This window comes from Tachyglossus aculeatus, chromosome 13, assembly GCF_015852505.1.
Source record: "Tachyglossus aculeatus isolate mTacAcu1 chromosome 13, mTacAcu1.pri, whole genome shotgun sequence".
Taxonomy (NCBI): Eukaryota; Metazoa; Chordata; class Mammalia; order Monotremata; family Tachyglossidae; genus Tachyglossus; species Tachyglossus aculeatus.
Window position 1 is genome coordinate 22,712,626 of NC_052078.1, and position 60,948 is coordinate 22,773,573.

General features: G+C 46.4%; 1 protein-coding gene across 1 annotated transcript; it reads right to left on the reverse strand.

The window, feature by feature from the left end:
- Positions 1-34,953: 34,953 nt before the first annotated feature.
- On the reverse strand, positions 34,954-60,422 carry ARL5B (ADP ribosylation factor like GTPase 5B). The gene is made up of 6 exons (XM_038755770.1): positions 60,348-60,422; positions 47,649-47,709; positions 43,336-43,483; positions 42,168-42,251; positions 39,868-40,019; positions 34,954-37,625 (listed from the first exon to the last, which is right to left on the reverse strand). Exons 1-6 carry the CDS (start codon positions 60,391-60,393, stop codon positions 37,577-37,579), a joined length of 540 nt encoding a protein of 179 aa, XP_038611698.1. The 5' UTR covers positions 60,394-60,422; the 3' UTR covers positions 34,954-37,576.
- Between the last annotated feature and the right edge of the window lie 526 nt (positions 60,423-60,948).

Here is a 60,948-nt window from a genome sequence, read left to right on the forward strand (position 1 = left end):
ATTCACTAAAAGACTAAAATTGATTTTGGAAGATTCTTTTCCAGGTGGTAGATGGAAAGCACACATGCCACACAACACACCTCCCTTCTCTCCTTCTACACCCCAGCCCGCACCCTCCACTCCCCTGGTGCCGCTAACCTCCTCGCCGTGCCTCATTCTCTATATGTTGCCAACTTGTACTTCCCAAGCGCTTAGTACAGTGCTCTGCACGCAGTAAGCGCTCAATACATACGATTGATTGATTGCGTGCGGAACACTGTACTACGTTCACCTGTATATATGTTTGTACATATTTATTACTCTATTTTACTTGTACATATCTATTCTATTTATTTTATTTTGTTAGTATGTTTGGTGTTGTTCTCTGTCTCCCCCTTCTAGACTGTGAGCCCGCTGTTGGATAGGGACTGTCTCTATATGTTGCCAACTTCCCAAGAGCTTCGTACAGTGCTCTGCACACAGTAAGCGCTCAATACGATTGATTGATTGATTGATTGATTCTCAGCTGTCTCGTCGGCAACCCCTGGCTCACATTCAGCCCCTGCCCTGGAATTCCCTCCCTCCTCAAACCCGTCAGACGACCGCTCTTCCCGGCTTCCAAGCCTCGCTGCGGGCACACCTCCTCCGAAAGGCCTTCCCAGACTAAGCCCCAGTTTTCCCCGTCTCCCCCTCCCTTCCGCGTGGCGCCGACTCGCTCCCTTTGCTCTTTCCCCCTCTCCCCACCCCACGGCACTTACGGATACGTCTGCAATTTTATTCATTTATAATGACGTCTGGTCACTTGTATTGACGTCTGTCTCCCCCCTCTCTAGACCGTGAGCTCCTTGAGGGCAGGGATGGTCTCTCTTCATTGCTGCACTGGACTTTCCCAAGCACTTAGTACGGTGCACGGCATAGAGTAGGTGCTCAATCAATACAACTGATTGAAGGAATGAATGATACAGTCCTGCTAACAAATACCATAGTTACCGTAACCTCGTTTGACACGGCTTTTTTGACTTTTTCTCACACGAGGCCGGTGGAAAACTGGCTCAAGAGAGCATTGCTGCCATCTAATGATCATCCTTTTGAAACCTCAGTGGCTGCGTGAGTTATACTGTCCTCTCCCAAGCGCTTAGTACAGTGCTCTGCACACCGTACGACCGAATGAACCAAGTGCTTAACGAATATCACCATTATCATTAGGTTGCCAACTCCTCTCCTATCAAACTGGGGCTTCTGTTCAATTCCTCTTTGGCCTTAACAAGTCCATCTCAGTATTGTCTGCAAAACCTTTTGTTCTTTCCACACAATCTTATTGTTATCTTAGGGAACAAGTCCCCCCCCAAACCATCCACCTGTCCGTTCCCCTTACCCCATTTCAGGGGTGCCCCGACTTTAACTTTCCCTTCCCCACCCCGGCCCAACACCGACGGATCTGCTGTTTAGGGTGAAACTGGCAAAAAAAAGGAACAAATTTCAGCATCCAAATGCTTGTTATCATTTTTTCAATTGTCCTTTACCGAAACACTGGATGGCACGCTTATGACGACTATAAATGAGAACTGATTCAGCCACATCGCAGGGACAGAACTGACTTCCAAATCGGAATGTAAAAATAAACGCCGGGGGAGGATGGATGTCCGAGGAGGCTGGAAAATGAGATTTCTGGTTACGTCAAGGGACTGTTTGTTTGGGTAGTAATTAGGGCATTTATTTAGCATGTATAATGAGCGTAGGGGTGCTTATTATAGGCCCAGCTCCACACAGATCTTACCACCTAAGGAGTAGGGAGGCAGGGAGGAAGGGAAGGAAGGAGAAACCAGAGAGGGAGGGAAGAAGGGCTTGTTCCTCTTCGTCCTTGGACTGCTTGAAGGTGAGATGCGGACAGTGTCCTATCTATTTTCTCGAGTCTGCCCTAGTGTTTGGAATATAGTAAACGCTTAACAAATGCCACTGCTGTTATTATTATTATTACATTTACCTTTCTAGAAGCCTTTCTGAAGAAGATGGCCTCTGCTCTCTCTTTCTCGCGGCTCCAGGCCTGAGGCTTGAGGGAGATAAAAACTGCATTTCCCTCTTAGACATCAAAACTCTTAATGGGCAGGGGAAATCAATCAATCAATCGTATTTATTGAGCGCTTACTGTGTGCACAGCATTGTACTAAGCGCTTGGGAAGTACAAGTTGGCAACATATAGAGAAAGTCCCTACCCAACAGTCGGCTCACAGTCTAAAAAGGGGGAGAGCAGTGGAAAGAGCACAGGCCTGTAAATCGGAGGCCCTAATTCCGCAGGTCCTAATCCCTGTTCTGTCCCGTGCCTGCTGTGTGACCTCGGGTAAGTCACTTCACTTCTCTGGGCCTCAGTTAGCTCATCTGTAAAAGGGGGATTAAGACTGTGAGCGTCACGTGGGACGTGGACTGTGTCCAACCTGATTAGCTTGTATCCACCCCAGTGCTTAATACGGTGTGTAGCACATACTAAGCGCTTAACAAATACCATATTAAAAAAAAAAAAGATTGCATCACTGGAAATGGATTCCTAAAGAAGGCTTGGGGTCGGGGTCTTTGTGGGCCATAATCATTCTCGGCACAACCAGAGGTACTGCGATTGAAGAGTCGGAGTTGCAGATGAAATAGATTTATGGAGAAATGGTAGAGAAATCCTGGAAAGGTATCGGAGGAGAGCCCTTTTGCATTCTCAAATTGCATTTCCTGAAATATTACTGAACAATTTATTTCCCTTAGGGCTGAGTATTGTTCATCCACAGTTTACCGCCACTTGATGGGGTGGCATGGGGGAGGCATTCCCAGCAGGGAAATGGGCATCACTGACTGTCTTACCTGAAAGATGCTTATGCAATCACCCAAATTCAATTTTGATCTTGGGAAAGCACCTTTTTTTTTTTTCTAGCTCGCAAATACACTAAGCACTCGGTCTTGGCGAGGGAAGAAAAATGGTCATCTAAACCGAGATAGCAGATCAGCAATCTCTTTGGCCGTTGCAAAACTGCAGCCTTAAAAACAGAATCTGATTCCTTCATTTGCCATTAATAAGGAGGGGTGCCGTCTCTGGATGAATCAACGTTTGTGGACTCCCAGCTGTCAAATGATGGATTTTAGGGGCACACTATTACGTACCGGGAATTGTAAAAAAAAAAATATCCTTGAATCAGCGGACATCAGCCGGGACAACTCCCAACTTCTGTTGGGTGAGGAAGGAATTCCTTCCGATAAAAACGTAATCGGTGGGAAACAGTGGCCTGTTTCTCATAGGATTTTCCAGCCCCACCCCCTCATATGGCTAGGGTGCTCTTATCTGTAACCGCCAATGACCGACATATGAAAATACTCAAGAGTCCTTTACCGGCTGAGTCAAGGACTTTCTTCCCAGGGACACAAACCCTTCCTGCCTGATGGAGTCTGCCAGTGTCCAAACCGGTGCAAAAAGTTGGGAAAAGCCAGCAGGGTCTGGTGAAATGGGAGGGACAGTCAGGTGACTGAGGAACTCTCTGCCTGTTCACAGCACGTTGTGCGTCCCCGGGGCCGCTGCTGCACCTCTTCAGACTTCCCTCACTTCAGGAGGCCAACGGGATGCCCGGCAGTGGCAGCCTCACTTCCCTGTGTGTTCTTGGCCTCCCTCGCCGTGATTGAGGGCATTTCCTTCCCACCGACCCATAGAAGAGACCCTATCCCGTTCCCGCTTTCCACTGCCCCAGTGGGAAAGAGAAAAGCAGCTTTAGCATGAGGCTTCCTTAAAACCTGGGGAAGAAAAGTGTCCGCGGCAGGCATTGCTATGGTTTCGGGTCTGCCGCGGACTCTGAATCCCGAGGTGCCCGAGATACGGCTCCTCTAGCCACAGCCCCTTAATGACTTTGGTTTTTGTTCGGCGGCTTGTGTATCTGTCCTTCCTTCATGCTGTTGGAGTGTTTCATTTTTTCATCGCTTCTGATGAGTCCGTCTCAAGTCCCCCGCCTCTATGCATAGATTAGGGCAGGACCCATGTCCAATTCCCACTTGTATACTCTTTCCCAGTGCCTCCTACAGTGCTCTGCATGCAGTAAGTGATTAATAAACACGATTACTACAACTACACGATAATGAAAATAATGCCTAGAACAATAATACCAAAGAGCCAGAGAATGGGGCCACTCAGGTCATTCAGAAGAGAATTTTTTTCACCCTAAGAAGGGAATCCTAGACTCACCCTTGGATAGGATATATAATAAATGTACCATATACAAAACTATATATTTATTTTATTTTGTTGGTATGTTTGGTTTTGTTCTCTGTCTCCCCCTTTTAGACTGTGAGCCCACTGTTGGGTAGGGACTGTCTCTATGTGGTGCCAATTTGTACTTCCCAAGCGCTTAGTACAGTGCTCTGCACATAGTAAGCGCTCAATAAATACGATTGATGATGATGATGATGATGATATATTGCTTAATAATAAATAATAATAATAATGACAGCATTTATTAAGCACTTACTCTGTGCAAAGCACTGTTCTAAGTGCTGGGGAGGTTACAAGGCGATCAGGTTGTCCCCCGGGGGGCTCACAGTCTTCATCCCCATTTTCCAGATGAGGGAACTGAGGCACAGAGAAGTGCCTTGCCCAAAGTCACACAGCTGGCAATTGGCGGAGCTGGGATTTGAACCCATGACCTCTGACTCCAAAGCCCGTGATCTTTCCATTGTGCCACGCAGATAGGATATATAATAAATATACCATGTACAAAACTATATATTGCTTAATAATAATATTAATAATAATGGTATTCGTTAAGCGCTTACTATGTGCCAAGAACTGTTCCATGTGACATAGACAGGATATGTGTGATGCAGCTTTCTAGACTGGAAGCTCTCCCGAGTGCTTAATCCAATGTTCTGCACACAGTAAGCGCTCAATAAATACCACTGATTGAATGATGGTACACATGTAATGGTGAGGTACTCTTCGAGCACATGAAGGAGCCCCCAAAACACTGGTGTGGGGCTCTCACTCACCACCCCATCATTTTTCAGCAGGCATAAGTCCTTGTCGAGCTAGTGGGCTTGCTCCACTTCAGGGCTTGTCTGTTTTTACCTCGGCCTCAAAACACCCCATTCTTCAAAAAGCATTTACTCCACGAGAGTTCATTTGAGCTAACGGATTTAGTAAATTCCTTTTTATCCATGAAACGACATTCAATTCCCAACTGATAAAAATGTAATCCTCGTGCTAAAGTAAAGGGAGGTGACAGGTTGGAAAATCTAATAAGACTTTAATTCATTCTTTTAAAAAAAAATAAATGGTATTAGTTAAGTGCTTACTATGTGCCTGGCACTGGACTAAAATCTGGGGTAGATGAAGATAATTAGGTTGGACACGGTCCCTGTCCCGCATGGGGCTCACGGTCTTAATCCTCGTTTTACGGATGAGGGAACTAAGGCACAGAAAAGTGAAGTGACTTGCCTAAGGTCACAGAGCAGACAAGCAGCAGAGTGAAGGTGCAGGGGATGAAAGAAGGGCAGAGAGGGGAAAGCTGGGGAGTGGAGATGTCAGATGTTACCAGGGAGGGCTAATACGCTCATTTTACCAAAGACTTTACGCCTTGTCCCCTCTTCCCTCACCTCCCTGATTTCCAACTACAACCCAGTCTGCACATTTCACTCCTCTAACACCAACCTACTTGCTGTGCCTCGATCTCGTCTCTCTCACCGGCCGACCTCTCGCCCACATCCTGCCTCTGGCCTGGACTGCCCTCCCTCCTCCTATCTGACAGATGATCACTCTTCCCACCTTCGAAACCTTACTGAAGACACATCTCCTCCAAGAAGCCTTTCCCGTCTAAGCCTTCATTTCCTCTTTTTCCACTCCCTTCTCCATCGCCCTTCCACTTGGATCTGCACCTCTCAGTCATTCCTCCTTCAGCTCCATAGCACTTATGTACCAAGCTGTAATTTATTTATCAGTATTCATGTCTGTATCCAACACGGTTGTATTGTACTCTCCCAATCACTTAGAACAGTGCTCTGCACACAGTAAACGCCCAATAAATACAATTGATTACGTCCACAGAATTTGCCAATTCCTCTTTCTGTGATCTATTTTAATGTCTGTCTCCCGCTCTAGACTGTAAGCTCTTTGTGGGCAGGAATTCTCTCTACCAGCTGTAAACGGTGAGCTCATTGTGGGCAGGAATGAATCTGTTTGCTGTTATATTGTACTCTCCCAAGCGCTTAAGTATAGTACCTTGCTCACAGTGAATGCTCAATAAATACAACTGAATGAATGAATGAACTCTGTTGTATCGTACTGTCCCAAATGCTTAGTTCGGTACTCTGTACAGAATCAGTGCTCAGTAAATGCTACAGATGGATTGCTTAATTCCCCGTTCTGACCCATCTGCGCACAGATTGCTCCTAGCCGCATTTCTTTTTCTGGGGCGGAATGTCAATCTTGAATTTCCGTATTGTAATTTTATTGCATCTATCTGGTGTAGGGGCTGCTTGCATTCGATGTGCAAATGTATGTAAATGAATACGCACACTTATGCAATCCCTCGATTTTATGGAAAGAACATGGGTCTCTCGACTCAATTAGTGTGGCCCATCAGGAAATATCCTCCGGGTGAGAATGTCTTAAATGTAGATGAGCCTCTATTCTTATCAACCACTCAATGACTGCCATCAGAAAAAACTGTCCCTTTTCCATGCTCTCCCATCCCCATCTCCACTGCAGTGCTCCTCCTCACCTCTTTAATCTCACATTTCCTTCTGCCTTCAAGACATCTCTACCTGGATGCCCTGCCGTCACTTCAAGCTTAACATGTCCAAAAAAGAACTCCTTATTTGCCCACCCAAACCCCTGACTGTAGACAGCGTCATCATCCATCCTGCCACCTAAGCCTTTAACCTTGCCATTATCCTCGACTCATCTCTCTCATTCAACCCACATATTCAATCCTGCGGGTTCAACCTTCACAACATCACTAAAATCTGTCCTTTCCAATCCATCCAAATTGCTAGCACGTTAAACTAAGCACTTATCCACTCCCAGCTTGATTACTGTATCAGCCTCCTCGCCGACCTTCCGGCCTCCTGTCTCTCCCCAGTCCAGTCCAGACTTGGCTCTGCTGCCCAGATCCTTTTTCTACAGAAACGTTCAGTCGGTGTTTCCCCACTCCTCGAGGACCTTCAGTAGTTGCCCTTCGCATCAGGCAAAAATTCCTCACCACTGGCTTTAAAACACTCAATCACCTTGTCCCCTCCTACCTCATCTCACTGCTCTCTTACTCCAACCCAGCCCACACACTTCACTACTCTAACGCCAACCTTCTCATTGTCCCTCTACCTCTATCTTGCCAATGACCTCTCGCCCATGTCCTCCCTCTGGCCTGAAATGCCCTCCCTCTTCATATCCAAAAGACAGTTACTCTCCCCACCTCCAAAACCTTATTGCAGGCACAACTCTGCCAAGAGGCCTTCCCTGACTGAGCCCTCTTTCCTTTTTCTTCCACTCCTTTCCGCATCACCTTGACTTGCTCCCTTTATTCACCCCCCACCCCCAGCCCCACAGCACTAATGTACCTATCTGCAATTTATTTCTTTTTTATAAATGCCTGTCTCCCCCTCTAGACCATATACTTATCGTGGATAGGGATTGTGTCCATTATACTGTTGTATTGTACTTTCCCAAGCACTTAGTTCAATGTCCTGCACACGGTAAGCGGTCAATAAAATACGACTCATTGACTGACTGAAAAAGGAGAATTAAAATAATGGCAGAGGCCTCATTTCTTTTTCAATACTGTGATAAAATGCTGGCTAAACCTGACTTATTGGGATTGAATCAGGGTCTCTGAAATCTTGACTTGCTTCTTTGCTTTGTTCGGCCCAAAGCTTCTCAGAAACTCTGTCCCCCTGTACCCTGATCAGTCATACTCTCCGCTCTGATTTCTGCCTCTTAGAGAGGACTGATAAAAGCCGAGGTTTTTTACATTCCAGTTCAGAATGCTAAGAAGAGAAAGTTCTCCGCTCTTTGCCCAGAGGAGACTACCGCAAAAAAATGTCAAGAAACAGATTTCAAGGTTTCAAAGTATGATTCTGAAGTAGGAAAATCTCTTAAGCACAGAGCAGAGGGGAGGAGTCTGAATTATAGAGAACTAAATCTTCCTCCGAGCCAGAATATTTTTTAAGGGTATTTCTTAAGCACTTACTGTGTGCCAAGCACTGTACTAAGTGCTGGGTAGATACAAGCTAATCAGGTTGGACACAGTCTCAGTTTAATCCCCATTTTACAGATGAGGGAACTGAGGCACAGAGAAGTTACCCACCCAAGGTCCCATAATAGACAGGTGACGGAGATATGTTAAGAATGTCTTTGCTAAGATGAGCAGATCTGGGCTTTGCAAATTGATAAGTAAATTTGGTTGCCCTGAAAAGTTCCTCAAGTTTCTAAGGTTGCAAACTCCAAGAATGTAGTCTGTAAGCTCGTCTCTAGACTGTAAGATCGTTGTGGGCAGGGAATGTGTCTACCAACCCTGTTGTCCTGTACTCTCCAAGCGCTTAGTACAGGGCTCTGCACACAGTTAGCGCTCAATAAATCCTATTGATGATGATGACGATGGTGAAAATAAGGCTACTTGACAATGGCATGGCTGCCGTGGATTGAAAAAGGAGAATGGTAATAATGACAGAGCCCTTTTTCCTTTTTCAGTAATGTGATAAAATGCCAAGGTATTGTGACTGAGTTCCTCTCCACCATCAACGGAGTAAAGCAGGGATGCATAATGGGCCCAGATTTTTATCCGCTTGTTTGTTGGTTTTGTTTTCTTAGTGGTATTTGTTAAGCACTTAGGATGTACCAGGCACTATATAAAATAATCAGGTTGGACACAGGCCACATCCCATATGGGGCTCCTAGTCTAAATCCCCATGTTTAGATGAGGTCACTGAGGCCCAGAGAAGGTAAGTGAGTTGTCCAAGGGCACACAGCAGACAAGTGGCGGAGCCAAGATTAGCATGGCCTAGTGGATACAGCTGGGGCCTCGAAGTCAGAAGGATCTGGGTTCTAATCCCGGCTCTACCGCTTGTCTTCTGTGTGACTAGGGCAAGTCCCTTTACTTCTCTGGGCCTCAGTTACCTCACCTGAAAAATGGGGACTAAGACTGTGAGCCCCATGTGGGACAGGGACTGTGTCCAATCCAACTGGCTTGTATCTACCCCAGTGCTTACAACAGTGCTTGGCACATAGTAAGTGCTTTATGAATAGAATTTAAAAAACCAACCCAGTCCAGGCTCTATCCACTAGTCCACACTGCTCACCTTCTCTACGGTCGTGAGCACCTAACCCAACCCAGGATCCACGCAACTTCCAAGCCAGACCTAATATCAATGGCAGGACAAGATGCCAAACAACGAAGTCCTAAAACATGTTCAGCTACCCGCATCGAAGCCACGATCCCCTTATAACAATAATAATAATAATAATAATAATAATGGCATTTGTTAAGCGCTTACTACGCGCAAAGCACTGTTCTAAGTGCTGGGGTAGATACAAGGTAATCAGGTTGTCCCACTGGGGCTCAACAGTCTTAATCCCCATTTCACTGATGAGGTAACTGAGGTCCAGAAAAGTTAAGTGACTTGCCCAGATAAGTGGCGGTGTCAGGATTAGAACCCATGGCCTCTGACTCCAAACCTGGGCTCTTTCCACTACGCTACGCTGCTCCTCACACTGCTTCCTGCTTATCACGGCTACACGGCATGCGACATGCGAGAAGAATGAGAGGCAGACATCGGGAGAGCCAACCATCTGCTGATTGTTATATTGTACTCTCCCAAGCCCTTAGTACAGTGCTCTGCACACAGTAAGCGCTTAATAAATTAGATTGAATGAATATATCAATTAAGTTGCCCACCAGCAGAGAGCAAGGCCTGATTCTGCTGAGACTAATGGGCTGTTGATGAGATTCCCTCTTCCCAGCAGCTAAAATGAATCCCCCCAATACCAGTTCGCTGCGGTCAATGGTTACAAGGAAGTATTCTGCTCAGTGGAACCGAACACTGATTTTAATGCACGCAACAAGACTGGAATTGATCGACAAATATACAGAACTCCTGGCGGATATGATCTCCAATTGTAAACAGAAGCCAGGATGTTCGATAAGCCTTGTTGGGGTATCAATGGACCCAGAGAGTATAACTTTTTGCCTGATGGTATTTGTTAAGCACTTACTATGTGCCACGCACTGTACTAAGCACTGGGATAGATACGAGCTACTCAGGTTGAATACAGTCCCTGTCCCACTTGGGGGGGTCCCAGTCTAAACCCCCATTTTACAGATGGGGTCACTGAGGCCCAGGAAAGGTGACTGGCCCAAGGTCAAATGACAGAGCCGGGATTAGAACGCAGGTCCCTCTGCTTCCCAGGCCTGAGTACTTTCCCCTGGCCACGCTGCTGAACTGTGACTGTGCCCAATCTGAATATCTTGTATCCACCCCAGTGCTTAGTACAGTGCTTGGAATAGAGTAAGTGATTAACAAGTACCAAAACAATAATTTAATGTCACTGTGCCTCAAATTCCTCCTCTGTAAAATGGAAATTAAATTCTACTCCCTCCTACTTAGACTGTGAGCCACAGGTCTTAAGGTCTGACCTGATTCTCTTGTATTTACCCAAGTGCACAGTGCTTGGCACATAGGAAGTGCTTAACAGATACCATAATTATTATTATTATATTTATGAAGGAATGAATGAGGGAGAGTTGAATAAAAGGATAAAACTCTTAATTAGATTTTTTGGTTTATAACACTTTTTTTACATACTGTCATTCAAACGAGCAAATAAATAACACATAAATGCTCATTAACTCCCTGCTTTGCCTCATTCTATGCAGTGTCAATCTGACAGACAATGAATAAGTGAATGTGTCATCATCACATCCTGTTATTTGAAATCCATTAACTCCCACCTCTTCTCGGGAAAACGTTACTGATTTGGAGATCCATTTGTTTTCCATAACCGTGGTGGTTTGGAATGCCCTAAATATTTTGAAGTCTTTCCCCCAAACATCCCAACTGTTGGGAATTGCTAAAGGCTGTCTCCTAAGAAATTCCTCACTCGATGAGGACTCTTCACATAGGAAGTTTTCCATTTCCAGTCCTCAAATTCCGCTTTCCAAGCAGGGAATGAAAGAACTGTCGTGGTCGCGCCGTTGTCGTGAAGTAGAGGCCTTGTTCCCTCTTACATTACCTCGCTGCTCTCCTATCACAAATCAGCCCACACACTTGGCTCCTCTAATGCCAACCTACTCACTGTACCTCCATCTCGCTGCCGACCTCTTGCCCTTGGCCCGGAATAGCCGCGCTCTTCGTATCCGACTGACAATGACTGTCCCACTTTCAAAGCTTTATTGAAGGCCCATCTCCTCCACTAAGCCCTCCTTTCCTCTTCTCCTGCTCCTTTCTGCGCCACTCTGATTTGCTCCCTTTTTATTCACACTCCCACCCCCACTGCCCTTATGTCCATATCTGCAATTTATTTATTTCTATTAATGTCTGTCACCCCCTCTACTACACTGTTAGCTCGCTGTGGGCAGGGAATGTGTCTACCATCTGTTATATTGGTATAGTGTACTCTCCCAAGCGCTCTGCACAGAGTTGGCGCTCAATAAATACAATTGCTTCCCTGATTGATTGATTGGGATTAGAATCCAGGTCCTCTGACCCCAAAGCCCACTAGGCCAAGCTGCTTGTGTTGTGTTTGACAGCCCACACTTCAGCTGGTGATGTGGCCCAATTCCCAGCCAGAATCAGAAGCCGGAGGGAGGGACGGACAGAGAGGGGGAGAGAAAAGGAAGCGGAGGCTGAGAAAGAGACAGAAGGACAGAAATACAAGGTTGCCTGGTTATCTTGGGCAACATGACAACAGCAAACAGCCATCAATGGGATTTTAATAAATCACATACTATGGATAGAGAACTCTACTAAGCACTTGGGAGGGTACGACTCTTCCTGCCCACATGAAACATACAATCTAAACGGAGACAACTCGTCTGCTCCAAATATACGAGAAACAGCATGGAGTTGTGGATAGAGCATGGGCCTGGCGGTTCTAATCCCGGCTCCGCCACATTCATTCATTCAATCGTATTTATTGAGCGCTTACTGCGTGCAGAGCACTGCACTAAGCGCTTGGGAAGTATAAGTCGGCACCATGTCTGTTGTGTGACCTCGGGAAAATCACTTTACTTCTCTGGGCCTCAGTAACCTCATATGAGAAATGAGACTCTGAGCCCCATGTGGGACAGGGACTGTGGCCAACCCGAGTTACTTGTCTCCACCCCAGTGCTTAGTATAGTGCTTGGCACATAGTAAGCACTTAACAAATACTACAATTATTATTATTATTACATGTTAATGATGAGATCAGACTGTTGGAGCAGCACTAAAATCCTTCCTTTGCCAGTCAATTTCTTCATGTCAAATTTAAAGACGTTCCGTTTCCAATTATCTTAACCTAAATTTTGTCACAGAGAATCCCATCAGAAGGTTTCTCAATCAAGAAAAGTTAATTATGCTTTTCCCCATAAGTGCTCTTTGAATAATGACTGAAACTGGAAATTTCCAATCCATTCTTTTTACCTCATCCTGCCTAGTGCTGGTATTTTAAAAGCTTATATTGAAATAATGGAGATCATTAAATTTTTCAAACAGGACTTGGAACACATTTGACATTCATTTAGCTGGTACGTCTCACAATGTCGGGAATATGTAGATTAAGCAAAATTACTCTCTGGTGTGTGACCTTGGGCAAGTCCCTTAACTCTCTGGGCCTCAGTTTTCTCATCTGTAAAATGGGGCTAAAACATCCATTCTCACTCCTCCTTAGACTGCGAGGCCCAGGCGGGATAGGGACTGTGGCTGTATCTAATGATCTTGCAACTACTGCATTTAGGACACAGTAAATGCTTAACAAAATATCCAAATTTCTCCCTAAGTAGCTGACAATTGCAATTCGGCTCAGTCTGTAACGGCTGGAAATTCAGACCCCTGAGTTCAGATCTCTAGTCAGGGGGAAGCTAAAATCTCTTTCGCCCCCCTTCTCCATTTCTTCATTTCAAATAAAGAGGAAACTTGGCCCCTCCTCACTAGAAACATCAATAAAATGATTTTTTTTCTCAAATTCTCATTTCAACTTTCCTGACAGAGTGGTGGTTTACAGTCTCTACAACAATCTATTTGAGATTGGTCTTGTGACTGAATTATCCAGTCAAACCTTCCTAAAACAATACAAGGGTAAGAACTTGAATTAATTACAATATAACTGATCTTTTTCTAAAATCTCAACCGCATAGCCAACGGAATGAAATAGTCGTTGAATTAGAGCGGCCTGAGAGTGGTTGTTTAATTATCCTCAACGCCGCGCTTGCCCACTATTTATTTCCAAGGAAAACTGGAAATTTGAAAGGTTTAAAATCACCAGTGCAAAATCAGTTGGAGATGCTAACCACTTTGGAAAAGGAACAGAATTCAGAGTCATTTAGGTTTTACCGGGGAAAACGGATGAAAATTAAGAGAGAGGAATCTAGGGCAGTCCATTTAGGGATGGAAAACGGGCTGACAAAAGACCAGCCCAAGTTAAATAAATATGGAGAAGCAGTGTGGCCCAGTGGAAAGACCATGGGGCTGGGAGTCAGAGCATCAGGGTTCTAATCCTGGACCTGTTACTTGTCTGCTGTGTGACCCCGGGGAAGTCACTTCACTTCTCTGGGCTTCACTTCTTACTCTGGAAAATGGGGATGAAGACTGTATCCAACCTGATGATCATGTATCTACCCCAGCACTCAGCACAGCGCCTGCCACAGAGTAACCGCTTAACAAATATCATTCAGAATGAAAACAACAAAGAGAAAACCACCACTAGCAGCCCAACGGCATCATCTGAAAGGCCAGTTGGGGACTGAATAAACCACCAGGGAAATAATCCTGCTGCTATACTCTTGACTGGTCCAGTTTCTGGGGTTTTTTTGGTATTGTTATGGTTTTTTTATGGTATTCATTAAGCGCTTACTATGTGATAGGCACTGTACTAAGCACTGGGTAGATACAAAAAACAAATAAACCCTCCAGTAAAGAAAGGCAAGGGAGAATTTAGTGGCCATCTCCAGACGTCCAAAGGGTTTTATGGGGTATGGTTCTGACCGGTTCTCTCATGGGACATGGACTGTGTCCAAACTGATGAGCTTGTATCGACCCAAGCGCTTAGTACAGTGCCAGGCACATAGTAAGTGCCTAAGAAATACCATTTAAAAAAAAAAGTGCTGTGAGGTTGAAGGTAGGATGAAATTCAAAGTGCAGACAGATTCACATGCACAGTTGGCAAAGAAGGGAAGGCGAATAGGGTGGAGAATTGGGAAAGTGACTGCCAACTCTGCTGTATTGTACTCTCCCAAGTGCTTAGAACAGTGCTCTGCACACATTAGTTGCTTAGTAAATACTACTGATGATGATGATTATGACGAAATGAAAAGCTAGTGCACCCTAACTCCAAATTCCTCAAATCCATGAAAATGTTGGTGTCGCTCATTAAAAAAAAAAACAACTTTTTGTCCCTGCCAACTTGAGAATCAAAGGCCATATGCTGTTCAATTCTGGGTCAGCATGGAGGTGTGAAACTGCTGTGTGATCTTGGGCAAGTCACTTAACTTCTCTGGGCCTCAGTTACCTCATCTGTAAAACAGGGATTAAGACTGTGAGCCCCATGTGGGAGAGGGATTGTGTCCAACCTGACTAGACTGTATCTACTCCGGGGCTCAGGACAGTGTTTGACACAGAGTAAGCGCTTAACAAGTGCCGTTATTATTAATCAAGATTACCTAAATCTCATTACACGCTTGTGGTTCAGAAACATTTTTAATCCTCACCAAATGCATTCCAAAAGGAAGACGTAAGGCTAACCACACTTCAAGGGTGGCTTCTCTGCCCCTGGGCTGGAATCTTGCCTGTTGAAACTCAATCAAACTCATCTTTTCCCCATCCTTGTGTCAATTCAGTCTAACAGATTGCGGCTCCTTTGTGTAGGGAAGCTTATCCAACTGCAGGCCTCATACGGTCCCACTGGTGCTCATTAAAACACTGCTTATAAGAAGGTGAGGGGAGTGGAGACCATCTTTTGAAAAGCCAAAGAAAATATGTCTTCAGAATTTGTCACATCAAATGGCTATCGCTTCACCCAGTGTACACCAGCGCAGTTGTTCTGAATTTAGTATTCAAAGAAGTCGGTAGTATAAAGCCAAACGCCTCGCTCCCCGTGAGCCTTAGATACTTCGGTTTTCCAGGGATAATTCTTTCCCTGCCCCTCGACCCTCCATGCTCCACGACAAGCCGAGAAAAACACACTGGTCCCTTGCCCTTTCTTGTTCTGAATAAGCAGCTCAGATAACATTTCAGTGTGTTAACCTCGTTAATTTTTCTTGAACAGATGGAGCTGGTGTCTTTGGCAGGTGCCCGGAAAATTTATAGAAATATGGAAATAGGCGCATTGTTATGCCGACTGAGTTCCCAGTTTGATTTCTTCCTGTTTGTTCCCAAGAACCCAGGGCAATGTTCTATCTTCGGCGAACCTTCGGTAATCATCATCATCATCATCGTAACTGTAAGTTCGTTGTGGGCAGGTTTATTCTTATTTTGTACTCTCCCAAGTGCTTAGTACAGTGGTCTACACACAGAAAGCACTCAATCATCATCATCATCAATCGTATTTATTGAGCGCTTACTATGTGCAGAGCACTGTACTAAGCGCTTGGGAAGTACAAATTGGCAACATATAGAGACAGTCCCTACCCAACAGTGGGCTCACAGTATAAAAGTCAATAAAGTCAATAAATACTTTTGAATGATTGTGATATTTAAGTGCTTACTATGTGCAAAGCGCTGTACTAAGCGCTGGGGCAGATCCGGATCCAATTCCTCTCCCTCAAGGGCTCACAATCACCCCATAATCCAGGTATTTCATCTCCCTTTTACAGATGAGGAAACTAAAGTCCTCTAGACTGTCAGCGCATTGTGAGCAGGGACTGCGTGTGCTATACTGTTGTGTCGCACTCTCCTAAGTGCTTAGTATGGGGCTCTGCACACAATAAGTGCTCAGTAAATGCGATTAATTTTTAAGACACTTGAAGCCAAGTGACTTGCCCAAGGTTACGCACCAGACAAGGAGCGGAGCCGGGATCCAGGTCTTCTGACTCGCAGGCCTGGGCTCTTCCCATTAGGCCACACTGCTCCTCGTCGGCAATGGGGTGAGCGACGAGAGCAGAGGCAACTCGGTGGAAACCGGGAATCTAGTTTGTAATAATAATAATAATAATGATGGTATTTGGTAAGCACTTAGTACGTGCTTGGGGGGGATCCAAGGTGATCAAGTTGTCCCACGTGGGGCTCACAGTCTTAACCCCCATTTTTTACAGATGAGGGAACTGAGGCACAGAGAAGTTAAGTGACTCGTCCAAAGTCACACAGCTGACAACTGGGGGAGCTGGGATTTGAACCCCTGACCTCTGACTCCAAAGCCCGGGCTCTTTCCACTGAGCCACGCTGCTTCTCTAGATAACTATGTTTCCCTGCTCCTCCACCTCTCACCCCCCCCGATAGCATCCCTTGGCAAATGTCTCGTCATGAGGTGAATCTGAGCTAACCGGGGGAAGTTTCAGATTCCTCTCAGGGACTGTGTCTGACCTGATTAGCTTGTACCTACCCCAGACCTAAGTACACAGTGCCCGATACATGGTAAGCGCATAACAAAAAATCCATCAATCAATGGTATTTAGTGAACGCCTACTATGTGAAGAGCACTGTACCAGGCGCTTGGGAGAATACAGTATGACAGAGTTGGCAGACAGGTCCACCGTGAGCTTACAGTCTAGGGGGGAGAGACATTAAAATAAATAAATCATTTCTAATGTAGCATAACATAAGGAGAGACATTAATATAAATAAATCATTTCTAATGGAGCATAACATCAGAGCGGTGGGGTTGAGGGTGGGCTGAACAGCAAATGCCCAAAGGTTACAGATCCAAAGGCATAGATGATGCAGAGTGAGGCCTCTCGAACAAAGGAAAGCCAAGCCGGGAATAGGTGTCTTCCTGCCTTTTCCAAGCCACCCTGAAACCAGGTTCCTGGGAATCCTGGATTTTGCCATCTCTAAAGAGTGCAGGTTCCCCCAAAATAGAGAAACACGGTACTATTGAGACCCACATTAATGAATTTACTGAACCCACAGGTTACTAACTAGAATCTCCCCACTCCCCAAACGCTTTAGACTGTAAGCTTACTGTGGGCAGGGAACATGTCAACCGACTCTGTTATATTGGACTCTCCCAAGCGCCTAGTACAGTGCTCTGCATGCAGTAAACACTCAAAAAATACCACCGATTGAAATCCCGGCAGGGAGGATAGAGGCAGACAAGCGGAGACCCAAGTAGGAACGAGCGATGTTTTGTCTGGGGACTGAATCCAGACCGGTGGCAAAAATGGGGTAATTGTGAAGAGAAAATGCCTATTTCACTGCCTGCCTGCCCTGCTTGGTAATGGTTCTTCATGCAGGGGGATACAGATCGTGAATCTCACAATGTGGACAGATTAGGAAGAAAAAGGATGAGACGTTTTGCCTTCACTGCCAAACACAGAAAAACCAGGGCGCATTAAATCAATTATCAAAAGGCACGGCCCCCACAGCCTGGGTGGAAAGTGAGGCGGCAATGAAAGTCACTAACGAGGACGGACAAGTTTCTAGGCTCCTTTAAAAAATATTAACTAATTGAAAACGCGGCTGTGAGGAGGAAATGGGGCTCAATGTGGTCAGGGGACGTGTCCGCCAACTCTGTTGTGTTGTACTCTACCAAGCGCTTAGAACAGTGCGCTGTATATAGTAAACGCTCAATAGATACCATTGATGATGATGAACTGGAAAGTATTGAATTCCTGAATGGATTCCCCGTCTCTTTCCACCAACCTCAGAGGACAGTATGCAAGCCCAGAGTTCAATCGAGCAATCAATAGTATTTATTGAGCATTTACTGGTCACAGGGCACTGTACTACGCGGTTGGGAAAGCACCGCACAACTGTATAAGACACACATTCCCTGCCCACAACAAGTTTACAGTCTAGAGGGGGAGACAGACATTAACTATGAGAAGCAGCGTGGCTCAGTGGAAAGAGCCCGGGCTTTGGAGTCAGAGGTCATGGGTTCAAATCCCGGCTCCGCCACTTGTCAGCTGTGTGACTTTGGGCAAGTCACTTCACTTCTCTCCCCCTTTTAGACTGTGCCCACTGTTGGGTAGGGACTGTCTCTATGTGCTGCCAGCTTGTACTTCCCAAGTGCTTAGTACAGTGCTCTTCACACAGTAAGCGCTCAATAAATATGATTGATGATGATGATGACTGTCTCTATATGTTGCCAACTTGTACTTCCCAAGCGCTTAGTACAGTGCTCTGCACACAGTAAGCGCTCAATAAATACCATTGATTGATTGATTAGATCATTCGTTAGTACAGAGCACTGTACTAAGCACTTGGAAGAGTACAGCACAACAGAATCAGCAGACAAGCTCCCTGCCCACAACAAATTTACGGTTTAGGGAGGTGAAACTTCTTCCTTCCATTCGAGCACTGTACTATCCCTGCAGTTTTATGCATCTTTAACTTTTTCCATCACTTTCCAACCACTAATCTCTTGGATCAACAGAGGCTTGCAAAGCAACTCTGACATATCCCTGTAACTCAAGTATTCCGGATGACTTCCGGCTTGTTTACACACAGTCTGAGGGGAAGACGTCTCAAATTTTGTCCCCAAGAGTCCAACATTTGGTGGATCAAATGCCCTGAAGTTAAAACAGAATATTATTCATGGGCATAACTCCTCCTCTTGCACTGACAAAATTTCAAAGGACTCTCCGATACGTGGTCTCTCGAAGGTGCCGTTTGACGGAAACGAAATTAAACCCTCCAATTGGAGATGAATTCTGCAGATAAGGAATTGAGAGAGAAATTTTTTCTGTGGAGCGAGGGAGGTCTTCCTAAAAAGCAAATGCCAGAGTTTGCCTGAGGTAAATATCAAATCACTGCAGTTCAGCTAAGATGTTGCAGTCAATAAATCAAATGTCATTAAAGCAAACATCGAAATGGAGCAAATACAACCAAAAGGAGGCAGAGAGGAATCGTTGGGACTTTTATATGTGACGGTGTTGATGTTGATTATCGTATTATCTGTAATTAAATGTCTTATGGAAGTTAACCAATCAGTCCTCTTGTGGGAGGTGTGTGTTGAGGGAAGAATAGAGTGGAAAGGAAATCCATTCTTTTTTTTTTTAACTGTCTTCATTTAGCACTTACTATGTGTTTGCCCCATATGGGACAAGCGCGTAGTACAGTGCTCTGCACATAGTAAGCGCTCAATAAATATGATTGATGATGATGATGATGTGTTTAACTGCACTGTACTGACCATTGGGGTACACACAAGTTAATCCGATTGGAAACAGTCCCTGTCCCACATTGGGGATTACAGTTAAGTAAGAGGGAGAACAGGAATCAAATTCTCATTTTACAGACGCGCTAACAGAAGCACTGAGAAGTTGAGAAGCAGCGTGGCTCAGTGGAAAGAACCCGGGCTTGGGAGTGTTTCATTCAATCAATCAATCAATCAATCAATCAATCATATTTATTGAACGCTTACTGTGTGCAGAGCACTGGACTAAGCGCTTGGGAAGTACAAATTGGCAACATATAGAGACAGTCCCTACCCAACAGTGGGCTCACAGTCTAGAAGGGGGAGACAGAGAACAAAACCAAACATACTAACAAAATAAAATAAATAGAATAGATATGTATAAGCAAAATAAATAGAGTAATAAATATGTACAAACATATATACATATATACAGGTGCTGTGGGGAAGGGAAGAAGGTAAGATGAGGGGGATGGAGAGGGGGACAAGGGGGAGAGGAAGGAAGGGGCTAAATTCAATCATATTTATTGAGCGCTTCACTGTGTGCACAGCACTGTACTAAGCGCTTGGGAAGTACAAGTTGGCAACATATAGAGACGGTCCCTACCCAACAACGGGCTCAGAGGTCGTGGGTTCTAATCCCAGCTCCGCCACTTGTCAGCTGTGTGACTTTGGGCAAGTCACTTATCTCTGTGCCTCAGTTCCCTCATCTGTAAAAGGGGGATGAAGACTGTGAGCCCCACATGGGACAGCCTGATCACCTTGGATCCCCCCCAGCGCTTAGAACAGTGCCTTGCATATAGGACGTGCTTAACAAATACCATCATCACTATCATTATTATTGACTCCCCCAAGATCACACAGCAGACGAGGGGCAGTGCCGGAATTAGAACCCAGGTCCCCGGACGTCCAGGCCTGTGTTGTATCCGCTAGGCCACATTGCTCCTCCATGTCCCGTGAAATCCCACCACCATGCCTTTAATTGGCAAAATGCACAGGTCTTTTGGCTGGACACTTGCCAACTTGTACTTCCCAAGCGCTTAGTACAGTGCTCTGCACACTGTAAGCCCTCAATAAATGCCATTGAATGAATGAATGAATGAATGATACAAGAAAGAGATGGCATATTATTTGTGCATATTTTCCACGGTTTTAACCAGGTATGATTAAGAGTGACGTAGGCAGCTAATTGATTAGCAGATTAATTGGAGCCGGGAAACAGATTTGGTGTCACGTCAACAGTTTTCTCTCCCTGCTTATTTCACTATTAGTCATAATAACTGCTGTCTCCCCCAGGTGAAATCATAATTAATATTTCTGAAGTGTAGTTATATCAGTGCGTACACTTTTCTGCACTCAGATCATTAGTCTTCATAAAACTTTAGACAGCTCCTAAAATTAGATTAAAGCCTTCCAGGGGACCTGTTGATTTTTGAAAGCGTTGAAGCGTGAGTCAAAACACTACTAAAAATCACATAGTACGTACATTTTGTGCAGAAGGATCTAGACATAAAGCCTGAAAGCAGGTAGTAAGCAGAGGTAATTCCTGCACCCAAATGTAAAATATCTGTGGAAAGCCACACCGACTCCACTCCTCGTCCGGGGTGCTGATGTGTGACCTTGGTCAAGTCACTTTGCTTCTCCGGGCCTCAGTTACCCCATCTGTAAATCAGTGATTAAGACTGGAGCCCCATATGGGACAATCAATCAATCAATCAATCGCATTTATTGAGCGCTTACTGTGTGCAGAGCACTGGACTAAGCGCTTCGGAAGTCCAAGTTGGCAACAGATAGAGACGGTCCCTACCCAACAGTGGGCTCACGGTCTAGAAGGGGGAGACAGACAACAAAACCAAGCATCCTAACAAAATAAAATAAATAGAATCGATATGTACAAGTAAAATAAATAAATAGAATAATAAATAAATAGAATAATAAATAATAAATATGTAAATAAATAATAAATATGTGCAATATGTACAGTAAGGACAGGGACTGTGTCCAACCTGATGAGCTTCAATCTACCCTGGCACTTAAAATTATGCCCACCACACAGTACGCGCATTAACTAATATCAATCAATCAATTGTATTTATTGAGCGCTTACTGTGTGCCGAGCACTGTACTAAGCGCTTGGGAAGTACAAGCTGGCAACATATAGAGACAGTCCCTACCCAACAGTGGGCTCACAGGCTAGAAGGGGGAGGCAGAGAACAAAACCAAACGTACTAACAAAATAAAATAAATAGAATAGATGGGTACAAGTAAAATAAATAAATAAATAGAATAATAAATAAATAGAATGATAAATAATAAATATGTAAATAAATAATAAATATGTACAATATGTACAATAGGGACAGGGACTGTGTCCAACCTGATGAGCTTCAATCTACCCCGGCACTTAAAATTATGCCCGCCACACAGTAAGTGCATTAACTAATATCAATCAATCAATCGTATTTATTGAGCGCTTACTCTGTGCAGAGCACTGTACTAAGCACTTGAAGTACAAGCTGGCAACATATAGAGACAGTCCCTATCCAACAGTGGGCTCACAGTCTAGAAGGGGGAGACAGAGAACAAAACCAAACGTACTAACAAAAAACAAATAAAAATAGAATAGATAGGTACAAGTAAAATAAATAAATAAATAGAATAATAAATAAATAGAATGATAAATAATAAATATGTAAATAAATAATAAATATGTACAATATGTACAATAGGGACAGGGACTGTGTCCAACCTGATGAGCTTCAATCTACCCCAGCACTTAAAATTATGCCTGCCACACGGTAAGTGCGTTAACAAATACCATTTCCAGTGCTTAGAACAGTGCTTTGCACATAGTAAGCGCCTAACATATGCCATCATTATTATTTGGGGGAAAAAAAGGTGGTGGTGGAGGGATTAGAACCCAGGTCCCCTGCCTCCCAGGTTACTTGCACTGATGTCTGTCTTCCCATCTCTAGATTGTGAGCTCGTTGTGGACAGGGATTTTCTCTCTTTATTGCTGCATTGTACTTCCCCAAGTGCTCAGCACAGCGCTCTGCATCATCATCATCAATCGTATTTATTGAGCGCTTACTATGTGCAGAGCACTGTACTAAGTGCTTGGGAAGTACAAATTGGCAACATATAGAGACAGTCCCTACCCAACAGTGGGCTCTGCACACAGTAAGCGCTCAGTAAATACGATTAAACGAACGATCACCCCCTTTCAACAGGTCATGCTGCTTTCTTCTTCTCCACTCTTCGCTGTTCCATCAGTCAGTACTCCAATGCTATTTATCATCATCATCATCAATCGTATTTATTGAGCGCTTACTGTGTGCAGAGCACTGTACTAAGCGCTTGGGAAGTACAAATTGGCAACATATGGAGACAGTCCCTACCCAACAGTGGGCTCACAGTCTAAAAGGGGGAGACAAAACCAAACATACTGACAAAATAAAATGAATAAAATAGATATGTACAAGTAAAATAAATAAATAATTAATTTACTGGGCGCTCGCTGGGTGCCGACCACTGTACTAAGCGCTTGGGAGAGTAAAACCGAACAGAGTTGGTGGACCCGTTCCCTGCCCACAGTCAGCTCACTGTGGGCGGGGAAAGTGTCTGTTTATTGTTGTAGTGGACTCTCCCACACGCTTAGTACAATGCTTTGCACACGGTAAGCGCTCAATAAATACAACTGAATGAATAAATACATTTTCAGTGGTGGAAAACCAGATCTTTTCCTGCCATCTAGAGGATGAGCGTTGACGAACTGAGCGGCGTGAAAAATACAACTTCCCTGGAAAGCTTGGAAAACTCTCAGCCCACATCTTTCCAGGAACCACTGATTCTCACCAGTCACCCGAGTTCATTCATTCATTCATTCATTCATTCATTCACTCAATCGTATTTCTTGAGTGCTTACTGTGTGCAGAGCGCTGTACTAAGCGCTTGGGAGAGTACGCTGCGGGACAGTCCCACATAAGAGAAGCAGCGTGGGGGTAATAATGATGGCATTTGTTAAGCGCTTACTACGTGCAGAGCACTGTTCTAAGCGCTGGGGGGGATACAAGGTGATCAGGTTGGCCCACGGGGGGCTCACGGCCTTCATCCCCATTTTCCAGATGAGGGAACTGAGGCTCAGAGAAGTGAAGTGACTTGCCCAAGGTCACACAGCAGGCATGAGAAGCAGCGTGGCTCAGTGGAAAGAGCCTGGGCTTTAGGAGGTCACGGGTTCAAATCCCGGCTCTGCCTATTGTCAGCTGTGTGACTCTGGGCAAGCCACTTCACTTCTCTGTGCCTCAGTTCCCTCATCTGGAAAATGGGGATTAAGACTGTGAGCCCCCCGTGGGACAACCTGATCACCTTGTAACCTCCCCAGCGCTTAGAACAGTGCTTTGCACGTAGTAAGCGCTTAATAACTGCCATCATCATTATTATTATGTGGCGGAGCCGGGATTCGAACCCATGACCTCTGACTCCAAAGCCCGGGCTCTTTCCACTGAGCCACGCAGCTTCCAGTGGATAGAGCACCGGCATGGAAGTCAGAAGGCCATGGGTTCTAATCCTGGCTCCGCCACTTGTCTGCTGTGTGACCCGGGGTAAGTCACTTCACGTCTCTGGGCCTCAGTTCCCTCATCTGTAAAATGGGGATTGAGCCTGTGAGCCCCACACGGGACAGGAACTGGGTCCAGCTGGATTTCCTTGTATCTTACCCCAGTGCTTGGCACATAGTAAGCGCTTAATAAGCACCATCATTACTGTTCCTCTCTCCCAGAAGGAGCTTACAGTCTCGAGGGATAAAGTGGTCCATTTTGCCCCCTTCTGTTATGGGCAAGTGACTTAACTTCCCCATGCCTCAGTTTCCTCACCTGTAAAATGGGGATTAAATGTCTGTTCTTTCCTGGAGGCTCCGACACAGCCCTTGGATTGTGAGCCCCATATGGGGACGAGGAGGGACTTACTTTTCCCTCTGCTCTACCCCCTTCCCCGCCCCACGGCTCTTGTGTATATTTGTGCATATTTTTCTACTTATTTTATTAATGATAGCCATTAATTGGTTAATTAATTAATTAATTGGTGAGAATCAGTGGTTCCTGAAAAGATGTGGGCTGAGATGTGGGTTAATTAATTAGTTGGGTAGGGACCGTCTCTATATGTTGCCAACTTGTACTTCCCGAGCGCTTAGTACAGTGCTCTGCACACAGTAAGCGCTCAATAAATACAATTGATACAGTGCTCTGCATACAGTAAGCGCTCAATAAACACGATTGAATGAATGAATATAATTCTATTTATCTATTTTGATGCCTACTTGCTTTGTTGACTATCTCCCCCTTCTAGACTGTGAGCCCGTTGTTGGGTAGGGATTGTTGCTATCTGTTGCCAAATTGTACTTCCCAAGCGCTTAGTACAGTGCTCTGCACACAGTAAGCACTCAATAACTACGATTGAATGAATGACTATAATTCTATTTATCTATTTTGATGCCTACTTGTTTTGTTTTGTTGACTGTCTCCCCCTTCTAGACTGTGAGCCCATTGTTGGGTAGGGATTGTTGCTATCTGTTGCCAAATTGTACTTTCCAAGTGCTTAGTACAGTGCTCTGCACATGGTAAGTGCTCAATAAATACGATTGAATGAATGAATGACTATAATTCTATTTATCTATTTTGATGCCTACTCTTTTTGTTGACTGTCTCCCCCTTCTAGACTGTGAGCCCGGTGTTGGGTAGGGATTGTTGCTATCTGTTGCCAACTTGTACTTTCCAAGCACTTAGTACAGTGTTCTGCACACAGTAAGCGCTCAATAAATACAATTGAATGAATGAATGACTATAATTCTATTTATCTATTTTGATGCCTACTTGTTTTGTTTTGGTGACTGTCTCCCCCTTCTAGACTGTGAGCCCGTTGTTGGGTAGGGACTGTTTCTATATGTTGCCAACTTGTACTTCCCAAGCGCTTAGTACAGTGCCCTGCACACAGTAAGCGCTCAATAAATACGACTGAATGAATCATGCCTAGGATGGTTGGGCCAGTGAAATGCTCAGTTAGGACCAGGGCCGTCTCCTGGACCCTTAACCACAATGTGCCAGAGAAGTTCTAACTCCCCGTCCCACCACCTCCACAAAATCTTCAGGAAGCTACAGAAGATACAGATACAAGAGGATACAAGCGCTTAGTACAGTGCTCTGCACATAGTAAGCGCTCAATAAATACGATTGATGAAGAGGAGCGGCGTGGCTTGGTGGAAAGAGCCCGGGCTTTGGAGTCCGAGGTCACGGGTTCCAATCCCGGCCCCGCCAACTGTCAGCTGTGTGACTTGGGAAAGTCACTTCACTATGCCTCAGTTACCTCATCTGGAAAATGGGGATTAAGTCCGTGAGCCCCGTGTGGGACAACCTAATCACCCCGTACCCCCCCCCAGCGCTTAGTGCTTTGTACATAGTAAGCGCTTAATAAATGTCATTACTAATGATGGCATTTATTAAGCGCTTACTGTGTGCAAAGCACTGTTCTAAGCGCTGAGGAGGTTAATTATTATAATTATTATTATTATACAGAGAGGCCGCAGGCACTACTGAAAAGGAGGATGGGAGTCGCGCAATCTTGGTCGAGGCCACCACATGAGCGCTTAGTACAGTGCTCCGCACACAGTAGGCGCTCAATAAATACGATTGAATAAGCGCTTAGTACAATGCTCTGCACACAGTAAGCGCTCAATAAATACGACTGATGATGATTGAATGAATTAGGGACACTCTAAAGCCCCATCCCCCCTCTCGGGGTCGCACCTGGAGAGTTTCCAGGACTCTACTCCGAACAGTGCTTTGCACATAGTAAGCGCTTAATAAACGCCATTATTATTATATTGCCAGTCTCAGCTACAGGAGGGAAAGTCGGGAGAGGCCTACCCTTTCCCCATTCCTAGCTTGGGCCGGGGCTAGCGAGTGGCGGGTGCTACAAGGCAAAAATCAATCAATCAATCGTATTTATTGGGCGCTTCCTGTGTGCAGAGCACTGTACTAAGCGCTTGGGAAGTCCAAGCGGGCAACGTATAGAGCCGGTCCCTACCCAACAGCGGGCTCACGGTCTAAAAGGGGGAAACTCACCTGTGCTGGGCAGCAGCGGCGGAGGAGAGAGTCACGGGCGGAGACTTGAGTTGAGTTTACCACGCGCGAGGAGTCAATAGTAAAACAATTTCATATTTTTACCAAGAAAGCTTTATGGACGCACTACTGGAACAACCGCAGATGGAGGTGGGGTGTTCCGGGAAAGATGTGTCCGTGGTTCCATTATGGGTCGGAGACGACGCGACAGTATAAGACAAAAGTCCCATTCCCCCAAGAGAATAATAATAATAATAATAATAATAATAATGGCATTTATTAAGTGCTTACTATGTGCAAAGCACTGTTCTAAGCGCTGGGGAGGTTACAAGGTGATCAGGTTGTCCCACGGCGGGGAAGAATGCCGTCCCTCCTCCTTTTACAGCTCCTTTTAGACTGTGAGCCCACTGTTGGGTAGGGACTGTCTCTATACGTTGCCAATTTGTACTTCCCAAGCGCTTAGTGCAGTGCTCTGCACATAGTAAGCGCTCAATAAATACGATTGATGATGATGATGATGACTGTCTCTATATGTTGCCAACTTGTACTTCCCAAGCGCTTAGTACAGTGCTCAGCACAGTAAGCGCTCAAGAAATACGATTGATTGATTGATTACAATCGTGGTACTTGTTAAGCGCTTACTACGCGTTAAGCACTCTGCTCAGTAGCAGGATAGATAAAAGACAACCAGGTAGGACACAGTCGAAAGGGGAGGGAAAACAGGCACCGAATCCTTGTTTTACAGATGAGGAAGCTGAGGCACAGAAAAAGTGACCTGCCCAAGGTCACTCAGCAGGCAAGTGGAGGAACCAGGATTAATAATGATAAGGGCATTTATTAAGCGCTTACTATGTGCAAAGCACTGTTCTAAGTGCTGGGGAAGGTACAAAGTGAACAGGGTGTCCCACCGGGGGCTCACAGTCTTCATCCCCATTTTCCAGATGAGGCCCAGAGAAGTGACTTGCCCAGGGTCACCCAGCTGGCAATTGGCGGAGTCGGGATTTGAACCCATGACCTCTGACTCCAAAGCCCGGGCTCTTTCCACTGAGCCACGCTGCTTCTCGGATTAGAAGACAGGTCCCCCTCACTCAGGGGCCCTGGCCACACCGCCTCCAGGCCCTCCTCTTGGGCTCCTATCAGGACCCTTTCAATCAATCAATCAATCAATCAATCGTATTTATTGAGCGCTTACTGTGTGCAGAGCACTGTACTAAGCGCTTGGGAAGTACAAGTTGGCAACATAAAGAGACAGTCCCTACCCAACAGTGGGCTCACAGTCTAAAAGGGGGAGACAGAGAACAAAACCAAACATACTAACAAAATAAAATAGAATAGATATATGTACAAGTAAAATAAATAGAGTAATAAATATGTACACCCCAAGGTGTACATGTTCACCCCAAGGTGCCGAGGATTTGAGGGGTTCACTTACCAATGCCGTTAAGACTTCCCTGATCCTGGTAGATCTCTGGCCGTCCTTGAACCTGTCAATCGATAAATTGCATTTAAGCATATACAAACATATGTATATATGTTTGTACATATTTATTACTCTATTTATTTATTTTACTTGTACCTATCTATTCTATTTATTTTACTAGTATGTTTGGTTTTGTTGTCTGTCTCCCCCTTCTAGACTGTGAGCCCACTGTTGGGTAGGGACTGTCTCTATATGTTCCCAGCATGTACTTCCCAAGCGCTTAGTACAGTGCTCTGCACATAAGCGCTCAATAAATACGATTGATTGATTTACTGTGCGCGGAGCACTGTGCTAAGCGCTTGGGAGGGCGCAACAGAGCCGGCAGACACGTTCCAATCATTCAATCAGTCGTTAGTTCTGGAGCGCTTACTGGGTGCAGGGCACTGTACTAAGTGCTTGGGAGGGTACAGCGTTGTTAGCTCATCGTGGGCAGGGAACGTATCTGCTCATTCTGTGGCACCGTGCTCTCCCAAATGCTTAGTATAGCGCCCTGCACGTAGTAAGCGCCGAATAAATACGACTGACGCAACGTAACGGAGCTGGTGGACCCAAATCCTGCCCTCAAGGAGCTTACGGTCTAGAGATGGGTGACAGACATTAATATAAAGTACGGCTGTGTACCTAAGAGCTGTGAGGCCGAGGGTGGGGTGAACAAAGGGTGCCAATCAAAGCAGCACGGCCTAGTCCTGGGAGCCAGAAGGACCTGGGTTCCAATCCCGGCTCTGCCACTCGTCTGCTGTGTGAGCTTGGGCCAGTCACTTCACTTCTCTGGGCCTCACTTCCCTCATCTGTAAAATGGGATGGAAGACTGTGAGCCCCATGGGGACCATGAACTAGCTTGTATCTACCCCAGTGCTTAATAATAATGGCATTTGTTAAGCGCTTGCTATGTGCGAAGCACTGTTCTAAGCGCTGGGGAGGATACAAGGTGATCAGGTTGTCCCACGTGAGCCCCATTTTACAGATGAGGGAACTGAGGCCCAGGGAAGTGAAGTGACTTGCCCAAAGTCACACAGCTGACAACTGGCGGAGCCGGGATTTGAACCCATGACCTCTGACTCCCAATCCCGGGCTCCTTCCACTGAGACACGCTGCTTGACACATAACTGCTTAACACAATAACTACTTAACAAATACTATTATCATTATCATCCAAGTGCAAAGGGGACGCTGAAGGGAGTGAGAGATCAATCAATCAATCGTATTTATTGAGCGCTTACTGTGTGCAGAGCACTGTACTAAGCGCTTGGGAAGTACAAGTTGGCAACATATAGAGACAATCCCTATCCAACAGTGGGATGAGAAAATGTAGTCCTCTTGGAGGTGTGATTCATTCGATTGTATTTATTGAGCGCTTACTGAGGGGACAGCACTGTACTAAGCGCTTGGAAAGTACAATTCAGTGTGACCTTAATAAGGCTTCGTGAAAGTGATCATCCGTAGGACATGAAGGAGGAAAGAGTTCCAGGCCAGAGTCAGGAAATGGGTGAGGGGTCAATCAATCAATCAATCAATCGTATTTATTGAGCGCTTACTGTGTGCACAGCACTGTACTAAGCGCTTGGGAATACAAGTTGGCAACATACAGAGACAGTCCCTACCCAACAGTGGGCTCACAGTCTGAAAGGGGGAGACAGAGAACAAAACCAAACATACTAACAAAATAAAATAAATAGAATAGATATGTACAAGTAAAATAAATGAGTAATAAATATGTACAAACATACATATGTCGACGGCGATAGACAAGATTGAGGTGCAGTGAGAAGGTTGGCATGAAGGAGCCAAGTGTGCGGGCTGGATGGCAGGAAAATAGTGAAGTGAGGTAGGACGGTGAGCCCATATGTTGCCAATCTGTACTTCCCAAGCGCTTAGTACAGTGCTCTGCACATAGTAAGCGCTCAATAAATACGATTGATGATGATGATGACGGGGCAAGGGGAGTAAGCGCTTTAAAGCCGACGGTGAGGAGGTGGACGCGGAGGTGGAAGCACAACCGTTAGAGGTTCTTGAGAAGCGGGGAAACATGGCCTGAACCTTTTTTGTACAACAATCATCCGGGCAGCAGAGTGAAGTATGGATCGGAGCGGAGACAGACAGGAGGCAGGGAGGCCAGTCAGGAAGCCGATAAAATAACTGCCGCTCGGATTCACGTAGACCCGCGACGATATCGTGGCCCCGAAATTTAGACCTACAGATTGTGTGACACCATGGAATCAGTGAGAACTCCCTTTTCACGCGGACGCCAGGCCACGGCGTTCCTCTCTGCTTCAGCTTGGAAGAAAACATCACGACAGCTTAATACTGGAAAAAGTAATTATTTATTGTGACAAAAATAAAACTGTTGACAGAGGACGCGTGAATATTTCACAATATTGCACCATGATTGCAAATGAACCAAAACCTGGTTGAGAGAAGGTGAACAGTTCCAGAGCAGACGGGGTCCTTTTCCCGCACGCAGACAAGGTGTTAAAACACGGCGGCGGAGAGACCGCTTCCATCGTGGGACGAGTGAGGTTGGGCTCGGAAAATCCAGAGGGACAATCCCACGGCGGATGTCTTATTGGGATTTCTTTCCTTCCCTGTCGAATTTTGAGAGCGGGCCCAGAGTTTGCCCCGAAAACGACGACGGTTTACTCTGGAGGTGACGATTAAGAAAGCGAGTCTGCCGGTGAACTGAAAGGGGTTTGACAGTCTGCGTCCCAAAGTACGTGGTAGCGAAGAGAGCCTCTCCGTCACTCTTAAAAGCACCATTTGCTTAGGTTTATGGTCGAGGGGAGCCAATCCATGAATCCAACTGCGCTATTCCCACCGGGACGGGAACAAATGTGATAGCCATCTGCTCACTTCCAGGGGGAGATGGTAGTTCTACTCCAGAAAGACTGGGGCTCTGAAAAGAACGGCGGCTAAGCTGGTACGTTGGCACAAAAAACAGCCGTCGGTTTGCTTCACCAACAAAATGAAAATAGCAGCAGTCGCTTATCCGTTAGCCAGCCGATAGGAGCCCGCCCAGTCACCGACCCCGGTCGCTGAATAGTTTGCTCTGAGAGAATCAACGAAAGGCTACAGATTCCCTGAATCTCGGACGGGTTTGGGAAGAGGGGACTGATCGGCGCTCCTTTCGGAAAAAGATGAAGAAACACCGAACGGGACGTCCGGCAGATAACAGTAATAATAACGTGGTATTTGAAAAGCGCTTACTATGTGCCAGGCACTGCAGTAAGCGCTGGGGTGGATCCATGTAAATCACGTCGGGCACAGTCCAAAGCACCCTCCCCAGACAACCCTTATTGTTCTACTGTACTCTCCCAAGCGCTTAGTACAGTGTGCTGCACGCAGTAAGCACTCGATCAATACGACTGAAGGACACTGGGTGGGAAAGACGATAGCCGAAGTTGACGTGCTTGTAGCCCCCAGACACACAGCCATTAAGAACAAAAGAGCTCTCCCTCCAACTTAGGCTAGTAAGTTGAAAAATGCAGGGTATTGAAAAATGTAGGGTGAAAAATGCAACGTAGAAGCAAATCTACAGGACGCCACCACCATGCATACACTCCAACACGGCGCCATTAACTCCTGGAATCGGAACAAAGCACCTTTGGGTAACAAATGAGGTAAACACAATCCCCCTCACAGATTTGTGCAACAGTGAAAATGTGTGCAACTTCCAGTCTCCCCAGGTGCCACGGACTACATTCCTTCTCTGTTTTCAGGAGGGGTGTGAAGGTTTCTTTTTTAATGGTGCGTGCGAGGTCTTGGTCTAGATTATTGCGTCCAGCTGCGTTGATCTGGCTGGCTTCCTTATTGCCCGAGGATTGCCAACGTTTGCGTAGATGTCTTAGGGTTCCTAAATCCGACGCTTCCCAGCATGGAGCTGACGTCTTAAGTGACAGGAATTCACTACTTCCCTTTCATTTGGCGACCCTTTGTGTCACTGAAGATCAATCAACCGTATTTATTGAGTGCTTACTGTGTGCAAGAGTACCGTTATTAAGCGCTTGGGAGAGTCCGAGATAACAGAGTCGGTAGGAACGTCCCCTGTACGTTTTTGAGGATTTGCTGCTCTTTTCCTATGTATGCTCGCGTGTTTCCAGATCGGCTTTTCCGCACCGAACGTCTCCATAATCACGCCCGCTAACCCATTTAACCCCGATGCTCCAGACGGTGCTCGATACGAGCCGTCCTCGGCGAGGTTTCTGTGGCTGTTCGGCCTGGCCTTACTCGAGTAAATTACAGGCTCCCAAACGTGGCCTTTAGTGACTCGCTGTCATTTCGGGGCTCTGGAACGCGGACTTCATAATACTGAGCGGATGGAGAAAGGGGCTTGGGCCTAGTGGGTAGAGGAGCCCAGGCCTCGGAGTTGAAGGACATGGGTTCTAATTCCGGCTCTGCCACTTCTGCTGTGTGACCTTAGGCGAGTTCTCTTCTCTGTGCCTCAGCTACCTCTTCTATAAAATGGGGATTAAGACTGTGAGCCCCATCTGGGTCATGGACTGTATCCAACCCGATTAGCTTGTATCTACTTGGTAAAGTGCCTAGCACATGCCAGCATTTAAGAAATACCATTAAAAAAGGCAAACAAAAAAAAGAGTTTACAGTCTAGCGTATATGACGATTATCCAGTGGTCATAGAATAGGGGAGCTTAATGCTTGTCCATGCCACACGTGTTTCAGCGGGTCCTCAGACTGAGGCGCTGGAAAACATCACTACGTTAAAATCGGTTTTCCCAAGGAAAGGCCATCCCTCCGGGGAATTCAACGGCGGAGGAAGAGGTGGGGTTGGGTCTTTTATTGTTCTCTTACTCTTCTAGTGCTTTGACGGGTCTCTCGCAATTTCTTGAGAACCAGTTTCCCTCCGAGCTACGGTTTCAGAAAAGGTTCGCTCGACCGAATTAAAAAGGCCCGGGACCAAGATAAAAGTCTCTGCTTCCACTCACTTTCTGGCCACCAGAATGGGAACCGCATGAAAACACTCTGCCTTTGGTGTTCCCTGACTAGCTCTGTCATCTTCCTGTAAACAGGGAACAAAACCAGCCTTCGGCCAACCGCTCGGTATCGGAAACCACGAAACGGGTCGACTCACCACAAGCTCAGGGCCTTCGGGGGAGACGCCGGTGGTCTTTTGGGACCAGGGAGCGTGTGGCCGCTCTGGCTAACCAACAACAAACCAGACGGGCCTGGGGGGATTTGTTAACTAGAGGCAGGCTCGCTAGGAATGTAGGCATGGAATTTCTCTAGGCTTAAAAATAAAATTCAAAAAAGTGGGAAGAGGGACTTTGTGGTAAACTTCGTGTTTGAGGATGAGCAGGTAGCAGAAAATTTCCACTCTCAGATCACTGTCTTTTTTGGACTGCACTCATTTGTTCGCTAACCCAGTAGTTGTGTTCATTCATTCGATCGTATTTATTGAGCACTTACTGTGTACTACACTTGTGTTTGTTGTGTTCTTAAAGAACCTTGGGTTATGAGAAACTCATATTGTGTTCATATTGGCCCTGTACCTCACTCCTGGAATTACCAGGGGCTTTAATTCGACCTTTGTCCCTTAGGTTCTCCAGCACAGGGGAAAGGAGGGGGCTGCCACCCTTTTTCCAAGCTGCTGTGGGACGCGCTAGGCTGCTGAAACAGGCCACAACTTTCATTTGGCCAGCTTGCATTTTCGAGTCTAGAAAACCAGGCGCCTCTCACTGTTCCACTTTGGACGTGAACGGTGACTATGGTTTGGGTACCAATAACAGTATTTATCGAGTGTCTGCGGGCATGGCACCGTCCTGAGGGGTGGGAAGAAAAAAAATATATAGGAATGAAAATTAAACACAGTCTCTGGCCCTCAAGGGGCTCCCAAACTAAAAATACGAGGGAAAGGGCCTATGGCGAATACATACAACAGGTTAAATGATAAAAAGCAAGCCAAAAAGACGAGGGCAAGAATAAATACTTTAGGGGCTCCAGAAAGTTGGGCCAAAGGGGAGGTTCTTGCCCATCAGTTCAGAGTCCAACGGTCACTCACAGCGGCCACTGACCCTTCCCCCCCACACCACTCAGCGGAAGACTGGCCTCTGTTTCCCCCTTGCCTTGCCCTGCTGCGATACCCCCCACCCTAAACCCTGACTAGGGACAACTGAGACTTATCTAGAGCAACTGGGGCTGTTCCCTCGTCTCTCCCAACAGATTGCTCGGAAGAGGGTGAACAGAGATTTGGCCAGGAAGCAGTGCGGCCTGGTGGAAAGAGCCTGGGCGTCGGAGGCCCTGAGTTCTAATTCCGGCTCCGCGACCTGCCTGCTGTGGGACGCTGGGCGAGTCACTTCGCTTCCCTAGGCCTCAGTTCCCTCATCTGGAAAATGGGGATTAGGACACTGAACCCCACGTGGGACAAGAATTACGCCCAAGCCGATAAGCTTGTATTTACCCCAGGGCTTAGTACAATGCCTGGGATATAGTAAGCACTTAATACCACCAAAACAAACAAAAAGTAAAAGGTAAGATCTGTTCCTTTGTGGTTCCAACTGCACAGTGCCAGATAACGACTCTCAGAGATCCATAGGCAAGCCTAAAGCAGATTCAGCCTCTTCAGAAGACAACACGAATAATTAAAAACAGAAAAACAAAACCAGAGGGTTGCAGCAGCACGGTTTTCCACAGGGCACTGAAATTAAAAGCTCAAAGAAAACAGTCCTGAAACCCACTTTTCAAGATTCTGGACTAAATTCTGGAAAAAGTCAGCCAATGGGGAGTACGTTCTGAGCCCCCATTCTGTGCAGAACGCCGTACTAGGCGCTCGATGGAGTTCAACCAAGCTAGTAGATGCAGCTACAGGACGTAGCTTTGTGGAAGTACCACATCAGGCCAATCGAACATCTGCTGGATCAATACACTTTCATGAAAACTTCAAAGAGAGAACTTTTTTTTTGGTAATGGGGGTGAAGGGGAGGGGGAAAGGGAGAGGAAAGGTGAGCCTGTCCATTTCCCCAGTGAACAGATTGTCTCCTGGCTGTTTGCGGGAACAAAGGAATCCTGCGAAAGAACAATACAAAACACAAAGACACGGGGCAGAAATAGTTCTTCTGGGCACAAATAAACAGGAAGGCCATGACGCAAAGAAAATCATCGCCTATTCTTCGAAGATCTGCCACCCGATGATTATGGGGCTGGGATGAATCGAGAGTACTGGTACATTTGCCATTTGCTTAAAACACCCATTCGATTTACATATTAATCAAGGCACTCTACAATGATGAACTTACATTTTCCATGAGCCAGTGGCTCATATTCAACGTTGCTATAGATAAAAACAGCTTGGGGAAGGGGGGCATACCTCAGTGTCGGATCTGCAGGTGAGGAAGTATTCTCTTGGGAGTAAAGGATGAACTGCTTTTTCAAATTGGTTTTGTGGCCGTCGACAATGAACTTAATGCGCAAAATACGTACAAAGATTAGCTGTGAATCCTCAACCCAGGGCTAAAATGAAACCAGACCTCCAGGCTTCAATTAGACCAGGCATTTTCTTTTTCAAACGTGACGTGGAACGTCAACTCAGACCGAGAAGATTCCAATCTACAAGGGTAATCTAGTTTGTCAAAATACAATCAACTATTTAAAACATTTTACTAGATCGCTGTTAATATAAAAAGGAGCTTAGTGTCGGACAGGTGATATTTCAAATGCAAACTTCAAAGGAGATTAGGTAAAACCGTCTGTCAGCCAGAAAGATGTCAAACTTCTCGGTTCAGGATAAATGAAGGAATAGTGAGGGCTTTCGTTTTAGAAAAGGCTAACGACTCCCCTCCGCTAGACATACAGATTCACTGACGGTAAAATCGTCTAAGCGAGGTAGAAAATAACCTCGGGAGAGATGTGCTTTTGCTGAAATGGTGTTTTTACAAACTTCCTTCGCACCAGAAGTATGCAGAACGATTCAGGCATGTCTCGCCGTTTCTTGATTATCCATTAGGCTAGAAAAATCTTATCCCCTCTACTTAGCACAGAATCCTTAGGAAAAGAGGTTCCAAAAAGCCAATTCCTGATGGAAAGCAAAGGCAGGTGCCTAACTGGTTTGAGATTCCGGCGGACTTGGCCTCTGAAAGGAGACCGATACCACTGGCGCTTCATAGAGCCTGTAACTAAATAAAACCGTGTCCTGGCTAAATAATAAAACCGAAACATCGTCGACTCAAATTTACACAGGATACGGTTATCGAATAAAAGGCTGTCATCAAGGAACAATTTCCATCATCTGATGGAAACAATACTGTCTCCCATTTTTGAACCGAATAAAAACGAATACTGACGTAAAAGCCTGGCGCAGCTCTTCCGATCCCATCCTTTCTAGCCTACCTCGGGGTCTGAACTGACCCATCTTGGTACTAAGGGGCTTTCGTCTCGGCAAAATGTTTCTGTCGCATTTCCCGAAGAGGTAATAAACGCTCCCTGGAAACTCTGCATGCACGATTCTCTTCGCCGAACGAAACACTGGACGGGGCAGTCATCTTGGAGATAGAAGCCGCTCTCTGGAAACGCATTTCAAATGAAGACGGACCTCGTTCTCTCCTCCAGATTCCACCTAAGGATACCGGGCTTGGTCGGCGGTCGGTGCCGACCCGTTTCTTCTACGAAAGGGGACCGCTCTGAGTTTATGCTTGGTCTGCGCGGTCGCTTCCGAGAGACGTCTTTGGTCGCTTGGTTTCCTTTCCAGTGCCACTCCCGCGCCCGTGCTTTTTCCAAGCTCCGCCCGTGAACCTGCCCAGCCGGATCACACGGCACTGAATTCCGATATCCCCTAGCCTGACTTCCTTGGGACTCAGACAGAGGAAGGCAAATGGGCTTCTCCCGCTTCGGTGTTTCGAAAGCTAATCACGAATGCGCTTGGGCATTTCACCTGCCCCACGAGTCGCAAAGTTCCCGAATGAACAATGCCACGATAAAGCAAAGGCAACCCGACACCGAGATAACCGGCTTTAAGCCCTCCAACCACACGGGGAATTCAATTCTTCAAAAAACGGCATCAGTCGGCACCCTCAGCCTCCCCAGACCCACGATATCTTCCCCGGACGGCAGATGGGCTGAGGAAAGAAGTAGGCCTCCAGATCCGGAAAACTCCAGAAGCAGTAGCTGGTGGTCCTCAGTCCCTTATCCACGCCTCAGGGAAAAGCGAGGGACTGGGGTTTCGGTCGAACCCCTCTTTGCAACGTTACAAAAAGAAACCAGGAAACATCATGATAAACGTTCCTCGGAAGGCAACAACTGTGAGAAGCAGACTACGTACGTGGTCAGGAGAGCTTCGTTGCCAAAACAAGATAGGTTCATCCAAATGAGGATGAATACATTTTTAAAAAAAAAGTTTTGAAAAAATCTTTGATGTTCCGGTTTGGCTGCACTTGATTCAAGTGTCGCTCGTAGAGGTTTGAGTTGTTATAAATAAAAACGTGCGCCGGCTGCCCTTGCAGCCTGAGATTTCAGGGAAATGTCCACGGTCACAGAATAAATAGAAGCAGTCCTTCTTTGACCCAAAGGTTATCTCACGTCAATCCGGGAAGCCATCCACTCGAGACCCTGGCATAAACTGAAACGGGGGGGAAAAAAAAAATAAGGATGCCACGACTTGTCAAACAGCGAAAACTTCCGGCCGTCGGCAGTCCCCTGGGAGTTTCGACATCTAAATTTTCTGGGCTCTCCGATAAAGCTTGGGAGTTTTATTATTCAGCGGGCTTAGGCTCAGCGTGAGGCAAAAACTGGAAAGCTCATTTGGAGTTTGTTACACACTGAATGAGGGCAAATAACATTCTTTTCGGTCTTTGTTCTCAGCCCCTAAGCTTGGTGCCTCTCTGCCCACTCTGGAGAGTGATTTGTGGGGGCTTGGGGGGCCGATGCAGGAGAGGATAAGCTTGTACACGGGGGCTGAAGACGGTAACACCACCTGCCCAAGTGCTAGACCCATGCTGGGCAGCAGCGGCACGGGAGAGAGTCGAGGGCGGAGACTCGAGTTTACCGTGTGGGAGGCGGCAACGGTAAACCATTTCCGGATTTTTAACCAAGAAAACTCTACGGATATGCTTCCGGAACGACTGCAGATGGAGAGCATCTCTCCATGGGAGAGATGTGTCCGTGGTGTCACTATGGGTAGGAAACGACTGGATGGCAAGACAATAGCTGACCGAAGGGACGAAATGCCTCAGGGTGCTGGTCTCCATATCTCACCCCACAGCACTGCACAGCTTCAAAAAACACGTCAAGTCCCTCTTACTGGAATCACGCCACCCTCCCCAGCTATTTTTGAGAATGGCAACACCGGGGCGGGGGGGGTGTCTGATAAGCGATGTGCAGGGCACTGTATTAAGCGCTGGTACAGAGGGGCGATAATTCACCAGACCATCAATCTCTCCACTTTCAAAGCCTTACTAGAAGCACATCTCCTCCAAGAGGATTCCCCCCAATTAAGCCTTCGTATTTCCTCTTCCCCCACTCCCCTCTGCATTGCCCTTGGATAATAATAATAGTAATGGTGGCAATAAGCGCTTACTATGTGCAAAGCGCTGTTCTAAGCGCTGGGGAGGTTACAAGGTGATCAGGTTGTCCCACGGTGGGCTCACAGTCTTAATCCCCATTTTACCGATGAGGTAACTGAGGCCCAGAGAAGTGAAGTGACTTGCCCAAAGTCACACAGCTGACAACTGGCGGAGCCGGGATTTGAACCCATGACCTCAGACTCCAAAGCCGGTGCTCTTGCCACTGAGTCACGCTGCTCAATCAATCAATCAATCAATCAAATCGTATTTATTGAGCGCTTACTGTGTGCAGAGCACTGGACTAAGCGCTTGGGAAGTACAAGTTGGCAACATATAGAGACAGTCCCTACCCAACAGTGGGCTCACAGTCTAAAAGGGGGAGACAGAGAACAAAACCAAACATACTAACAAAATAAAATAAATAGAATAGATATGTACAAGATGATATTATCATCATCATCACCTAGGTTAAGAGCTTAACAAATACCATCACTATTATTATTATTATCATCATCATCATGGTTAAGCGCTTAACAAATGCTCAGCCCTGCAGCACTTAGGTACAGATCTGTGATTTATGTATTTGTATTCATGCCTGTCTCCCCATCTAGACTGCAAGCTTCTTGTGGGCAGGGGATGTGTCTACCAACTCTATCATACTTGGCTCTCCCCACCGCTTGGTATGTAGTAAGTGCTCCATCGAAACAACTGATTGATTGACTGACGGATCGATCCATCGGATTTATGGCCTGTTGGACCCCCCAGAATCTCATGCACAGAGGAACTCGCTCTCCTCCCAGCAGGAAAGGTTGACTGGATAAAGCACCTGGGGTGCTTCCCCTGGAGCACAGACAATCAGAGGGGAAGACGGGGCATTGGGGAGGAGCCCCCTTAGTCATTTGGGATCAGGAAGTTTGGAGCGATGAGTCAGAAGGGGCACATCACAGGAGCCGGGTCCCGGGATTGAGTGGGGGAAACGACCGTGGGGATCCGGCTGCCCCGTCCCCCAGAGACCCTGAGGGAGAGGAGGCGAAAGGACCGGGAGAACACCCTGGGGAAAGCTGGGGAAAATGTTGGAAAAAAGGGAAAGGCCATCAGGATCGGAATTCTTGAGGTACGGATCTCTGCAGAAATTCCTATTCGATCAGCCTCGGGAATTTGTCTCCACAAATGCTCCCGAGACCCTGGCTGAACGGAAAGCCTAGTCCCCAGGGTCCTGGGCTCTGGACCGGGATCCAGTCAAAGAATAAGGTGCGGCCGCAGATTTTATGGAAGTTTCCACGCACGATGGCGACTTACCCTTCTCCTGTTAGCGCGCAGCACGACTGAATGTGCCACGGGTGGTCCTTTATTGAACTCAGGGTGAGGGACTTGGAGATCTCGGCCGCTGACATACAACCCTTCATGTCCTGCTTATTAGCAAAGATGAGCACGGCGGCCTTCCGTAAATCCTGCAGGCAAAACGAAGAGCCCTCAATCATCACCGGCTACGATACGCCGCGGGGCTCTGTTAACTTCACTCTAACGCGAGCAATCATACGCAATTGTTCAAGGCCAAATAATATTATATAATATATAAGGTATTTATTAAGTGCTTACTATATGCCAGGCACTGTACTAAGCACTGGGGGGATAAAAGCAAATCGGGTTGACAAAGTCCCTGTCCCATGTGGGACTCACAGTCTCAACCCCCATTTTACAGATGAGGTAACTGAGGCCTAGAGAAGTGAAGTGACTTGCCCAAGGTCAAATCGGGGGCCAGAATTAGAACCCGTGACCTCCTGACGCCCAGGCCCGTGCTCTATCCACTATGCCGTGCCGCCTCTCAAATGATAATAATAATAATAATGATGGCATTGATTAAGCGCTTACTATGTGCAAAGCACTGTCCTAAGCACTGGGGAGGTTACAAGGTGATCAGGTTGTCCCACGGGGTCCCACGGGGGGCTCACAGTCTTCATCCCCATTTTACAGGTGAGGGAACTGAGGCACAGAGAAGTGAAGTGACTTGCCTAAAGTCACCCAGCCGACAAGTGGCGGAGCCGGGATTTGAACCCATGACCTCTGACTCCAAAATAATGATGACAATAATGATAAAAATAAAATCAATAGAATTTGTTAAGCTCTAACTACATGCCACCCACTGTACTAAGTGCTGAGGTAGATTCAGCATAATCAAGTCCCACAAAGGGCTTCCAAAGTAGGAGACAGACCATGTACTGAAACTCCATCTGGCAGAGAGGTTAAATGACTAGCCCAAGGTCACACAGCAGTTAGGCGGTACAGCCAGAGTTAAAACCCAGGCCCCAATTCCCGGGCCTGTGCTTGTTCCACTAGGCTGTGTTACTTCCCAAATAAACTCTACCAAGTGGCTTTGGCACAACGATTTGTGGGAACAAATACGGACTTCCCTCTCTTTTATGGTGTTTAAGTGCTTACTATGGGCCCGGCACTCTACTAACCCAGCACTTAGAACACTGCTTTGCACATAGTAAGCGCTTAATAAATGCCACCATTAATTAATTACTAAGCGCTGGAGGAGGTACAAGCTAATCAGGAGGGACACAGTCCCGGTCCCACGTGGGGCTCACAGTCTAAATCCCATTTTTACAAGTGAGGGAACTGAGGTACAAAGACGTGACTCGCCCCAGGAACTGCAAAGGGACAAATGGCGGAACCGGGATGAGAAGTCGGATCCTTCTGATACCCAGGCCCGAGCCCTCTCCACTGGACCACACGTCTTCTTCGCCCTTTCTTTCTGGCAAGGTAGTCTAACGGCCCAAGGCGAACACTAAACAGATCAAGGATAAGGCCACAAGGCCAGCTTGGGTGACAGACAAGTACTCTAATCCCATTTCAAAAGAGGCCACCCATTTTCTTCTGGCTATTATGGGATTCAGTTTATAATGCTCTTATCTCCTGCACCAGATTATATGCCAGTACTAGGCACTGGCATGAACCTTTGCTGGAGCCCAAATAAGGGAAAAGTGGTAGTGAATGGAAAACCTCCAAGAGGCGAGGAATTTTCCAGTAGATCTGGCGGTCGCAACACGTTAACTTGGCACAGTGACCCTAGCAGAGAAGCAGTGTGGTTCAGTGGCTTCAGCCCGTGCCTGGGAGACGGAGAAGGACCTGGCTTTGATCCCCAAAAGGAAAAAGAGTCGGTCGTAAAGAGTCGTGCGGTAAAATCACTTCGGATTATGACTCCATCCAGTGATGGCTCTTAAAACAACGAAACAGATCTCCGAACGAACCCATTCCTTCCTGCATTATGTGAAGATTGCAATTCTTTCCTCATCAACCTTTTTCGGTAATGGTTTTAAGCGCTTACTATGTGTCAAGCATTGTTCAAAGCAGTGGGTAGACAAAAATCCAGCGCGTAGTTCATTCCGATTAAAGCACAACGCCAGCATCCACCTGAACCATCAACGTTTAACAAAACAAAGGCACTCCAAAACTTCTGGTTTGCGAGGGAAGGCTGCAGGCAACCAATTTCGGTGTGAACCCGTTGTTGGGTAGGGATTGTCTCTATCTGTTGATGAATTGTACTTTCCCTCTATACATGGTAAGCGCTCAGTAAATACGTCTGAATGAATTACCTCGTGGGCCAGCATTCTGTACAGCTCTTCTCGTGTGATGGACAATCGCTCCCTGTCAATGCTGTCAACCACGAGAATGATGAACTAAGGAGAAATAAAAACAAACAAAACTGTTCAGGTATTGAGTCGTACCATTTTTTTTTTTTGGATCTGCATCTGACCACCCTCTCTCTCTCACTCTCAAATTAAGGCAACACATTTTTTTTTTTGTTTTACGTCAATCAAGGGAGAAGGTGTTTGGATGATTTCACCTCTCACCACATTTTTCATTGGTGAGATCGGGCCGGGTTCCAGAATTCAGGTGTTGAACGGCCGTGAAGTGATTCCAAGTTTGAATAATAATAATTTTGGTATTTGTTATGCACTTACTATGTGCAATGCACTGTTCCAAGCGCTGGATCAGTTTCAAACGGCACAGAGGCCCTGGTGTGACCGTGTGGAGGCAATTGGCCATTCTGCCCTCTCTTTAACGCCCGTGGTGACCCTTGGCTAAAATCCGCAGCTGGTCCGAATGTATTTCTTCCCATTCAAAAACCTGGAGTACTGGACGTTACTATCGCTCACATTCTGCCAAGCTTCCTTAGTGTCAAATCCCTGAGCTCTGAAGTCTTGCTGATGAGCAGTAGCGATTTGGGAACACCTTGCTCGGTTTCTGACAGCCCCGTGTACTTCACAGATACCCGACTTCAGCCTGTTAATCACAGACCCCTTTGCCGAAGACGGAAAGCGCCCTGGGCAACCATTTCCCCTCGATATTAGGCCCATCCTGCCCTTGTCACTGTGGAAGGGAGATTCTACGGTACAGTCATTCTATTAAGCAGAAATAAAGCCAGTGGGTGCCCCTGAATTGCCATAGGGAATTGCTTCCAGATCCAGACCTTGAATCATCGGGAAGGATTGGCTCTAGGAGTCAGTTTCCGCTTTCCCACCTGAGTCGGATTCTTATTAAAAAATCTCAGTGAGCCACTCTGTATCTTTTCTTTCATCCTTGGCAAAGAATACTCTCAACCTTCCAAAACCTGACTAGTCCATTTTACCACCGCACTTAATTTTTTTTTTACTGCTGTACAATCAGAAGGAACAGAACGCTATCACCTTTTCCAAACAACCCTTAAGTCTAGCCAGGTCATATAGGGGGACTCTCCTTTTCGAGTCAGATGAGGCATACCTCCGTGTTGGAGTAATAGGTATTCCACGACGACCGCAACGATTCCTGCCCGCCGATATCCCACATGAGAAAATGAGTGTTTTTTACTACGATTTCTTCGACGTTGCTCCCTATCGTTGGGGACGTATGGACCACTTCATTCATTAGGCTATGGAAAGAGAAACAGGACAAAAACTCCTCAGCAAATCTTTAAGGACTTGCTGCGTGGGCTATATTTGCAGTTTAATAATGATAATAATAAACGGTATATTTTAAGCACTATGTGCCAGGCACCGTACTAAGTCCTGGGGTGGATACAAGTAGAATGTGATCGACACAGTCCCCGTCCCACGTGGGGCTTAAAGTTTCAATCCCCATTTTCCAGATGAGGCAACTGAGGCCCAGAAAAGTGAAGAGACTTGCCCAAGGTCACCCAGCAGACAAGTGGCGGAGCCAGGATTAGAACCCAAGACCTTCTGACACCAGGGTCTGTGTTCTAGCCTCTCTGCCGTGCTGCTCCTTGCTTCCAAAGTGCACGGTGAAGGACTGTCTATAATTGGGGTGAGATTGGTGTTGTGTTGCTTCAGGTTGCTGCTACTCAATCAATCAATCAATTGTATTTATTGAGAGCTTACTGTGGCAGAGCACTGTACTAAGCGCTTGGGAAGTAGAAGTTGGCAACATATAGAGACAGTCCCTACCCAACAGTGGGCTCGCAATGTCCGCTTCATCACTGTGACAGTGGTACAGGGAGCTACTCTGGGTTCTTCCTAAATGGCATTTCTTCATTTATTCATTCAATCACATTTATTGAGCGCTTACTGTGTGCACAGCACTGTTTATAATAATAATCGGGGATACTTGCTAGGCGCTTACTGTGTGCCAAGCACTGCTCTAAGCACTGGGGTAGATACAAGTTAATCAGGTTGGACACAGTCCCCGTTCCACTTGGGGCTAACATTCTTCTCCCCACTTTTCAGATGAGGAAACTCAGGCCCAGGGAAGTGAAGCGACTTGCCCGGGGTCACATGGCCGACCCGGGATTAGAACCCAGGTCCGTGCTCTACCCACTAAGCCACGCTGCTTCTCGTGGGGGTTCTCTTAGTTCCCACTACTTAAGCAGCCCCATCCATAGACTCAGTTTGGAATAAGTCTTCCCAGACTCAAATCTGGATACAGGATGGTTTAAGCAGAGGAACTACTGAGAAGCAGTGTGGCCTAGTGAAGAGACCGCTATGTTGGGCACCTAGTAAGCGCTTAAATACCCCAATTATTATCATTATTACCGCCGCGGCAGGGCCGCAGAATTCTGGTTTTGCCCAAGGCTGGGAAACTTCAGGGGGCAGCCCTAATTAACCACCGGATCGATCGGATCGGATCTATTTTTTAGTAAAGCGACCTCACGATCCCTAAATCAACCCGTAACAGACGAGAAGGAAGACGGAGAGGTAATCCCGTTCCAGAAGCCAATCAATCAATCAATCAATCAATCGTATTTATTGAGCGCTTACTATGTGCAGAGCACTGTACTAAGCGCTTGGGAAGTACAAATTGGCAACACATAGAGACAGTCCCTACCCAACAGTGGGCTCACAGTCTAAAAGGGGGAGACAGAGAACAGAACCAAACATACCAACAAAATAAAATAAATAGGATAGAAATGTACAAGTAAAATAAATAAATAAATAGAGTAATAAATATGTACAACCATATTTACATATATACAGGTGTCCGAACGGGGAAACCAAAGCTACCAAAAGGCCGGCTCAGTCTTCCAACGAAAGTCTCCGTAGAGACTTGTCTCGGTGAAGATTTCTGGCCGGCCTGTAGCGGTAGACTCAAAACTCGTCTCTAGACTGTAAGCTCGATGTGGGCATGGAAATGGTCTGTTGCACGGTACTCTCCCAAGAGCGTAGTATAGCACTCCGCCCTCAGTAAGCGCTCAATAAATTTGGCTAAATGAACGGTCACCTTCCCAACATGCGGCTCTGAGAACAACCATCCGCCCCGTCGTACTGACTGGCACATCTGGTATTTTGAACTTAAACATGAACATCTCCGAGGCGGATGTATTTCACCGAGTGGGGCGAATGTCCATCTCCCTCTCTAGATTACAAGCTCGTTGTGGGCAGGGAACATGTCTCCTGACTCCCAAAGGCTTGCTACAGTGCTCTGCACAAATTAAGTGCTCAGCAAATCCCACTGATTGATTCACTGACTCCACAAGGAATGCCGCCTCGCCGGCTCTGAAAAGTGAACGGGAGATGCGGTGATCAACAGACTGAAAGAGTCGTTTCACGTCCTTTCAATTCTGCTCCAATTAACGGTTTTTACTGAGCGCTTCCTCCGTGCGGAACGCTGTACTAAGAGCTTGGGAGAGGACCACATATGGGTTCTAATCCCAGCTCCCCAACTTAATAATAATAATGGCATTTATTAAGCACTTACTACGTGCAAAGCACTGTTCTAAGCGCTGGAGAGGTTACAAGGTGATCAGGTTGTCCCACGGGGGGCTCGCAGTCTTAATCCCCATTTTACAGATGAGGTAACTAAGGCACAGAGAAGTTCAGTGACTTGCCCAAAGTCACACAGCTGAAAATTGGCAAAGCCAGGATTTGAACCCATGACCTCTGACTCCAAAGCCCCTGCTCTTTCCACTGAGCCATGCTGATCTACCCCAGGACTTAGAAAAGTGCTGAAGAAAGAGTTGTCTGCTCTGTGACCTTGAGCAAGTCACTTCACTTTTCTGTGGCTCAGTTACCGCACCTTTACAATGGGGACTGAGACCGTGAGCCCCATGCGGGACAGGAACTGTGTCCAACCTGATTAGCTTGTACCTACCCCAGCGCTTAAAACAGTGCTTGACACATAGTAAGTGCTTAATAAATACCATCACTATTATCCAGCAGAGTAATCTGGAAGGCCAAATTACCTGATTTCGATTAGCACATTTTGGACACAATCAGGAGGACTAATTCTCTGGAGAAAATACTAATGCCAGGAAAAATCCAGGTAAAATGTGGGAGAGGCAGACCAGTAGCTAAATGGAGAGAGACCATAACAACGATAACGGAAGAACCATTAGAACGGTTGTGGATTATGGTAATAATAATAATAATAATGATGGCATTTGTTAAGCGCTTACTATGTGCAAAGCACTGTTCTAAGCGCTGGGGTGGATACGAGGTGACCAGGTTGTCCCATGGGGGGCTTACAGTCATCATCCCCATTTTACAGATGAGGTAACTGAGGCTCCGAGAAGTTAAGTGATTCGCCCAAGGTCACACAGCAGACATGTGGCGGAGCCGGGACTCGAACCCATGACCTCTGACTCCAAAGCCCGTGCTCTTTCCACTAAGCCATGCTGCTTCTTCCTGTACTCTCCTGGTAGAGGACAGGAAGTTCTGGAGAAGTTATATCCATCCCCCCCATCTTACCTCCTTCCCTTCCCCACAGCACCTGTATATATGTATATATGTTTGTACATATTTATTACTCTATGTTACTTGTCTAGTCTATTTATTTTATTTTGTTAGTATGTTTCTCTGTCTCCCCCTTCTAGACTGTGAGCCCGCTGTTGGGTAGGGACTGTCTCTATGTGTTGCCGACTTGTACTTCCCAAGCACTTAGTACAGTGCTCTGCATACAGTAAGCGCGCAATACAATTAACTGATTGATTGATTGATCCATGGAGCTGCTACGAATCAGAAATGACTCGATGACACATCACAATAATAATAATAATAATAATAATGATAAGCAGAGACATTCCCTGCCCACAACGAGCTTCTGGTCTACAGGAGGTCTGCTGAAAGTCTCTTCCACCTCCTTTCGTGCAGTCTTCTGTGACAGGGTTTTCGACAGCACTCTCGGTATTTCTCCCTGGTTGTGATGTCAGCCTCCTCCGCATTAGCCACCCGGGCATTAGCCACCCGGGCAAACGTGGCTTTTGATGTAACACAAAACTGCCCCGCCCCACGCTCCCGGTGGAAGAGGCCTCGGTCAATACCGTCACCTCTCGCCGGTTTGTAACTTACTGCCCACAACTTGCTTGTTGCTAGACAACGACTGAGGCGCCCCAATTCCCGTTTGCTCAGTCGCTTTGGTTTCCAGAAATGGGCACTGGACAAATGTCTTTCTAAATAAAAACTAGAGCTTTTTTCTCGGCTGTTTTCTCCTCCGGGACCGGGTCCACGGTTACTACTGCTTCTTAAGCAAGAGGTGGTTATAATAATAATAATGATGGCATTTATTAAGCGCTTACTACGTGCAAAGCACTGTTCTAAGCGCTGGCACTGTTCTGGTTATCGTTCTAAAGGCAGGGGGATACTTACAACTGATAGAGGATGGTGGTCTTCCCTGCATTATCCAAGCCCACGACAATCACTTTGTGTTCTGCCAGAGGAAAAAAAAAATGACTCTATCAGTCTAGAACCAATAATCACCTACAGTAAACCGGATCTGAGAAAACAGTAGGATTGACTAATCATTTCTAGGCTGCTACAACCAAAAGGTTTGGCTGGTATTATGCTGAGCTTGCTGTCGTGTTTTATTAACCTGATCCCAACTGAAGGCCTGCTCTTAGCTGCTTTTCTTTGTCTTTTTAAGGGGTGTCTTTGTTGGGGGGGGGGGGGGGGGGGGAATGGAACCTGATTCCCTTGGGATTCATAAGTTCATTTGAAACATTCCCATTTTCTTTTTTTAAGGTATTCGTTAAGTGCTTACTGTGTGCCAGACACTGTACTAAGAGCAAGGATGGACACGGAGCTAACGGGTTGGAAACGGTCCCTGTCCCACACAGGGGTCGGAGTTGTACTCCCCATTTTACAGATGAAGGAACTGGGGCCTAAGGAAGTGAAGTGACTTGTCCAAGGTCATACAGCAGACTAGTACAGGAGCTGGGATTAGACCCCGGTCCTCTGAATCCCAGGCCAGTGCTATCTCCACTGGGCCACGCTGCGTCTCAAAGCACACACAGTCCTTGATGTCAAGCTGCAACCTTGCTACTCGCAAGCACTATTGCATTCTCTCCCTGGTAGTTAGTATGGGGCTCCACACACAGTAAGCGCTCAGGAAAATACCACGGATGGATCGACTGCTCTCACTCATCAGGCCCAGGATAGTCTCTCCCCCGACAAAATGATGAAACTCCTTCCTTCCAAGTCCTGCGTGAATCAGGGAGAGGTGAGGCATGTAGTTGGTCTCAACCAACCTGTTTCCCTCCCCGTCATTCATTTTCCAGCTCTGTGAGTAATTAGTCCATGATGGGGATAATAATAATAGCAACAATAATTATAATAATAATTGTGGTATTTGCTAAGCACTCATTATGTGCCAGGCACTGTACTTAGCAATGGGGTGGATACAAGCAAACTGGGTTGGACGTTATCCCCGTCCTACCATTTTACAGATGAGTTAACCGAGGCCCAGAGAAGGGAAGTGACTTGTCCAAGGTCCCACAGCGGATAAGTGGCGGAGCCGGGATTAGGACCCAGGTCCTTCTGAATCCCAGACCAGGGCTCTATCCCCTAGGCCATGCCGCTTCTCGACCCCAGACCCGCAAGACATCCGTTTCTGAGATCCCGCTGACACAAGAGGACAAGACGACCAAGGTCATGAACCGGGAAGCTTGTGTGTTTGGAACGTGTGGGGTGGCAACGGAGATTTTTCCAGGACGGAGGGGAAAACACGAGCGATGACTAGGGAAAACAAAATATTCTCTTTTTATAACCAAGGTCTCCTCTCCAGGGATGGCACAATAATCGTCAACAGATAAAAAACTAGGTAAAATGACTAACAGATATCACCAGCGACTGTAATCACTGAGCATCTGAGTGCGGTGCTTGGGAGCGTACGTTGGAAGAAAAAGGGTAAATTCCTGTCTTCGGGGAGCTGACAATCTTATCCATCAATGATACGCATTAAGCGCTTGGGAAAGTGCGCTATGAGATGGTAGAGAGAATCCCTGCCCTCAAGGAGCTTACATGTGTCAAGAGAAATGGCAGCAAGTAAAGCTCGTTTGCTTAACGGACACATACCCTGCCCCCAAGGAGCTCACAGTCTAGAGAGGTGGAGATATAATAATAATTTTGGTATTTGCTAAGCGCTTACTAAGTACAAAGCACTGTTCTAAGCGCTGGGGAGGTGACAAGGTGATCAGGTTGTCCCACATGGGGCTCACGGTCTTAATCCCCATATCACAGATGAGGTAACTGAGGCACAGAGAAGTTAAGTGACTTGCCCAAGGGAGCTCCAAGAAGAATGGCAAGGGGTCAGCGGCGAGAGAGACAGATCGAGGTAGGGTGAGTGGGTTGGCGTTTGAGGAGCAAAGTGCGCAGACTGGGTTGTAGGAAGAAATCAGAGGTGGAGTTACTATTACTCTTACTAATGGGGAATTTGTATTCATTGTTGTTCTATCAGCTGGATTTCGGCATTTAGAATTCCAGGGATAGACTGGAATAGGTCCTCAGGTTTGAAGGGGACCCATCATTGATGAGCGTGAGGGGCTCTGAGAAAGAATCGCTTGTGCAAGGAGGTTCGAGTCCTTTGCCATTTGGAGAGAGCGTTGGTGGGCTCTGAACAGCCATCCAGGGTGCGGTCAAAAAATACTAGTAATAATAATAATAATAATAACAGTAATAATAATGTTAAATGCTAAGCACCATTCTAAGCACTGTGGAGATCATCAGATTGCACTCAGTCCCCGTCCCACATGGGATTCCCAGTCTAAATAGGAGGGAGAACAGGGGTTGACTTCCATTTTACAGAAGAGGAAACGGAGGGCCAGGGAATCATAATGATGACGGCATTTGTTAAGCGCTTACTATGTGCCGAGCACTGTTCTAAGAGCTGGGAAGTGAAGTGACTTGCTGAAGGTCACCTAATAATAATAATAATAACAGTAATAATAAAGTTGAATGCTAAGCACCATTCTAAGCACTATGGAGATCATCAGATTGCACTCAGTCCCCGTCCCACATGGGATTCCCAGTCTAAATAGGAGGGAGAATAGGGGTTCACTTCCATTTTACAGAAGAGGAAACCGAGGCCCAGGGAATCATAATAATGACGGCATTTGTTAAGCGCTTACTACGTGCCGAGCACTGTTCTAAGAGCTGGGAAGTGAAGGGACTTGCTGAAGGTCACCTAATAATAATAATAATAACAGTAATAATAAAGTTAAATGCTAAGCACCATTCTAAGCACTATGGAGATCATCAGATTGCACTCAGTCCCCGTCCCACATGGGATTCCCAGTCTAAATAGGAGGGAGAACAGGGGTTGACTTCCATTTTACAGAAGAGGAAACCGAGGCCCAGGGAATAATAATAATGACGGCATTTGTTAAGCGCTTACTATGTGCCGAGCACTGTTCTAAGAGCTGGGAAGTGAAGGGACTTGCTGAAGGTCACCTAATAATAATAATAATAACAGTAATAATAAAGTTAAATGCTAAGCACCATTCTAAGCACTATGGAGATCATCAGATTGCACTCAGTCCCCGTCCCACATGGGATTCCCAGTCTAAATAGGAGGGAGAACAGGGGTTGACTTCCATTTTACAGAAGAGGAAACCGAGGCCCAGGGAATAATAATAATGACAGCATTTGTTAAGCGCTTACTATGTGCCGAGCACTGTTCTAAGAGCTGGGAAGTGAAGGGACTTGCTGAAGGTCACCTAATAATAATAATAATAACAGTAATAATAAAGTTAAATGCTAAGCACCATTCTAAGCACTATGGAGATCATCAGATTGCACTCAGTCTCCGTCCCACATGGGATTCCCAGTCTAAATAGGAGGGAGAACAGGGGTTGACTTCCATTTTACGGAAGAGGAAACCGAGGCCCAGGGAATCATAATAATGACGGCATTTGTTAAGCGCTTACTATGTGCCGAGCACTGTTCTAAGAGCTGGGAAGTGAAGTGACTTGCTGAAGGTCACCTAATAATAATAATAATAACAGTAATAATAAAGTTAAATGCTAAGCACCATTCTAAGCACTATGGAGATCATCAGATTGCACTCAGTCCCCGTCCCACATGGGATTCCCAGTCTAAATAGGAGGGAGAACAGGGGTTGACTTCCATTTTACGGAAGAGGAAACCGAGGCCCAGGGAATCATAATGATGACGGCATTTGTTAGCTTTGGTAAGACTATGTGCCGAGCACTGTTCTAAGCGCTGGGAAGTGAAGTGACTTGCCGAAGGTCACCCGGCAGATAAGTGGTGGGGCCGGGATTAGAATCCAGGTCCTCTGATTCCTAAGGACCCTTCCCACCAGAGCACAGGAAGTGGGAACATCAGGGCTGTGGGAGAGATGAGGGAAACGTACAGCCTGGTCACCAGAAGGGCCTGCCCTTGGGTTGATTAACAACCGTGGCGTGAGCTTGGGCAGCGTGGCCTCGTGGATAGAGGCCGGGCCCGGGAGTCAGAAGGACCTGGGTTCTAATCGCAGCTCTGCCACTTGTCTGCCGTGTGACCTCTGGCGAGTCATTTCACTTCTCTGGGCCTCAAAGAGAAAAAAGACAGAAAAAAAAAAAAGATTCTCTTTTAAAGACCTGGAGTTTCCCCAAACTCAAGAAATTCCTGAACCCAGGCCTCTCCTGTGAACAGAAAACAGAATGGCCACACTCGTGATCAATGGGCTACAGAGGTTAGGGAACTGAAAAAATGATTGGAAAAGAAATTCACATGTCCGTTTGCTAAAAATGATACCCACTGCCTTGGGGTGGGGGACTCCTCTCGATTTTGGGTTCTGTGAATATTATTAAAAAATCACTCTTGTATTTTCCACTTCTGAAAACTCTTCTGAAAACTCTAGATCTTGGAACAGTTGAAAATATACATTCACTCTCCAACAGCTGGCAGTTTTTAATTAACTCCTCTGCAGATGACATTTAGCGGCTCTTCAACGTGTTACTACTGCATAAATCACTTACTACAGCTATCACACTGATCTCGTCTATCTTGCCCACGTCCCCTCCTCTGGTTTGAACCAAATCCACCCTGCTCCCTTTCATATCTGACCACCACTTCTCCCCATCTACAAACCCTTAGTAAAATCCCGTCTCCTCCGAGAGGCCTTCCCTGACTAAGCCCTCGCTTCCCTGTCCTTTCTTCCTCCTTTTTGGGTCACCTATGCATATGGGCCTGTTTTCCTTAAGCACCCTGAAGGTCACCTCCTCCTCAGCCCTAAAGCTCACATACATCTCCGCCCGTAACTCTTTTTAACATCAGTCTCCCCGTCTTGTGTAAAGTCCTGTGGGCGGGGATCATCTATACCTATTCTTTCATATTTGTACTTTCCTGAGGACTCAAGACAGTGTTCTGCACATGGTAAGCGCCCAATAAAAACCATTGATTTCCTCCAAACGGCTATGGAAAGACAAATATAGGCTGAAATGTATTTTTTTTAAGTAGGAGTCAAACTTTTGATGGACGAACGAGACTTAAATATTACAAAGATAACACTCTCTGTGGCTCGTATCTTGGATTCAAGACGAAGAATGAACAGAACCCACGGTTAACTTCTGGCTAAACTCCAATTTATCCTAAACAGAGGCTCTTTGAAGGGTGCTATTTTTACGGCACACAAATTCCAATCACTATACAAAGTCCTATACATAATTCGGCACCCATAAACTGTTTGATGAGCTTTTTCCGGGGGAAAAGGCGGGAAGGGGTTATGAATAACGTTCCGGAGTGAACTCTGAATGCCAGCTGGAAAAATTACTCTGAAAAATTTTCTAACGGTGACACATTCTCCCCTGGAACAAGAGTACAAGTATCAATATTCCACTGTTCTGGAACAGCGCAAAACTACTGAATCGCTTTCTAAAGGAACAGATGCAATGACATTAATCCACTTGTAGTCCTTGCTTTAATGTGTTAATTAGAGAAGAGGTAATTGCATCTTCTAGTTGGAAGGGCTCATTTACCCTGTTGGTTCCACTTTGGGGTTACAGTACTACAGTTCAGGCAAGAGGATCAATTCACCAGGAGCACCTTCAGCTCGCCCTTTCAATCAATCAATCAATCAATCGCATTTATTGAGCGCTGACTGTGTGCAGAGCACTGTACTAAGCGCTTGGGAAGTACAAGGGTGACAATACGAAAACCCATCACCGAATCCTAAACTGAGTTCCCGTTTTATCGTTCCAGCTTCCGTGACAAAGTCAGTGCTCTTTCTTGAGCACTTCTGGGGGGCAGAGCACTGTTTGAAGTACTTTTTTTTTTATGGCATTTATTAAGCGCTTACTATGTGCAGAGCACTGTTCTTGGGAGAGTACACTCTAACAGAGCTGGTAGACCTGTTCCCTGCCAAGGAGGAACTCACGGTCCAAAAGGGGGAGATGAGAAGGGCTCAACATATCTCTCAGTTATCAATCATATTGATAATGTATATCAATATATATATTGATAATGTATATCAATACATATTGATAATGTATATCAATATATATTGATAGTGTATATCAATATATATTGATAATATATATCAATATATATTGATAGTGCATATCAATATATATTGATAATGTATATCAATATATATATTGATAATGTATATCAATATATCATCATCATCATCATCAATCGTATTTATTGAGAGCTTACTATGTGCAGAGCACTGTACTAAGCGCTTGGGAAGTACAAATTGGCAACACATAGAGACAGTCCCTACCCAACAGTGGGCTCACAGTCTAAAAGGGGGAGACAGAGAACAAAACGAAACATACCAACAAAATAAAATAAATAGGATAGATATGTACAAGTAAAATAAATAAATAGAGTAATAAATATGTATATATTTATGTGTATATACATAATATAATATGTATATATTAATATGTATATTACATATATGTGTAATATATATATATTGATAATATTGAGCTCTTACTGTGTGCAGAGCACTGTACTAAGCACTTGGGAGAGGCCAACAGAACACAACTGGCAGAACTTTTCCCCGACCAAGATGAGCTGATAGTGTAGAGGGGGAGACGGACAGTAATGTACACGAATAATAACGATAATTCCTAATAACGACCATCACTGCAGAATCTGTTAAACACGTAACAATACCATTCTGTCATATTGAGTGCCTGCTGTGTGCTGAGCACTGTACTATCAATCAATCAATCGCATTTATTGAGCGCTTACTGTGTGCAGAGCACTGCACTAAGCGCTTGGGAAGTCCAAGCTGGCAACATCTAGAGACGGTCCCTACCCAACGGTGGGCTCACAGTCTAGAAGGGGGAGATAGAGAACAAAACCAAACATATTAACAAAATAAAATAAATAGAATAGATATGTACAAGTAAAATAAATAAAGAAATAAATAGAGGAATAAATCTGTACAAACATATATACTAAGCACTCGGGGGAGGACATCAGAGGTAAGAGACCCGATCCCTGGCCTCAGGGAACTTTTACAGTCCAGAGAGAGAGAGAGGCAGACACAAAATAAGCAGGGTGGCCTAGTGGAAAGAGCCCGGGAGTTCGGTTACAGTTACTGATAGGCACTTAGTACAGTGCTCTGCACACAGTAAGTGCTCAATAAATACGACAACGAATGAAAGATTCAAAATCACCAATCAATGGTTTCTACTGAGCGCTTACTATGTGCAGAGCGCCGTTCTAAGGCCCTGGGAGAATACTATCAAATGTACTTATTGAGGGCTTACTGTGTACAGAACACTGTACTAAGCACTTGGGAGAGTAACTAGTGGCATTTACTGAGCATTTACTACGTGTGGGGCCTTGCACTAAGTTCTTGGGAGAGTACAATCAATGGCATTTTTTTGAGTGCCTGCTAAGTGAAGAGCACTTGTACGAAGCGCTTGGGAGAGTCCAATACAACAAAATCAGCAGATACGTTCCCTTTCATTCAATTGTATTAAGCTCTTATTGTGCGCAGAGCACTGTACTAAGCACTTGGGAGAGTACCATCGGCCGATGGTATTTACTGACCACTGCCTAAATGCACGGCTTTGCACTAAGTTCTTGGGAGAGTACGATCAATGGCATTTTTTGAGCGCTTGCTAAATGCAGAGCACTGTACTAAGTTCTTGGAGAGTACAATCAATGGCATTTTTTGAGCGCTTGCTAAATGCAGAGCACTGTACTACATGCTTGGGAGAGTACAATCAATGGCATTTTTTTGAGTGCCTACTAAGTGAAGAGCACTTGTACTAAGCGCTTGGGAGAGTCCAATACAACAAAATCAGCAGATACGTTCCCTTTCACTCAATTGTATTAAGCTCTTATTGTGCGCAGAGCACTGTACTAAGCACTTGGGAGAGTACCATCGACCGACGGTACTTACTGAGCACTGCCTAAATGCAGGGCCTTGCACTAAGTTCTTGGGAGAGTACGATCAATGGCATTTTTTGGGCGCTTGCTAAATGCAGAGCACTGTACTAAGCACTTGGGAGAGTAACCAGTGGCATTTACTGAGCAGTTACTACGTGTGGGGCCTTGCACTAAGTTCTTGGGAGAGCACAATCAATGGCATTTTTTTGAGTGCCTACTAAGTGAAGAGCACTTGTACTAAGCGCTTGGGAGAGTCCAATACAACAAAATCAGCAGATACGTTCCCTTTCACTCAATTGTATTAGGCTCTTATTGTGCGCAGAGCACTGTACTAAGCACTTGGGAAAGTACAATCAAATGGCATCTTTTTGAGTGCCTACTAAGTGAAGAGCACTTGTACTAAGCGCTTGGGAGAGTCCAATACAACAAAATCAGCAGATACGTTCCCTTTCACTCAATTGTATTAAGCTCTTATTGTGCGCAGAGCACTGTACTAAACACTTGGGAGAGTACCATCGACCGACGGTACTTACTGAGCGCTGCCTAAATGCAGGGCCTTGCAGTAAGTTCTTGGGAGAGTATGATCAATAGCATTTTTTGAGCGCTTGCTAAATGCAGAGCACTGTACTAAGCGCTTGGGAGAGTACAATCAATAGCATTTTTTGAGTGCTTGCTAAATGCAGAGTACTGTACTAAGCACTTGGGAGAGTAACCAGTGGCATATACTGAGAATTTACTGCGTGTGGGGCCTTGCACTAAGTTCTTGGGAGAGCACAATCAATAGCATTTTTTTGAGTGCCTACGAAGTGAAGAGCACTTGTACTAAGCGCTTGGGAGAGTCCAATACAACAAAATCAGCAGATACGTTCCCTTTCACTCAATTGTATTAGGCTCTTATTGTGCACAGAGCACTGTACTAAGCACTTGGGAGAGTACCATCGACCAACAGTATTTACTGAACACTTCCTAAATGCAGGGCCTTGCACTAAGTTCTTGGGAGAGTACGATCAATGGCATTTTTTGAGCGCTTGCTAAATGCACAGCACTGTACTACGTGCTTGGGAGAGTACAATCAATGGCATTTTTTTTGAGTGCCTACTAAGTGAAGAGCACTTGTACTAAGCGCTTGGGAGAGTCCAATACAACAAAATCAGCAGATACGTTCCCTTTCACTCAACTGTATTAAGCTGTTATTGTGCGCAGAGCATTGTACTAAGCACTTGGGATAGTACCATCGACCAACATTATTTACTGAGCGCTGCCTAAATGCAGGGCCTTGCACTAAGTTCTTGGGAGAGTACGATCAATGGCATTTTTTGGGCGCTTGCTAAATGCAGAGCACTGTACTAAGCGCTTGGAGAGTACAATCAATGGCATTTTTTGAGCGCTTGCCAAATGCAGAGCACTGTACTAAGCGCTTGGGAGAGTCCAATACAACAAAATCAGATACGTTCCCTTTCATTCAATTGTATTAAGCTCTTATTATGCACAGGGCACTGCGCCAAGCACTTGGGAGAGTGCCATCGACCGATGGTATTTACTGAGCACTTCCTAAATGCAGGGCCTTGCAATAAATTCTTGGGAGGGTACGATCAATGGCATTTTTTGAGCGCTTGCTAAATGCAGAGCACTGTACTAAGCGCTTGGGGAAAGTACAATACAACAATCACCGGTGCCCACAACGAGCTTCTGGCCTGGATGAGGATAAAATCACTTTTTTGGACAGGGGCAGGACCCTTGGGGACCCCCCCGCCTTGGGGACCCCTACATCCATCCCCACCCCATCCAGGACAAGCAACCCGGGACAAAACAACAATAAACAGACACATCCCCGGCCCACAGGGAGCTTCCAGGCTAGAGGATGAACTTAAGAGTCCCCCCCTGGACTCCAGCCCCAAAGCCCACCCCCACCCTGCCATCCATTCACTCAATGGTATTTACTGAGCGCTTACTGTATCTTAGAGCACTATACGAAGCGCTTGGGAGAATTTTTATTTTATTTTATTATTTATTTTATTTTTATTTTATTTTGTTAGTATGTTTGGTTTTGTTCTGTCTCCCCCTTTTAGACTGTGAGCCCACTGTTGGGTAGGGACTGTCTCTATATGTTGCCAATTTGTACTTCCCAAGCGCTTAGTACGGTGCTCTGCACACAGTAAGCGCTCAATTAATACGATTGATGATGATGATGATGATGAGAAGCCAATAATCCACAGACACAGCGTGGCTCAGTGGGAAAGAGCAAGGGCTTCGGAGTCAGAGGTCATGGGTTCAAATCCCAGCTGCGCCAATTGGCAGCTGCGTGACTTTGGGCCTCAATTACCTCCTCTGTGAAATGGGGATTAAGACTGTGAGTCACCTGTGGGACAACCGGATCACCTTGTAACCTCCCCAGCGTTTAGAACAGTGTTTTGCACATAGTAAGCCCTTAATAAATGCCATCATCATTATTATTATTACTAAACACACCCCTTGCCCAGAGGGAGAGTCCGGCCTAAAGGAGGAGTTGAGAGCTCCCCCTCCGCCCCCCGGCATGCATTCACTCAATCCCATTTATTGAGCACTTTCTGTGTGCAGAGCACTGTACTAAGCGCCGGGGAGAGGATAACACAACAATCAACAGACACAGTCCCCTGCCCAAAGGGGGCTTCCTGTGTAGAGAAGGAGTTTGGAGGCCCCCTTGGCCTGCAGCCCCAGAGCCGGCCCATCCCCACCCTATTATCCATTCACTCAGCCCCATTTATTGAGCGCTTCCTGTGTGCACAGCACTGTACTAGGCGCTAGGGAGAGGACAATTTAACAATAAAAAGACACATTCCCCTGCCCACTGAGGACTTCTGGTCTAGAGTAGGAGTTTAGAGGCCCCCCTAGGCCTGCAGCCCCAAGGCCGGCCCATCCCCACCCTATTATCCATTCACTCAACCCCCTTTATTGAGCACTTCTTGTGTGCAGAGCACTGTACTAAGCGCTAAGGAGAGGCCAATTTAACAATAAAAAGACACATTCCCCTGCCCACTGAGGACTTCTGGTCTAGAGAAGGAGTTTAGAGGCCCCCTTGGCCTGCAGCCCCAAGGCCGGCCCATCCCTACCCTATTATCCATTCACTCAACCCCCTTCATTGAGCACTTCCTGTGTGCACAGCACTGTACTAGGCGCTAGGGAGAGGCCAATTTAACAATAAAAAGACACATTCCCCTGCCCACTGAGGACTTCTGGTCTAGAGAAGGAGTTTAGAGGCCCCCTAGGCCTGCAGCTCCAGGGCCGGCCCATCCCCACTCTATTATCCATTCACTCAGCCACATTCATTGAGCACTGCTTGTTTGCAGAGCACTGTACTAAGCGCTAAGGAGAGGACCATTTAACAATAAAAAGACACATTCCCCTGCCCACTGAGGACTTCTGGTCTAGAGAAGGAGTTTAGAGGTCCCCCTAGGCCTGCAGCTCCAAGGCCGGCCCATCCCCACTCTATTATCCATTCACTCAGCCCCATTTATTGAGCACTTCTTGTGTGCAGAGCACTGCACTAAGCGCTGAGGACAATTTAACAATAAAAAGACACATTCCCCTGCCCACTGAGGACTTATGGTCTAGAGAAGGAGTTTAGAGGCCCTCCTGACCTGCAGCCCCAAGGCCGGCCCATCCCCACCCTATTATCCATTCACTCAACCCCCTTTATTGAGCACTTCCTGTGTGCACAGCACTGTACTAGGCGCTAGGGAGAGGCCAATTTAACAATAAAAAGACACACTCCCCTGCCCACTGAGGACTTCCAGTCTACAGGAGTTAAGGCCCCCTTAGCCTGCAGCCCCAAGGCCGGCCCATCCTCACCCAATTATCCATTCACTCAACCCTATTTATTGAGCGCTTCCTGTGTGCAGAGCACTGTACTAAACGCTAGGAAGAGGACAATTTAATAAAAAGACACATTCCCCTGCCCACTGAGGATTTCCGGCCCAGAGGAGGAGTTTAGAGGCCCCCTTGGCCTGCAGCCCCAAGGCCGGCCCATCCCCACCCTATTATCCATTCACTCAGCCCCCATTACTGAGCACCTCCTGGGTGCGGGGCACTGTACTAAACGCTAGGAAGAGGACAATTTAATAAAAAGACACATTCCCCTGCCCACTGAGGACTTCCAGTCTACAGGAGTTAAGGCCCCCTTAGCCTGCAGCCCCAAGGCCGGCCCATCCTCACCCAATTATCCATTCACTCAACCCTATTTATTGAGCGCTTCCTGTGTGCAGAGCACTGTACTAAGCGCTAAGGAGAGGCCAATTTAACAATAAAAAGACACATTCCCCTGCCCACTGAGGACTTCTGGTCTAGAGAAGGAGTTTAGAGGCCCCCTAGGCCTGCAGCTCCAGGGCCGGCCCATTCCCACCCATTATCCATTCACTCAACCCCCTTTACTGAGCATTTCCTGGGTGCAGAACACTGTACTAAACACTAGGAAGAGGACAATTTAATAAAAAGACACATTTCCCTGCCCACTGAGGACTTCCAGTCTACAGGAGTTGAGGCCCCCTTAGCCTGCAGCCCCCAAGGCGGGCCCATCCCCACCCTATTATCCATTCACTCAACCCTATTTATTGAGCGCTTCCTGGGTGCAGAGCACTGTACTAAACGCCAGGAAGAGGACAATTTAATAAAAAGACACATTCCGAGCTAGAGCAGGAGTTTAGAGGCCCCCTTGGCCTGCAGCCCCAGGCCCGTCCCCACCTTGATTACAGAAGAGGTTCCACAGCTTGGCGAACAGCAGCCCCATGGGGAGGCCCGGGCCCAGGAGGAGGAAGAAGAGGAAGAAGAAGAAAAAGAAGAAGAAAAAGAAGAAGAAAAAGAAAATAAAGAAGAAGAAAAGGAAGAAGAATTAGAGGAGGAGGAAAAGGACCAGCTGCTGAATGCAGGGCGCTCGCCCTGGACTGACCCGCGGGCGCGCAAGCGCAGACTGGCGGGCTCGGCCCGGGCCCGAGGACGGCGAAGCGCATGCGCACGTGCAGACTGGAAGGCTCCGCCCCGGGCTGAGAGACGCGAAGCGCATGCGCACACTGGAGGGCTCGGCCCGGGCCCGAGGACCGCGAAGCGCATGCGCACGTGCAGACTGGAAGGCTCCGCCCCGCGCTGAGAGACGCGAAGCGCATGCGCACACTGGAGGGCTCGGCTCGGGGCTGAGGGCCGCGAGGCGCATGCGCACGTGCAGACTGGAGGGCTCCGCCCCGGGCTGAGAGACGCGAGGCGCATGCGCACACTGGAGGGCTCGGCCCTTGCCCGAGGACCGCGAAGCGCATGCGCACGAGCAGAGTGGAAGGCTCCGCCCCGGGCT

Coding starts and splice junctions, on each gene's coding strand:
- ARL5B (XM_038755770.1), bottom strand. CDS start 60,393: ATGGGGCTGCTGTTCGCCAAGCTGTGGAACCTCTTCTGTAATCAAG. Junction 40,020..42,167: donor ACAGAATGCTGGCCCACGAG/GTAATTCATTCA, acceptor TTTTGCCTGCAG/GATTTACGGAAGGCCGCCGT. Junction 37,626..39,867: donor TGCGCGCTAACAGGAGAAGG/GTAAGTCGCCAT, acceptor CCCCCGTTTCAG/TTTATGCCAGGGTCTCGAGT.